Consider the following 56,838-nt stretch of genomic DNA (forward strand, 5'->3'; position numbering starts at 1 on the left):
TCACTGTATTGATGCGAAAATAATCATTGTCATGACCACATAAGTTGCATCCCCGCGCGTGACTGCTTGTTGTTGTTTGTTGTTTGCAGCTCTCCAAATGTGCAAGCCGAGAGGCTTGTAGCGAGGTGCAGTGTCCGATAACGTTCGCACCTGACTTAACAGCCGTGCTGGCTCCGAGCTGTACTTGGGCGTTATCACGTTTCGCGTCGTGCCAGCGAAAATACTTCTTGTAAGGCACGTTTCTCTGGTCGCATATATGCAAGCTCCTCAAGTTTCCTCCCGGGAACAAAGTGGTGAGCGAAGAAAGAAAACTAAGAGAAACACGGCTACCGAAGACGCACATGTGAGCGAGCGTTGTTAGGGTGTGACAGCAATGCGAGTCGGACCTCACGTTCTCTGAGCAGGTACGGCTGTGTGTCTGTTTCACGTCAACTGTCTGATTCAATTTAAATATATTTCATTTTTTGTTAAAATTCGCTATCTTTAGAACAAAATGTCTTCGTCTAAGACGAACTATGTTTTGTTTTAGTTTGGCTGCGAAAAGGAAGGAATTTCGAAAACACTAGATTGATTGATTGATATGTGGAGTTTAACGTCCCAAAACCACCATATGATTATGAGAGACGCCGTAGTGGAGGGCTCCGGAAATTTCGACCACCTGGGGTTCTTTAACGTGCACCCAAATCTGAGCACACGGGCCTACAACATTTCCGCCTCCATCGGAAATGCAGCCGCCGCAGCCGGGATCCGAACCCGCGACCTGCGGGTCAGTAGCCGAGTACCTTAGCCACTAGGCCACCACGGCGGGGCTCGAAAACACTAGATAAAACGATTTCTATTTTCTTTCATTCCATGCTGTTAAACTCAAGTGGTTGTTCTGTAGATGGCAGCCAACTGCAAATATTATGTGAGAAAAGCCTATTGTTGACTGATTGATCTATGAATCAAGGTCAGCCATTCATTTTATTTGATTTCGTGATCAAGACCACCCCAATTCCTTGGAAAAACACTGCAGTTGTGTGTCCTGGATTAATTTAAAGTGTCAGGGCTCTTTCTTTTGTGAAGGCACATGCGTAAAGCCCCTTAATCAGTAAATACGTATTTCGTTTCTGCCAACTGATAGACTGGAAATTGAGCACTTCGCTTCAGGCTCAAAAAACACTACATTCTCTTAAAACCGCATAAAATCGAGCTTGATGTTAGTGTTCCTTGTGACTGGCACCGCGTGCTTTGTAAATTTCGTAATACGTCACGTGTACTAAAATCACCGCCACGAGTGGATGTCATTTCTCGTTGATCGCAGTATTACCACGTCAACGAGGTTGAGTTCACTGCGTTTTCATTTTTCTCGTTGAAATGGTCCATGCTGTATTTCATCGTAATATTCTGTGAAGCAGATTTACGCGGTTTGTTTTTGTGCCTTCCATAAGTAGTACATTTACGTCCAAACCCACAGATCACGATGAGAGGCTGTCGACTCATCATACTTCTTACGGCGTGCGCCACCAATGCAATCAATAATAACCTGTTCCCGAGGCGACGTAGGTATTCATTTCGTTATCTCAAGAATTCATTGAGTATCAGTGGTGGCAGTGAGAAATTAACATTTGAAACTTATTGCAGGCTCCGAGTCGACATCTGTGTGTGAGAGCTCCGCCTGCAAAGCGAGAGGTACGTAGGTACGCCAGTGCCTTGTCACCAAACACAGCAAGCCGTGATTGTGCCCGCCATTCCGATTGACCAACATTAAGAAATGTGTTTCAATCAGAAGCAATTTCTTCGTCAAGCCTATCTGGTACAACGGATTACCTAATGTCAATACGCTTAATGAGTTTCCTGATGTGCATGTGAAACGCATAATCACCAAGGCGGTTTAAAAGAAAATGTTTGAGTGGAAATTCTTGCCCACGAGTGAAGCCGCGCCAACCGTAAGATGGCGGCTGCGGCAGCCATCTTACTAGGGGCATGTCGAGCTGTTGCCGCTGGGCGATTGAGAAAGAGCATTCTCCTCGCACGCCCAACGAGTTTAGCGTGTCACCCGTTCCGAGTTAGCACGACGACGCACTTTGGGCACTATCTAACAGTTTTCTTCAGTAACCCTTGAATTAAAGGCAAATTTTGTTGGATGTTAAGTCACCGATACTAGTTTCTTTGGATTATTTCTTCCGAAACAACTATATTTTATAATTAACGTAGCATTTAGACTAACAAATCAGAGCCACTTAATGTCTAAGCGGGCATAACCAGATAAGAGCATTTTTCTTAAAGCATGGAAGGCGAAAGCTGGCTTGACTACTGCTGGCAAAGCATTGCGGGTGCTTCTACTCGAGCAATTTTTTTTTAAACCTCCTTGGTAATCACCAAGTAAGGACTTGAGACAGAACAGAAACGGGTGTCCCTTTGTGTCGCATTTCTAGCCTTTCCTTGATGCTAACGCGCCTTCTTGTAATTCAGTAAGCACGTGACAAGCATACCAGCAACAAGTTTTACTAGGTTATTGTATTTTTACTTGCTTGTTTACACCAAGCAATGAAAATATAGGAAGCTTCAACTTAATGTGCATTTTCGAGTGACGCGGTTAGACCAGCGTTTTACCCTCAGAAGTAATTGACATGCCAGATCCAAATGGATGTAGTATAGTTATAGTAAAGCTAGCACACTTTTCCTCTAGAAAAGGAATGCTACCGTGACGAGTTTCTGAAGGCACAATACTAAGCACACGAGTTCTCCCTTACGTGGGGCACCCTTATGAAAAATCAGAAGGGCAGGCCGTACTCCCGGTGAAGAATACAAAAACCGGCATTTTTACTCGAGCAACGCATCAGCATTTTCCGCTTGAAAGCCTCAATGGAAACACGCCATATCCTCAACGTTTTACAGGAGTCATCCCTAATGAGCGGCAGGGTATTCCACCAAGAAAAAAATTAGGGCATATCCACTGAGTAAATGATGATGAGTGGGGCAAAGCGCTGGAGGCAGTACGAAGATATCAATAGAAGAGCATTGTGTTTCACTGTCATTGCTTAAATGCTGTTTGGACATATATTACGAGCTGTTAGGGGCGAAGCTCCTAAAGGTGTGGGCATGTTCATTCCTTGTATATATTGTGCTATCAGCGTCAAATGAAACCCCAAACAGCGGCAAGCCTTCGCGATGCTATAGTGCGCTAAACCTTGAACCAGCCGCGAATATCGCCGCCTACATCATCAAAGACATGACAAATGCTGTGTATATTTATACAAGAAAATTTACAATTTGTAAGTGGTAGCTATACGTCGCTTCCGTTTGCCCTTCATTATAACGGCTTTATGGTCGGTGAAGAGGTGGATCGGTGATGGGGCATAGTTGGATGTTTGCAAGGACGAAGTAGTGGGCAATTTGCAAAGGTGGAACTATAAGCGGTCACACACAAACAAGGAATGGACGTTGTGGGAGAATATATATGGTTATTTAACGCGCATCTGGATACAAGTAGACGACCATCTTGCATTTCATATCGGCTACTTCTCAACAGTATTTGCTTTATGGTCGGTGAAGCGGTGGATCAGTGATGGGCCGTACTGGGATGTTTGCAAGGACAAAGTAGTGGGCAGTCGACAAAGGTGGAACTATAAGCAGTCACCTACTATCAGCGTCAAATTAAACCCGGACAGCGGCAAGCCTTTGCGATATTGTAGTGCGTGCCGTTCCGTTATCACGATTGACAGGCGCGCGCACCCTGTTCGGCAGCCTAACTATATATATATATATATATATATATATATATATATATATATATATATATATATATATATATATATATATATATATATATATATATATATATATATATATATATATATATATATATATATATATATATATATATATATATAATATATATATATATATATATGAGCTATTAGAAGCTACGCCCCTAATAGCTCATAATATATGTGCATTTAAGCAATGACCGCGAAACGCAATGCTCTTATATTGATATCTTGGTACTGGTGCCGGGAAAGTTCTTGCAGGAACTTTACCGGTCGTCATCATCATGATCATCAGCCTGTCTACGTCCACTGCAGGACAAAGGCCCCTCCCATGTTCCGCCAGTAAACCCGGTCCTGTGCTTGCTGCTGCCTATTTATACCTGCAAGCTTCTTATTCTCACCTGCCCACCTATCCTGTCTCCCCCTTACCCGCTTGCCTTCTCTGAGAATCCAGTTAGCCACCCTTAATGAGGAGCGGTTATCCTGTCTACGCGCTACATGCCTGGCTTATGTTAATTTCCTCTTCTTGATTTCAACTATGATATCCTTAACCACCGTTTGTTCTCTAATCCACTCTGCTCTCTTCTTGTCTCTTAAGGTTACACCTACCATTTTTCCTTCCATTGTTCACTGCGTCGTCCTCAATTTAAGCTGAACCCTCTTTGTAAGTCTCCAGGTTTCTGCTCCGTAGCTAAGTACCGGCAAGATACAGCTGTTATATACCTTCCTCTTGAGGGGAAGTGGCAATCTACCTGTCGTAGTTTGAGAGTGCTTTCCCGGTATAGCACGCTGAACATTTTTTGAGTGCCGAGTAATGACACGGATTCGTTATTCTCGATTAGCATTTTTGTTCTTGATGCCCCAGATATTTTAGTTCGATAAATACCTATACGTGAGAGATGTACTCTCTATCGGTGATTGAAGTAGTGAGATGCAGTGCTCTTAAAGGTGACGGGTGAGAGAAATTGACCCACACGTTTATCGAGACTTTTGATCTCTTGCAGCTGACCTCATTTTGGCATCTGTAAACATCAGTGCTGACCCTTGCGAAAATTTTTACGCATACGTTTGCAATGGCTGGAAAGATGCCCATCCTATTCCCGAAGATTCACCGTTGGTGAGCCCCTTCACAGAGCTCACGCTCGAAGTGAATAAGGATCTGAAAGGTAGGCACTACACATATACCTATCCATCTTTTGTCTAGTTCAAGAGTTACGACTATCGTCATCGTAAGCAAAATCATAGCGACCAACACAAACGATGCTAACATAATCCTCGCGATACTTTGCAGCGCTCGCAATAAACCAGGTCACTGCCAAATGCGGGATATACTATCGTAGTAGACACCTACCAACTCGCCGAAATTCACTTCATCCCCATCACCACCACAAGCACGCACCACGTACGCAAGTTAAGATCAACATAGTACGAAGGCTTGACACAAGATCCCAATCACTCCTCTTCACAAAATATTTCGTCATCATATGCGACTTTTGCAATGCCCGTCATGCTGCTTTATCGGTCATCATGGCACTGTGCTATTAAAAGTGTAAAGGCGCGGGTTTGATTGCTATCTAAAGCAGTCACACATAAGCGTGGGTGAACATCAAGAATGTCCGTATAGGGATAGATTTAGATAAAGACACCCACGTAGGTCATATTAATCTGGAGATCCAATGTGTGGCGCGTCTCAAAAGAATTTAGTGATACGGCCTGAAACACCCAAAAATTGATCCAACTCCATTCCGCAACCTCATAGGCTCGGTGATTTGATGTTTGCTCTGTTGTACTTAAGTTTCACCTCAGCAACGCTGAAACACGATAAACGAGACAAGACAAAGACGTAGACAAAAGACGAGCAGATTTACTTCGCCTAGAATTACTGTATAGGCTCCCTGCGGAAGCAGAGTTGCGCATAGGTCCGCCATTATGTTTAATGACTGTGCAGTGAAGCCACTTGTCACGCGCGCAGGAGAAAAATACGGTGGAATGTTCCGGCGGGGACGGCGTGCAGCAGACTTATTCACGCCCGCTGAGCAATATTGCACTGCTTCAGTGAGGCGGTATATATTTTTTATAGGTAGCGAAAATGCTTGAGGCCAGTGTGCTTAGATTTAGCCGCACGTTAGAGAATCCCAGGTGGTCAAAATTTCCGCAGACTTCCACTACGGCGTCTCAATTATATGGTGGTTTAGGAACGTTAAACTCACTAAATGAGCTGAAAATGATTGAAACGTTAACTCATTCGAAGTAACAGCGTGATTTTTACACCAGACATACGATGTAAAATGTTTCTGCAAAAACAATTTTGTGATTGCTTGGTTCATTTTGACCCCGCTAGATGGCGCCTACCTATCCAGTCTGTTAGAGATACTGTATGCCTATACAGTAATCAACTAACTTCGCCTGCTACCTTCCTCCCCCCCCCCCCCCCTACATACACTCACCCTTTGCACGCAGGTCTGACTTATGAGCTTTAACATTACATTTATCAGCGTGTCAGAGGAAGCCTCATTCATGCATCTTCAACTGTTTATATCGTTCTCTTTTTTTATTGGATTTCACGCTATCGACAGAGATACTGGAATCCCTTCCCGTTGTGCAAGAAGCCAGGACGGCCAGAGAAAAAGCAGCCGTCGCATATCACGCTTGCATGATGAGCGGTAAGTGAACTGTACGCTAAAACTTATCTTGACGTCACCATTCCACGCCTTGCACACTGGGCGATTTTGCGCATTCCTTGTTACGTCGCAGCATGCTTTCAGTTAGAAAGGTTCATAAAAGAACTTCACTGTATCCGCCACAATGTCCCAGTAGTCCTGGTTGCTCAACTATTGACACGACGGGTATCGAATCGCATCTCACCCACGGCGGCTGCGTTTTGATGGAAGCAAGATTGTGCATGTCCGCGCTGTTGCTATTAATATCCCCCTGTCACACGGCAAACCTAACGCCATTTATAACGAATGAGATTAAGGTAACCTAACGTCAATTCGCCTGCATGCTGTCACACGACGAAAACAAATGTCATTTTGAAATGATGACCATGACCTTATAGCCTTTCTGAGCCACGGATTTGTGGAGAAATAACAATATACAGAGACGTGCATGCAACATGGGTGTACCCACAAAAATAATTTTCGTGGGTAAAAAGGCGCTCCTATAGAATATACACGTGGCTGTTTTACGCAACTTGTTGCCACAGCTGCACGACACACTCGAAAACCAACATGGCCGACGATATGCGCGATCGGGAGAGAGTACAGCCGGCTGAAGCGGGGCGCACGACTGGCGTCACGAATGCAGAAATGAGACGGCGGCAGCGATTTCGCGTAGTCACCACTTCGGTAACCACAACACGTGCAATCGAACGATCATCATCCGCGATACAGGCAAAAACGGCAACAGAGCAAAAACTAAACATGGCATCCAGCCGCTGAAATTGAGAGTAGCTTTATTTTTTTAGGAACTTTCGCGCGTGCTATCATGTCATCAAACCAGTAATAAGTTTATCATACCCGTAAATGTCTCCCCCTCTTCCTAAAAGTCACCATCTAAAAGTCCATGGCGTGGAGACTACTCATTCGGTCCAAAATTGAATGCGAATGTGTTTCGGGAACTCATCTGACCGAAAATGTTATTTTCATCCAATGACATTAGTTTCCCATGTGACAGCAAACAAATGATATTCGCTGTAAATTACATATTTGCCGTGTGACAGCAGTATAGGTGTACACTACTACTAAAAAAACATTTTTCTTGTGTTAGCATATGACCCTTTCGCGATACCAAAAACAGTAGGCTTGGTGGGAGAAGACGCTTGGTGATGAAAAAAGAAAATGCTCGGTGTCACCCTCTTGATGTTTCTGCACCAGTAACCATGCCTTAATCAAATAAAATCTAGTTTCCAGCCAGTTGGGGGTCCCTCGAAGCAGTGATAAAACCACTTGCAAGTGCACGAGTGCCGATGTACACGGCAGCAGTTTTGAAACTCAAGCTCTTGACAAATAAAGCACTCTGCGAGCAAGAAAAAAACAAAAAAATTGAAGAATGTCGTAGAATGCAGGTCGCGGGATTGAATCCCGGCTCCGGCGGCTGCATTTTCGATGGAGGCGAAAATGCTGTAGGCCCATGTGCTCAGATTTGGGTGCACGTTAAAGAACCCCAGGTGATTGAAATTTTCGGAGTTGTCTACTACGGCGTCTCTCACAATCATATGGTGATTCATATGGCACATATGGCACCATATGCATATGGATATGGCATATGGCATATGGATATGGCATATGGCATATGCATATGGATATGGCATATGCATATGGCATCATATGGCACATCAATCAATCGTAGAAATAACTTTGTACGTTCATTCATGAATACAATGAACAATGATAAAATGTGCACGCGATAAAAAACAAATAACGAGATACCATCATTATTGATTGCATGGTAACAGACTTTGGTGGTGTTTACAGGGATCTAAGCAGTCACTGGCCGGCACAATTGAATTACTTTATCTTCTGGAGAAGCTTTAGTACGCCATGTTTCGGGAAGTTGCGCTAATGCAGTGTGACCAAAATTTTAAAAAAAGAAAACGAAAAGTACACAAATCCCTCATGTCACCATCGAAAATTTAGCCGGAACATATAAATGTTATACTTCAGGAACTGGTTTTTCTAGCTATTACTAACCGTATAATTTCGACACTAGTGGTTCCAGAGTATATTTTACGAATTTGTGCTTATTTATTCCTTCACGTTAGCGCCGCCCATTTAAAGAAACCCGGGTGCTCGAAATTTACGGAGCCCTACACTACGTAGGGCGTCTGTCATGATCATATCGCGGTTTGGAGGCGTAAAAAAATATATTGTAGCAAGGTCGACAGCTGGGCTAGTTAGTATGGCTCTATTTAAAGCAACGCAAATGACAGGACGAAGATGTGAACACAAGGAACGCTTACTCGTTACTGGAAGGTTTATTAGATTAACTACAAAAAGAAAACATTCCTGTGTGTTTTCTTGTCTAAGGGAACAAGTTTTCTTTTTATGCTACTTCTGATAAACCTTCCAGTTGCGAGTAACTCCTGCTGTTGTTCATCATCATCAGCCTGACTCCGTTCACTGCAGGACAAAGGCCTCTCCCATGTTCCGCCATTCAACTCGGTCCTGTGCTTGCTGCTGCCAATTTATACCCGCAAACTCATTAATCTTATCTGCCCACCTAACCTTCTGTCTCACCCTAACCCGCTTGCCTGCTGTTGTTCACGCAGCTTTAAATAATACGGGGCATGAAGTCAAAACAATTCTTGATTATTAAAAGTTAACTCTCATTTACAGGCAGCGACGAAATGGAAAGCCTCGGGGCCGTGAGACGCGTGCTCGAATCGAACGGACTAGGTCGATGGCCGGTCATGAACGACGAAGACATCGCTGACATCGACAAGCTGGAAGATATGATAAGTATGACCGGCTTATCGTCCCTGTTCGCCATCGATGTCGCCAAGGACATGGACAACCTCACTTCCAACATTCTTCAGGCGAGTCTATTCTGGTCGCCGACGTATATTATGTGGGAATTAACGTCCCAAAGCCACCATTTGATTATCAGACACGCCGTAGTTGAGGGCTCCCGAAATTTCGACCACCTGGGCTTTTTTTAAACGTGCGCCCCAATTTGAGCACACGGGCCTAAAACATTTTTTTTCCTTTCATCGGAAATGCAGCCGCCGCAGCAGGGATTCGATCCCGCGACCTGCGGGTCAGCAGCCGAGTGCCCGAGCCACGAGACCATCGCAGCGGGGCTCTGGTCGCTGACTAGTACTCCCGAGAATCTTGCACATTTTCACACAGTTACGATGATCAACGTTCGTTATTTCAGTTCTTGAAACATCTACATTTCTTTATCTTCGTGCTTCCATAAGCTATAGCTAGTTTGTTAGATCAGTTAACGTAGAAAAAATATTTTGAGTGGCCGAGAGCAGTGGCTTAGCAAGAGCGTGCCACATCAAGCCCGGGCACCTCCCCCCCTCCCCTTTTTTTTTAAAGTGTAAATGACACTCGGTCACACACCTACTCGCGCACAGCAAGGTGTGTCCGCTCCACGTCCGCGCCTACGGCGCAACGGGGCTGCCTTTGTATACGGCGGAAATTTGTCAAGTGCCCCGATTTACGTGACCCATAGTACCTTAACGCAAATCCAATTTGTCATACGTCATTTGTTTAGCAGTGAATATTGTCAAATACATTTAAAAATATTGTATATTTAAAAAAATGTCACCGAGAGCGATTTCGAGAAAAGTAGAATGCCGGCAAAACCAATGACAGATAAACGGCCACGCGTTTTGGGTCAGAGCATCACCCAGTAAGAATATCCTGACATTTCAAGCACGTCTCTTTACATGATCGGATTGTGCATGTCTCTTGCGTCCTATTTCTGATAATCTTCGGCAGACCACGTTCTGTCTAACTTGCCGCATGCAAGTTAGACAGAACAGTGCTTTTGTTCGAATCAGTGCTTTTGTTCGGGTGTTAGCGCAGTTTCATGTGCAATGGCTTAAAAGTTGCAGTCTTTCTCCCCGCCCTCTCCCCCTTTTTTTCGCGCAAAGTATTCATTGTATCACTTGTATTATTGTTGGTATTTTATCATACCTTATGATATACAACACAACTTCTGTTTCATTTTTTATTGTTACCTTTTTCGCTTGTTCTTGTATCATTCCCCTTTTGTAGAATTTTGATCGAATACTTTATGTTTACATTGCTCTGTTCTTGCATATCATATTTTACTTCTTGATGTGAATTCGGGTTTATACCTTTGGTGTATAAAACTTGTAAAGCCCCCCTTACCCAATGCCCATGTGGCCATGTAAGGTATTTCAAATAAACAAATAAATAGGCACATCTCTGAAAAAATATTTTGCATAAGGTATGTATAAGATTACAAAAAAAAAATGACAGCATATCCACGGAGTGAATGATGGAGAGTGGGGCGAAGCATTCATTCGTCCATTCGTTCTTGCTTCCGTCCGTCCGCACGTCCATCTGTGCGTCCGTCCCTGCGTTCGTCCATGCGTCCATTCATCGGTGTAGCCATCCGTGAGTCCGTCCATGCATCTGTTTCTGTGTCCGTTCATCCACCTATTCAACACTCCAAGTACCACCATCCCGCACCTTTTCATCATATATTCCTGATATAGAAGCACCGCCATCCAGCGGACATTCCAAGGACTGAACGAGAGGAGGCACACGCACACTTTCTTACGGCTTGCGTTTCGTGTCTACTTCTCACCTTTAACCACCTCGAGTTCATGGTATACACTAGTTCACTGTATTCATGGTACTGCGGCCCAACGCTCGCTAAACTTTTCTAAAACCAAGGAGGTTACGCCCAGCGAGTGTAACGTATCAACCTTTTCTTGTCAGAGAGCGCTCAATGTACATGCCAATGGCTGCTAAGGGGCAATGAGAGACGGGAGAATTCGGCTTTTAGTTAACGCACACCCTGCGATTTTTTTTATTGTTCAACAACGCACAGAAGAAATCTTTTACCGGCACCACCTTGGAGGTCAAAATGTAAGACTGGTTACACAATACGACTACTACAACGGCTATGAAGGACGAACGGGTGCCGCTACAAGGAGCGTCGCCCCTAAAAGCACTTTCGGCGGGACAAGATATTTCCTAAGGAGTCCCTATGACTTGTCAGGAGGAAACAGACGCATATGTCGCCGTTGCCAATATGTGTACTGTCGGGTTCAAAATTTGTATCAACTATTTGCGTCAACAAACAAACATGCAAAAAGGAATCTACAGAGTTTCTTATTTACTTCGCGTACGTGGGGTGTGTCTTTTCCTATCGACAGACTAAATGCCTCCCTCGACGGGCGATCGTGCCGATTCGGCCGCCCCGACTAATTTATGGAACCTTACGGACCGATTTCTCGCATTTCTTCCCACAGCTGGGCCAGAAAAGCGACAGCACCCTCGAATCTCTCGTGCGCCATCTGTCGGAGCCGACGAGCACTCTGGCCGGCACATTCATGGACGTGACGAGAACGGCGGCGAGGCTTTTGAGACCGAACGCCACAGAAGAGCAACTCGGAGCGCACGTCAACACGACGCTGTCTTTCATGGCGGCGCTGAACGCGGTACGCTACACTGACACTTTCTAATATATTATATATATATATATATATATATATATATATATATATATATATATATATAATGAGATATAACAGACAGTAATGCCAAGGAATGTACAGGGGAAGTTATTAACATTAATGGAATGTAAATAAGAAGAAAGAAAAGTGGATGAAAAAATTACCAACTGTAAGCAGGAATCGAACCTACGACCTTCGAAGGTTCGATTCCTGCTTACAGTTGGTAATTTTTTCATCCACTTTTCTTTCTTCTTATTTACATTCCATTAATGTTAATAACTTCCCCTGTACATTCCTTGGCATTACTGTCTGTTATATCTCATTATTATTGTGTTAAAAACACGGAAAACGAGCCCTTAGGTATACACTTCTTTCCCTTATATATATATATATATATATATATATATATATATATATATATATATATATATATATATATATATATGGCAGCTTCGCGTTAGTGGCGCCGAACCTGAGGGAAGAGAGAATCTGTGCGGCCTTCCTTGTTTCTTTTTTTCTTTCTTTTCTATTATTCTTTATTATTTTCTATTATTATTTTCTTTTCTTTTTATTTCTGTTCTTTGTATATCTGCTTTCTATCTGTTTCTATTTCTTTCTCACGTTCTCTATTTTTCTTTTCTCGCTCTCTCAGGTACTAACATGCTTAGTAGCATTGAAGAAGAACGGCTGTTTGGGCTGGTTGGTTAGAATTAATGGTAATAAGGGCTGCAGCGCGAGCACGAAGGTGCTAGAAGAAACGTGAAACGAAAGGTTAGGCAAGGAAAGCAAACAGCGCTCGTGTTGTCCTCTTTGCTTTCCTTGTCTCACCCTTTCGTTTCACGTATCTTCTAGCACCTTCGTACTCGCGCTGCAGCCCTTATTGACATGCTTAGTAGCATCTGATATTGAGTGAAATCCATCATCTTTAAGTACAGCTTGCAAGGATTTTCTTTTTTTTAGCATAAGATTTGTTTAGTTACACGGACGGAAACATTCCCGGCTACTATGCTCCGCACATGCTTCTTTCCATCTTTCTAAACTCTCTCTCCCAATATTTTTTGTCGTTTTATCTTTTTGTATTTCATTTCTTCATTTCTGTGTATTTTCCCTTCCTCTTTCTCTCTTTCTCGCGTTCTCGTTTCACCCTCGCACCTCCTGTACGCGGTGGTGGCGCCCGTCCACCATTTCCTGTGGGGCATGCCCACATAGGAGCAAGACGAAGCACAAGTTACAAATAGCTTAAACGGCTTCCCTGTAAAAATAATGAAACGAGCGCGTGCCAATTCATGAAGTTGATAGGTCTGTCTTTTTGTTGTTTTGACTAGGCCCAAGTTACCCAAAGCTTAAACAGCTTCGCTCTTAGGATGCATCGTATCGCCACTGTGATAATAATATCTTGAGTTTAGCGAGGGATAGAGCAGTGGAGTGTTGCGGAGATTTTGACCGTGTAATGTTCTCTAACGTGGTATCACCCCCTGTGGTCAAGATTGCGTTAGGGCAAGGCTGATGTACGAGATCACGTCATTATCCAAAGAGCAACTGTTTCTGGGGGTCTCGCGCATTCGTTAACACAATCTGATAAATCTAACGGACATCTCGTACGCTGATCCCTAAGCGTGCATGATTGGCAGGTGTCACCTCTTGCTTCGGCACGCGCGGATAAGATTTTCAAGGCGATAGCGTAAAATAGCACATTTCGCAGAAATTACGGTGTCGGCATCGCTGCTTGCAAGTGAAAAGTCATCTTGTCTGTGACCGAAAAATCAAGATGAAAATTTAAAAAAAAAATAATACAACCTTCGGTCAGAGTGAGAACCGAAATGAGGTTGTCTGAGTGGTAATTAGCAGGGATTTCACTACAATGCCACGACACTGAAAATGTTTAGGGAAAAAACACTGAATGTCAGGCAACGCAAAGAAATAAAGTAAATGAGTAAATAAAGTAAATAAACAAAATAAAGTAAATAAAGTAAATTAGGCCGTCTGCGTGGCAAACAGGTGCTCTGCCACAGAGCAAAGCTAATGCTCGAAGGCGATTAAAAAAAATACAAACAATACTATCGTCATGTAGTTGAAGAGGTTCCTTAATGCACGTAATATTGCGTTGCAGATTTGTAGAATCGCGCCAGGCGTCAAAACATAAGCGTTTTAAAGACACACCCATTACAAGCTGCTCAAATATATATTCCCGTGTTACTCTACGCACGCGAATTTGGGTCCCTTAGCGGATTCGCAACAGGAGCACATATATGGCGTATAGTGCGCACTGAACATTTGTACTTACAGTATACATTCTCAGACAGTTTGAAACGACGAATGCTACGAGTACAGCCATTCATTTTTTTCACGGAATAGTTAAGGCATGCAAGAAGAAGCGAGGCGATGCTACCAGTTGCCAAGGCAACGCGCACAGGGCCTGATTACGCTACCGCGTTGCGCAGTCGTCAGCAAGCTTAACACCAATGCTCCGCAGCGTGTCCTGAACAGTTTGATTGCCGCTAGCATCGCGTAGCTTTGGGTTCTGTTGTCGAGATGTTTTCCATGTATGGCGGCATACCATCCAAGCTTATCGAGGCTACAGCGCCCAGCGCTTCACAGCTGGCGTCAGTCGAACTAGTCTCGGTCACGCATCGGAGCATTCGTGTCAAAATGCTTACGACTCTATAGAGTTGAAGGCAAGTTTGAGCAGCGTTTATCGTGCCTGCTTTTGTTCCCACTATTGTGTGCCTCAACAGTTAGTCGGTGTTTGGGGCGCCTTGACCTCTGTTTTGTTCGTGTTTGATGCCCAGTCCTTAAACAGTTAAATACCGTACCATTGTAAAGATTCTTGTACAATACTAAAAGCAGTCATATTTCTTATATTTGCCATGCTAAATTTGCACTACCATGCTCCTTCCAGGTGCAAGAATCATCCGAGGAGACTCGCAGGGCAAGAAGCAATTATCGGAAAGCCACCATAGAGGAATTTCAGAGAGAAATTACCGGTGTGAGTGCTTCTCACTTTCAGTTAACGATTACCTCTTTCTGAGAAGGTGTGCTACTGTAAAGAACCAGGCCTATTGACTTCCGAAACTGATTAATCGAATGCTCCCCCGCTTAGATACCATTTTATGTTCAAGTGTTCTCATTTCCTATACTAAGAAGAGATAATGATCTCCAGAGTTCATGTGTCTACTTAACCATTTGCCAAAATCCGGCCAAGCATGCGTTCGCCAACAGTGCTACTTCTGACACTGAGGTTTGCTGGTTTTCTCGTGTGCCTCGTCGTCGTCCGCTCTTCACTGCACCACCTTTATGGTACAGCCATGCGGTGAAGCCACCTTCTAAATATGCTTTTTTTTACGGGTATAGTCAAATAAAGTAATTCCATTGAATTGCAAGAATGGTGCCATTTTTTTTTCAAGAAATATAGATCTACGAATTCAGCGAAAAAGTTCAAGTAGATTTGGTGCAGTTTTTTTTTTTGTCCCTTTAGTGAAATGGTAATTGCGACTCGCCTACGTGTGAAATCAGGACTGGCAAAAAAAAAAAAAAGTCAAATAACTTTTTTTCTTTTAGAGTGGAAGGCGTGTGGTGCCTCACGTGTTTTATAATTAGCGCCTACCAATGCTTATAAACATGCGCACACGGGGTGGGTGGCGAGAAGTGCACTGCGGTGAAGCTGCCTCCGCCCCCTCAACGCAGAAGTGCGTGAACGCCTACGTTCACGACGCTAAGGTGATAAGGACACCTGAGTTTCTCGGAGGAGCGTTGTTTCTCCACTACCAAATACACAACCGACAGCAGGGAATATACGCATAGCTGGAATGACAAAATAATCTCCAAAATTTTGTTATTTTCATTTTTATTTTCGTTTATGAGCGTCGCTGTCACCACGGCTAGCACGTTGCAGCTCATATTGCCACGTTCCATTTCCCAAGTTTTTGTTATCGTTCCGAAACACCACACGATTCTCGGCGCAAACCACGCCTGCAGGTTTCGAGAAGGTTCCGGACTGTAGTAGATCATTTCGATAAGATCACGCCCACTGTGCGAACGGTACAGATTGTTCTGGAACCTACGCCACCGCCAGCGATAACGCTAGAACATTCGACGGCAAGAGTATAAAATGCCGACGCGCTTCGCCGCTTGTCAGTTGTTGATCGAAGGACGACGCTGCGTTCGCCGCTATCAGTCCGAGACTGATATCTGTGCAAGACTGCTGCTGTAATTAGACTTTCCCTTTACTGGGCACAGGTTCGCCCAAATAAACAGTTAAATCCCAACACGAAGTTTCCTGTCTTCGGCCCCGTCACGACCCCGTGACAATAATAAATGGTTTACTAGGCCTCAATGCGACCCGAAGAGTATAAAAAACTAACACATGCTGCACTTTTTTTTGCAGATTGACCTACACAGGCTCATCCAGGACGAATTCGCGAGAGTCAACGTGACGATTCCCGCGAACGAAAAGATAGTCGTTAACGCCATTCGACACGTAAATGCCACCGTACAAGTTTACCTCCAAGCCAACCTGTGAGTACTGGTTTCCATTATCATGAAGGTTGGGACTTCACGGGCCAAAACCACAATACGACTATCGGAGACACTCTAGTGAAGGGTTTTGAAGTATTTCCACAACCTGTTTTTTTTTTAAGTGCACCTAAATCTAGCCCCACGGGCATTTAGCATCCTGCTGTCATGATGATTTGTGGGGTTTAACGTCCCACAACCACGATACGATTATGAGAGGCGCCGTAGGGGAGGGCTTCGGAAATTTCGACCACCAGGGATTCTTTAACGTGCGGCATCCTGCTGTCGTAAAATGCAGTCACCAAGGCCTAAACTCGCCACTTCTGGGTCATCTGTTCGAGCACCGTAACAACTAAAAAGCGAGGCGAGTGAGTTCTGGATGTCAAATCTGTCAAGAGGAACAGAACCTGCCTAGACGTTCTTAAGAGCGAAGCTCCTTACGCTCTGCACTATGTACGTTGACACCGTCGTTCTCGTAGTTTCCCGACGGACCGACACACCGTTTTTACACTTACGCCGTACATAGCGCTCTTATGGCACGCATATGCTTATAAAATAGAACGTACTTTGTCCGACCATCTGTGCATCCATCAGTCCATCCGTTTACCTGTCCATCCTTAAGTTGGCAAGGATGGACAGGTTAAGTTGGTAGTTGGCAACTTCAACGTAGACATTATGGGACTTGTAGTACCTAGCTTCATTTCACGATCAGAAATCCGTTCGTTGACCGTCCGCCGATTTTTCATGCCCCGTAAGCTTGTAATAACCTCTATTAGGCGCACTTTTAAAGTTATTTGAGCTGGGAATGCCTATATGACTGCTCATTCTTTATGCTAAAGTCTTCGGGCGAGATGCCAGTAAACTGCGGTTTATGCAATCAAAATTTCAGTCATCTCTTTCACGTGCTGTTTGAAGATGTCACCGCTTGTAATCCGCATATCTATCACTTCAGTGACTTCCTAATAGAGATGTATGTAAAGAATGGGACCGCGGCTTTATCATCGTGAGCCTGAGGTCGTGACACGCAGATGGCGCACGGGAGAAGGAGTGTCGTGGGCCAGGGGGCCAGAAAAATTCGGCAGTCGGTGCATTTATTTCGAAGAGTGGAGCTCGAGTTCTGTTAAGGTTGCATAAAGGTTAAGTTTTGTCATTCCTGAGGACTCCAGCTGGCACTGGCTCCGTGGAACCGACCCAGAGGGCCGATTTGGCGCCAAAAGGGAGCACACACCTCATTGGGTTCCAAATGTGTCAAACGAAATGCAATGTGGATAGGATGCATGTTGTTTACGCCGAGTGTTCCGTACTTAAAACGACGCCGCTAATTTGCGTTCATATCCTACCCTCAATCAGGGCGGTGGTGTACAACTACATCGGCTTCGTGAAGGTCGTGGAGCTCCTTCCGTTTGCCTCCAAAGATTTTGCCTCGCTGGTGGGGACCCTGCGTCACATGGCGCTGGGTGTCCAGACGGAAGCGCCCCGCTGGAAGCAGTGCGTGTCGGCCGTCGAGCGAATCATGAAGGACGCCGTCGGACGACTGTACACGGAGCACAGGCTCACGAAAGAGGCGAAGCATGAGGTGAGCGCGCCAACTGCCTAAATTCATGCATTCGATACTCGCTTGTGATGGACACCGCTTACACTCATGCTTACTGCACTTCATCACGCTAGCGTTGTTAAGGCGTTCGCGTTTCATCGAGCAAGATATGTTCGTGCTTAATCAATAAGGGATTGCCTTGGGGCCAATAAAACTGTAAACCTTCTTACTACCTGTAGATAGATTGCTATCGCTATCAGTGTCGCACATTTCGTGTGAAAATATCACTCCTTCAGACCAAGTTAAAACGTAAGAATATTGCTTAAAAATCGTGTAAGAGGATACACTTCCTGGTGGACGACTGAGTAATGAAACTATTATATCTGAAAATGACGACGGTGTCGGCCGCAGGACTTGGCAACAGAAGAGAAGGCAGGGACGCGAACCAGGGACATGCCCGGTTTGCTACCCTACGCTGGGAGAATGGGAGAAAGAAGGACAGTCTAAAGATAAAAGAGAGAGGCTAGAGAATGGAAAGAGAGAAGAAAATTGTCAGTGCATGGGCTGAGGACGCATTATCATGTGAAACTTGGTTTTTTTTTTCTTTTTAGGTGTGTGAAGTGTTAGCCTAACTTAAGAGTTCTGAAATACTAAATGTGTACAGTTTTTGTTAACGAGTCGTTTGATGCCATTTTAAAGAACATACAAATGTGACGGCGTGGTATCCCTTCAGCGCCCTAAGCCAAAAACATGCGCCTACGAATCCGATGTTGCGCCCCCTTTAGGTTGCGCAGTTGTGACGCATCTGCGCACACATTGGTACAGCTATTCAATTAGTAAAAAATATGCACCTACAAAGAAAAAAAAAGAAAAAATAGCACCAACCTGCAGCTTTTTATAGCTCTTGCCAAAATGACAAAGACCAAGGAGTAACGAAAACCAACCAAAAAATCATAAACGGTATACCTCTCCTATATGTTGGAGCCTCTTTCATGATGACGCCAGCTTTATTACGCATTTATAAGTGCAAATGAAGGTCTCTAATTAACCCACAAGCCTAAAAGATCGAAATGGTTGTTGAAAAGAAAAATGAGCAGTTGGCGATACCACGACGAAATTTCCAGACGAGTTACTTTTCGCTATAGAACAGATTTTGACATTCCACTCGGGGAGATACGCGATTCTGACAAATGAAGTGTCGATGTCATGCGACAGTTTCAGAGGCATACAATGCATGAGCTGCTGCTCGATAAATAAAGATAGTCCCAGGAGCTATTGCATGTAATGTTATACCAATGCTTTCTTCTTTTTCTTTTGTTTTTAAGGCACAGCGTATTGTCCATCAGATAGGCATGTCCTATTACGATCGACTGCAGCACGTCAACTGGATGGATCGCCAGACACGTAGAAAAGCCAGAGAAAAGGTACCTCTCCACTTGTGTACTTTTTTCTTCACATATTGCTGAAATACACTAACGTGCACACCGTTGACTTACAGTGGCTCTGTCAATTTTTTTCATTTATTATGAATCATAGCATGAATTGCAGCATGAATTCGATATAATCGAACGACAGCATAATGATTCCATTTCTTATGGTTGTCTACTATTTTTACTGTTTTCTTTGTACATTGTGTATAAGACATGCTTTTGTTCAACCACTAACTGCTCATTGTATAAGGTGGGCAGGTTCCTCTCAAGCTGCCCAAAGCAGTTTTTTTTTTTCGCCTGGTCATCCTCACAACCTTGTTGCGAATAAATTCCATTCAATTGATTTCACCAGAATTCATTCCATCTCAATAATATGCATACCTATCTGTTCCATTCGAATTCATTTTATTCCGTCGTATTACATTCTATTACATCCTACTACATCCCAATCTAGAGCTTTTCATTCAATGCTAATCCATTGCACGTACCAATTCGTCTAAGCCTTCGTGTAGTTTTAACGTATCATTGTATGACGGTTATCTCTGACAGATTCAAGCAAACTAGGGTGCAATATTCGGGACTTAACAGCCTCAGGAACACTTTCGCCTCTGTAACACCGTCGGGCTTAAAGCTTCACAGAAGCGACCAACAAATGCCACATATGCCAGCTAAATTAGCTAATCAGCCTCCGCTAATCCACTAGAGCTACTATTTAAAGAAATTATCCGACGTTTCTCAACAGTATACGAGTTACTTGTTCACTTTGCTGGACCATAGGTTGCTGTCAATCACGTAGGTGACGCAACGAGCGCGCGTAAATGACAGGCCCAGTCCCCGTTGACCTGTTCAATGTAGCTAGGTAGACTGAATGATTAGAGATTCTAGGAGCAGGTGGGATGATGCGCTATTTTCCTTACCGACAACAGCGGCGTTATTCTAGTCAATGAAGCGACTACGTTAATGCACATGCTCATCAATGACTTTTGTCATGTGACTTATAAGGCACGTCACGTTGGTGTTCCTTAAGCCATCGGGATAATCTTCCTGTCTAGCTCACATACATAAAAGTTCGTGGCCATATAATATACCCAGAGGCTCCATGTATTGCCACGATTCCCAGTTTGTAAAGCCAGGGTCCAATTATGTATTTGAATATTTTCAATATTTGTTCTTTCGTTGTAGGTTCTTCGTAAGCACTCCTGTAATATCTTACGTATAAGACAGCAGTATCGGTGAATAAAATACAAAATACATTCCTTAAATAAACGCCTTAAGCATGCATTAATGCCCCACGGCGATTATGCTTGTGATCAGGAGGTTGAAAAACAAGCTCTTGCCTTTGATTATCTTGGCTTTATTTCAGTTGTGGAAGATGACCTCTAGAGTGGCCTATCCGGACACCTACCTCAATGATGATTACATCAACAATAAGTATGATGAGGTGAGTAATCAGCGATATATATAGCCCCTTGTGTATAACGTAACCATGCCGGGAACAGCCGAACAGCAGTCAAAGCTGGACTGGTGTTGTGTAGGTTAATTAACCCGTACTTTCTGTACAAACGCTCATTCCATTGAAAACATGATGTGCGCGAAAAAGGGCGCTTGAAGCGATACACAGAGGCGATCTTAAGCTGAAAATTGCTGGTTCTTGTGCTCCTGACAGTTGGTGTTTCAATTGTACAAATATTATTCTGAAAGTTTTTCACTTACTGCTGCAATGAACACTCTGTCCTAGACTGGTTTCCCCAAAGCGAGCCCAGTCGGCTTGATACTTTCGCAAGCGCCCCACGGGCTGCTTCACTTAGAAATACTAGAAGAATCATTGCTTAAAAAAATTCTACATTTCAGGTTGGCGTGATTACCAGAAATGAAGAGTTTGTCGAGATCTCCGAAAGATTTCAGCGAACAGCGTACGTCAAACTTCTGCGGCAACTGCGCCAGCCAGTACAAAACAAAGACGAGTAAGTTTTCACTTGGGAAGTTTTTCTACGACACTATCGTCGTCGCTACAGAGTGTCCTCCAGTCATTTATGTCGTAGAACAATCTGCCCATTACAATATGACGAACGTACGTACCCCTGAAATGCTACAAATTCGGGCGACACACTCGATCTGACGCACCAGTAGGTAAAGTCACTTAAGCATGCACACAACGTCAAAACTGCATTGCAAAAATTTGTTCCGGTACGACGCTGTATTAACTCAAGACGGATATTTATACGGCTTTGGGCGCGTGGCGGTAGTAAATACGAAGTTACATCACACGGCTCAACGAAAGAGAACTCTTCAGGGATTAGTGTTTTTGCTTTGTTAGACAACGCCAATGAGAGCAGACAGACAGCCCAAGTCAGTGAATATAGAGAGAATGTCATATGTAGCAATGAAGATGTAATTATGAAGAAACTGAAGTGGATTAGAAGCCAACGTGCCACCAGTAGGGCTCGAACCTGCGACCTCAGAATAACGCGTCCGATACTCCACCAGCTGATGCACGGCGGCGGTCGTCCTGCCGTACGCTTCACCAGGTATACCTGTGCATTTAAACCTTAGAATGAGTCAGCACCGCTTGTAACCATGACGACGAGTAGCAGGCTGCAGCCGTATGCGGCTGCTGCAGACGCGTAACCAAATATTTGATATAAATGAACTAAAGAAGGGCAATTTTTGAGGACACTGACTAAGTTCTCTCCATTTATATCAAAATTACTGTAAGTAGAATCTCATACTTTCCTTTGTTAGATTGCCTGTTCTCCTTAACAATATACGGCTGAGTGACTTTCATCCCTGGATATAGTTTTTATTGCGCTAGCGTCAGAGCGCTCGTTTCGCCGAATTCCGGCATTAATGTCGGCGTCATTGGTTGCGAGCGAAACATCATTTGGACCGTGACCGAAAAACCGAGAAAGATGCAAATAAAATTGCTACAAATTTGCGGTTGGAAGTGGTAATTAAACAAGCCCTTGTGCGTAATAAAGCAGGCGTTCTATAAGAGAGCCTCGTCATTGTGACAAGTGGCTTGGAAAAAAAAAAAGTACGCGTGAGAGACGAGCGCCGCCGCCCGCTCGTTGCGCCATGTTGCTGATAATGATGAAAACGCGATAGTCCCCCTCCCCATCCCCCCGGAGATACCCGCCAACTGCGGTAAGTGGTAGATATAAACAGCTAGCCGTTTGAACGTTGAAGGAGGTACTTCTCGGTGGTTTAGTGGTTAACGCCTCGCATTCACGACTCGGAGGTCCCAAGTTCGATTCTGCGCGCAGGAGTCTCTTTCTGGATGTCTATTTTTTACGTCTTCATATATATATAGATACGTATACGTATACGATGCATGACATCAACGCCAGCGGCTAAGTGCAGCTGAGAGTGTACATATAATTGCTATCGCAATAAAATTATGAAATACCATGCACTGAAAAGAGTCGTTAACGTTTTTAATATTGCGCGGTATGTTCCTAGAATCGCACCAGGTGTGCAAACATGTGAATTGCACAACGGGTGGGTGGTTTACAGCAGCGCACTCATTAGAAAGCGTGAAGCTGCGCATGTGCACGTGGTGCGTAACTTGCAAGTAGTGTGTACTATTGCAATTAGCGAAGGGAATAATTAGGGCAAAAGGCGCACTACGAAACTGTACGTATAGGTATTCTAGGATAGTTTGAAACTGCCAATGTTACGCCCACAAACGTTCCTGTTCTTGCAGCATGGTTGAAGGCAATGTACACGGGACCCAATTATACGCTATTGTGCCTCTGAGACGAAGCTCGAGTGTATTCGAAGTTTCTTTTTTTCTGTTTCAGGTGGAGCGTCGCTGCCACTGAAGAGGCCAATGCCTATTACACTCCGGAGACAAACGAAATAAGTAAGGTTGAGAAATAGTGCTCAGACGTTTCATATTGTTATGTACAATCTTCGCGGGTGTAAATGCGACAATTTACCACTAAATAACCGACATGATTTTTTTTTCTTCGGTTCTTACTGGCTTGCTGTAGAAAGGATGAAAGTTATATCACGTCGGCTACTCGATCTAACTGCTCCAATGGAAAAAAAGGTGCTTACACAAGTTGCAAAAATATACGAGTGTACAAGAACGAATAGCAAACAAATATAAATAAAAAAAATCCCCTGACAATAACCAGTTTGCCTTGCAATAGAACTTTCACATTCACACATTTCCATCCAATACTGCTCACAGTGTGCGAACAAACATCACTTCGTATAAAACTAAACAAAGCTGCTTATCAGAGACGCCTATCTATTGCAGTGCCTCAAAGAAGTATTCAACAAAATATTGGCTGTTGCCGAAAGTGCTTTACTGGCCTTCGTCTAAGTAAATACTTTCAATTTCAGCGTGGGCACTTTGTAATACCGGCGTAATTTCGACTGGGACATTTACGTCAGATTTAACCTCATTTTTGGCGACCAGTTTTGCATATAGCGACATGACGTGGCGATCTCTGACAATTACGCACGCCAGTTTTATACATGCATTTTAATCCGCGAGCACTGCTTCTGATGTTTGTAGTTGCCTCGGTGAACGCATTGTTTGTTTTAGCAGTTTGTTTATTCCAAGCGTTTCAGACTAACACGCTTTTCTTACGCATGGCGGCAGTAATACCGGGAGGAATACTTCATGATCCTTTCTTTCAAGAAGGGCTTCCAGAGTAAGTGGCTCTCGTGAACCTCATATCATCGCCTTCGTATACAGCCTTCATCATCTTACAAGAATATTAGACGACCCAGTGCGTCGTCTATATAGCCTAACTTTATTAATTTTTAACAATTATTCTTTATTATATTAATTTTAGTGCAATAATCTTCTAACATGCACCAACAACGCGTTTTGTTAAAGTACACCCCTTCATTATCTTATTGAATCATAAAATTAGAAATCTCTAGAGGGTGACCAACACCTTCAAAAAGAAGTTTCAAATTTTCGACAAGGCGGTTCTGTCGTACTGAGCAAAAGTGCCATAAAGCGCATCCAGTCGAACCCCCCCCCCCCCCCCCCAGAAAAAATCCACCTGAGGTTATTTTTCCCTAACTGACGCAGGTACGCCAACATCGGAGCACTCGGATCGATAATTGGCCACGAAATCACGCACGGTTATGACGACCAAGGTGAGTGCGCCTTTATGTTCAAAAGCTGAATGCTTTGCAGCTCAAATATTTCCAGTTGAGCGAATTTCAGCAAAACAAAATTCAATGAAGTTCGGGAAATTGCTAAATACCAACAATATCCGAATCAAAGGTTCCCAGTTTGACGGCGAAGGACGCTTAGTCGACTGGTGGAGCAACAAAACGGAACAGAACTTCAACGCGAAGAAAGAATGTTTCATCAAACAGTACGGAAGCATAGTCGACCCAGTCACGAATGAGACGGTACGTATACCATTTCACATATCGAAGGAAACGTCCGACGAAGCTATCTATGCATTCATTTTTTTTTTAGATCCACGGAGAAAACACAGTAGGAGAAAATATCGCGGACAACGGAGCAGTGCGCGTTGCCTATGCGGTGAGTGCGTCATTACGACTTTTTCCTTCATAATCACCATAACTGTCACCATCTTCACCGAAAGCATGTGTATCGCCCACTGTTTCATACGATTTACCCTACCATATTTACTGGGAAAATTGTGGCGCTGCGATCGTTCGGCCACCGCGAAAATGATGTGTCGTACAGGGAGTTACCTATAGACATGTTCGTGGCTTGGAGCGCACTTGTTGGCTTTGTTTACGACTGCGTTTCGGCTTTTGTTTCGCATAAAAGAACGACTCATTGTGAATTCAATTTTGATTTTGATTGAAGTCAATTTTGATTGGCCAGCCTAAAAGAGTAAAGTGGGACTAAAAGTGGTGAAGTGGGACAGCCGTATTTTTATCTGAACTACTCATTGGGACAAAGCGGCTGCACGCCAAACAGAGGCACACAAAGTCCAACGAATGAACCTTAGGCAAGCCCATGTACTAACCAACATTCTAATGCTGCCTGAAGAGTCATCTTTCGCAGCGTTTATAGGCTCTATCGCATGATTTCGCATTTGGTGTATATATATTATGAAACTATTCACTGCAAGACGAACACCTTTCCCAATGACCTCTATGTCACACAATGTTATGTTGGGCCAGTTGGTGCACCGTTAATAAAAAGACGTGGCGAAAGCCTTACGACGGAGGAACACGATGAGACAGACAATACGCGTTCTTTCTGTACTTTCTTGTTCCTTATCAGCTGTAACCTTGCACGCGCCACTTGTTCGGTGAAGTTACACTATCTCGCGCGAGCGGATTTTGTTTCGTGCCTGCGAATTTCTTAATTTCCTAACTCCGCCTCACCATATGTGATAATCTAAGCTGCGTCTCTCCATTTTTTTTTATCCACACCATCCCACTGAGAGCATTGACTCAGTTATCTGTTCTGAGCACGTGATCCACAAAGATTCACTTCTAGCTTCGATACCCTCTAGAATGTCCTCAAGGTCTGTTGTCTAATTGAATAGGCTGTTTTTATAACGTCCTATCAGAATCTACGCCTACCATTTTCCGTTATATCACTATGTGCATCGTCCTTAAGTTTTAGTCTCTTCTACACACGGAGTATACATAGTAGCGTAACCAGTGTAACCACTTGATGTCAGAACTGAACAGCATGTGACACGGTTCTCACATTTATGTAATATTTCGTAGTTATACAATGAATATATGTATTGCTAACAGTAGCCCTTACGAAAGCAAGCATGTATGTTAAGTATGTTCTAATTTGAAATTAGGGCTTGCTTATTTTTTAAATCTTGTATTATCAATACCCCCGACACTGCTCTGACATGTAAATATTTTTGAAAACTGAATCCTGTTAGAACCCTACGTTCACGTGCGTTGACTATCGAGAAAAAAAATCACAGCATATCCACGAGGTGAATGATGAGAGGGACGAAGCAGAAGAACGGACGGACGCGTGGACGGACGCTTCGTCCAACTGGTCATCCTTCACTCCGTGGATATGCTGCGACACCGTTTTTATTGGCATGCAATGCAACTGGCAACTGCACCAACTACGACGACACGGGACATACGACCTACGGTGTTAGGGGGCTTCATCCCGAAAGTATAAAAAGTATCGCCATATCCACGAAGCGAATGATGATGAGTGGGCGAAGGTCCGGCGGTAAATCTGGTAAAGCATGAATCCTCCGTACATTTTGCCCGCTCAATTTTATTACAACGCTACCCCTGGCGTACGTCGCCGCACTAAATCGAACGATTGCCTTCCACCAATGACACGCGCCATATGTGACAACGCTCCTATTTTATAACATCTCGCATCTTTCATCATAAACTACAAGTACCGCCGTCTAGTTTATAACATCTTGCATTATTTTCATCATCACCTACAAGTACCGCCACCTAGTGAACACTGCAAGAACTAATCGAGAGATGGCTACATACAGGGGACGTACCGCCATCTAGTGAACACTGCAAGAACTAATCGAGAGGTGGCTACATGCAGGGGACGCACAGCCCACGCCTTAAGGAGCTTCGCCCCTAAAAACCATCGAAGGCATTTCGCGTGCTTTTTAAGCATGAATAGAAACTGATGCGGACAAACTAGAAGGTGCACGTAACGTTACATGACGTCTCTGTTCTACGTGTATCAAACAAATTGAGCAGCCCTCACTACGAAGAGAAAATAACCTGCTTGCTTTCTTTCACAAGCGTCTCTGGCAACACCTCCGGGTCTAGTTGGCTTATTATAAGCGCTTTTGTCTTGCAGACGTACGAGCGGTTGTCAGAATCTTCAAGCCCCGAAAATCTGCCAGGTCTTGAACACTTCTCTCCGGACCAGCTTTTCTTCATTTCTTATGCCCTGGTACGTTCTTAAATTTGCGAATACATCATGCGACGCTAACTTTACATATGTAACACATTATTGAAGCACTGTGGTAATTTAAAATTTTGTTTCCTTACTAAGGTCTGGTGTTCGTCGGTCCGCGCAGAAGCGAATTCCATGATAATGGCTGACGTGCACAGCCCCAGCCAGTACAGGTATGCCAGTGCACTGTCCTCTTGGCACGTACGCCGTTAAACATGAATGTTACATGAAGGGTCCGTCATCTGTCTTTTTTTCAGAGTTAACATACCACTGCGGAATTTCGAGAAATTCGCCTCGGCTTTCGAATGTGGTCAAGGTTCCCAGATGCATTCACGACAGGAAGAGAAGTGCGTTTTGTGGTAGATGGACAATCACTGAAAACTCAATTTAGGACTAGGAAATCCAGAACTTCAGCCGTACGTGACGCAACAGTTATTTCGACTTTCATTGGGCCCTGAAGACACGGCGGAGCGACCAAACCCAAAGCAGAGACCGCACACCAGAGAAGTTCTCACAACGCCTGACAGAGAGCAAAGTTCCGTCGTGTTAATGTATGGGCAATGAAGATGTTCCCAATAAACGCACAAATATCCCTACACTGTCATATAGATAGAATGTTCAGCAAATAAAATTTCGAACAGTGGCCAATAAATACAGGACAGTGGTCATCCTTCCCTGTATGGACAGTTTGCACGGGACATCACGGAAGCGAGACCTGTGCACCAACATGGAGACTTCGATTATGTCGAGGCAGTATAATCAGGCACGAACAAACCAGCTTCAGTGTGATAACGACGTCACTGGAACGTCACTGGGCCTCTGTGAACGAAGGAGCCTGCATGCGATGCATCGATGACACTAACCACACATCACGAACATTATTGCGTCCCACCACGTTGCTTCACAAGCGTGTCTGTTTCGGTTACGTCATCGCAAGCCATATTATTCACCAGTACGGGGCGCACGAAATCCAGCGATTATTTCGTTTTAAAATACGAAAAAAAAAGTGGATTGCGGCAGCTGTAAAATAGCGTCGCGTCGAACGCGAGTGCAGCTGTGAAAGCGTTCTGCGCGCGTTGGCATGGATTGGGCGGAGACAAGCACGTTACACGCCTTGCAGTGAAGCCGCAAGACCAGGTTACATTGTAAATTCGCTTGGCTCACCGTCAGCTTGCTGCAGGCCTGGAGTTCCGTTGAACTAAACATGAAGGGTTCAGTTGCGTGAGGCTTGAACTAACCTTTGCGCCAAGGAGGGCTAGCATACTTCAAAAGCGTGTCCTGACGAAGTTTGTCATCTGACTACACTACGGATCTAGACCAAGCATTCCCTTGTTCGGTCACTATTCGAATAGTCAATGGCTTCTCGCATAAAGCGGTGGCCGATTTGCGACAGCTTGGTTGTTCCCTTGGAGGATGGCTGAATGTTGTCTGATCGCAACTCTAACAGTAACATTAGGCGACTCTTTACATATGACCTTTCTTACTTATAACTTCAGAATGTTTGCCAGTTAATAGCACTGCTGCCCTTACAAAGGCTAGAAATTAAGCAGGAAAAGGTAAGCCAATACTCGTCCTCTGACTAAACGAGTTCGAATGTAAAGTTTCTTCCTAAAAGGGATACGGACACCAATTTTCCAGGCCCACTTCGCTACGCCATAAAAATCATCTGTATGCAGAGACCACACTCAGAATACGTAAAGCTCAGGAAACGCTGTTAAGATATGTTTCAGTTTGGCATTAAACGAAACTTTCGCACGACACACCTAGCGGCTTCAATACTAGCACGGCTGCAACAACATTTCCGCTAACTTCACGCACGACGAGTATAGCTAGTTATGATGACGTCAAGAACGCATGCGATAACACGGAGCTGGAGGGATGAGTCACCCCAGCTAGTCAACTAAGAGGGGGGTCCAATTAAGCCGGCCCCATAAATATAAATAGTATGGAGCAGGGGGTGGGGGGGGGGGGCATTGTGACGAACGTTGACTTCCCCCCCACCACCACCCTTGAAAGAGAATCGCATGCTTATTGGTCAGGAACCAAGACATACTATCGCTACTTGCGCGTCAACAACGAAGCCTCGATGCGTAACGACCATGGAAATATTTCGATATCTTGCGTGCGCACGGGCCGATATGCTCATAGCATGTCGTCACGTCAGGCTACAGAACCGAAACTATCTTTTAAAAGAATTTTTTTTTTCCTGGGTGGGCTGGTGTATCTCGACATGAAAATGATAACTACACTGCTTCGATTCACACCTACAAGCCACCCCCCCCCCACTCCCACACACACACACACACACACACACACACACACACACACACACACATGCAGGTGCACACCGTGTGTGTCAGATTTGTACGTATGTGTCGAGGTAGCGCAGTTATTCATTTTGTGTTCGCTTTCAAAAACATGTCATAACTAATATTTCAGGGCACACCCACCCTTATAGGAACATACAAGTTCTTGAAGCCATGGCCCTTAACGCAAAGAGACGAAATTTTTCGCGCAGTACCCCCTTAAACGGAGGCTGCGCATGCAATGCTAATCCGAATGCCGGCAGTGACTCATTTTCTCTGGTATTAAAACAAGCAAGCGCTGGAGTAAGTAGCATAACAGTAAACTGGCACAGCCTTCGGAGCATACGACGTCACGAGAAATGTGCCGACCACGGAGTAAACCTTAATACCACTTCGCCGTGCCAGGTGGTACACTCCAATGAATATCACTCTACTTCAGCTTGTTTTAGTCGTTTAGGTTAATTATAGAACGGGCCGCCAAACAGAGCATTGGCATATTTTAAAGGATCAAAGGCTCACATGACAGATTTTAACGAGCTTTGCGGAATAGCAGGACCTAAACGCGCCTGCGAAGTGGACTAAACGACCCGCAGCGCTTACCGTATAGGCAGGCTACTTTTCAGATTTAGCGTTACCGTGTTTCCGTGGCCTCACATAACGTTCCGTAATACAAGGCGGCGGTTTCGGACGCCCACTCCGAAGGTAAGTTGGCGTCGCTGTTGAAGGATTAACGTCATTCGCAACAAAGGACTACAAAACTACTTCGCTTACCTTTAGGTAACTTCGACGACGTAGTCCCCATTTCGAACGTTTCTAGAGCTAACAAGAAAGTCGATGTGAACAAGTATGCAACATATACGTAGCTAAAAATAGGCAGAAGTGAACACGGACATGAATTCGCACAGCACTAGCGCTGACTGCCGAACGCTTGGGAGGGGGGCGCGGCGAGCGCTCGATGGTGACGGACGCACTCCACATCGCCTCCGTAGATTTTCTGCTATTTCTGCGGACATCCACCTTGGTACCCCTGAAACTTGGATTTATCGTCACCGCCAAGTTCTCCGCTTCGCCTAGACAACACCTTCGTCCAGGTGGGTCCAGTTTTGACAACTTGAGGGACGTCCTTCACTCCCGGCTACAACGCCGCCTCGCTAAGGGCTCTCAGCCCGGCGATGGCGGCCGCTAACGTGGTTACGGGCTATGATCCTACCTCAAGCCAAATGCTGTCCATGGAGATTTCATCCTCCGAAAACACTATGCCATCAGAAGATGAATACCTCGACGACATGGTGAAACTGTGGCAACGCAAGCAAGCGAAATCGAAGTCTGCGTCTCAACAACAACGAGACGCCACGGCGGGCCACCATTCACCAGCCTTGCAAGGAACGCCGGCGCGCCATCCCTCCGGCGGTGTGCCTACCTCTGCTCCGTCATCGCAGCCAGCGAAGCAACGCAAGTGGCGTCCGCGTCAAACTCCTCGCCTCTCTCGCGACGACTACATCGTAGTGCTGAAACCTCGCGTTCCCTGCGAGCTACGCACATTAGTCCCGGCCGATCGCGCGGGCGACGCCATCCGCAGCTACCTCGGCGACCGGACTACCACGCAAATTCAAGTGTGGCCAATCTGGGAACAGAACATCTTGGTCTGTAGCACCACCATTTTGCCTATGGCACAGCGACTCCTCGGGGACTTCCAGCTGCAAGTGGGGGATCAGCAGCTGCCCGTTCGAGGCCACGCCAAGGCACCAGGGGATACATGCAAGGGCGTCATCAATGTAAACCCTGCTGAAAGCCCGGAAAAGATAAAGTCTGAACTGTATTGGCCTCAAGGCACTATCCTTGCGGTCCGCAAACTCGGAGATTCCGCGGCGGCGGTGGTGACTTTCGAGGGCACGAAGTTACCCCGCTTCCTCTTCTACCACTGCGTGGCGACGTATATCCGCGCCTATAAGAAAACGGTCCCTGTATGCACCAAGTGCGGTACCATCAGTCATCGACCACCTCAGTGCCCTCACGCCGCTCCAACCCAGTGTGCCAAATGTGGAACCCCCGCACCTGCAGGTCTCAATGCCCACGACTGCCACCCCAAGTGCCTCCTCTGCCACCCCAAGTGCCTCCTCTGCCACGGCGCCCATGAGACAGGGACCAGTGGCTGCACGGCAAAATACCGAAAATATCGGAAACGCAAGCAGCCCTCAACATCTCCTCGAGGGACCACCTCATGTTCGTCACAGCCAGACAGCAGCACAAACCTGCATCATTCGGCTCCACCACTCCACGCCGACTCTCAAGCATTCCCACCGCTCGAAGCACCAGTGGCGGTACCTCAGGTGAGCAGTTGGGCAGGGAAAGCTGCTTCTAAGCCTCTCTCACCCCCTTCTGTCGATCCTCCTTCTCCCGAACTTGCGGCCCTTCGCCAGCAAGTTGCGGCACTTCAAAAGCAAAATTCTCTTTTAACTAAACAACTCGAACTCTTAAATAAGCGACTTCAACCCCAACAACAGTGTACTGCAAGGCCATCCGGTATTGCCTCCTCTGTCCAGGCGGCTACGCCAGCTATGTCCAAGCTTAGTCCTCACGCTAAGTCCACTCCCATTAAACCGCCGGTTCAAGCAGCCATGTGTACTCCAGCACTCGGAACCGGTGCTACATCTACTCCAGAAGCTCTTGAGGCTCCTGGGGCACCTCAGGTTCTCTTGCCCACTAACCAAACTCTCCCTAGCGAAGAGCACACCCCGCGCGTAGAGGAACGCCTCACGCGCGTCGAAGCTTCGATTAATCACCTCCTCACCAGCTTCTCGGTCCAACGCATAGTAGTAGAGGTTACCCAGGCTATTCAAGCCTGGGCAATCACCCAGTTTCAACCCAAGGCATCGCGTTCCCGCTCCTGCTCGGTGAGCAGTGAGGGTACAGCTCCACGGCGTCGTCGTAAGGTGGCTACCACCACCCCGCCGTCGGAAAATCCGGCCTCCGTGCCCCTCCCTGCCTCTGAGGATTCCGAGCGGGACATGGAGGACCAAATATAAAACCTAGGACAGTCACGATGGCTACCAATCGTACGTCCCGCTCAAACATTGCGTCTAAATTCGAGATCATACAGTGGAACCCTGGAGGCTTCGGGAACAGGCGAAAGCGTTCACATCTTTCCCTTTTCCTCAGCTCACTTGGCTCTCAGCCGGCCGTCTTGGCGCTCCAAGAATCTGGCCCTGCTCCATCCCTTTCTGGATACTGCTCCTATGTAGGCGGCACCACCACATGCCTCCTCGTGCATAAAGCTTACACGGCGATACAGATCGACCTCGATCTGGATCTTCCTTACGACTACTGCATGATATCAGTGCTGTCTCAGCGAAGGGGCCAACCATCAATACATATCTTAAACGTGTACTGTCCCCCTCGCCTTGCGAGGGCTTCGTTTGCGCATCTCTTCCATCGGGCACTGCGTATAGCGGCCCGACAACCACTGGTGATTGTCGGGGACTTTAATGCCCCCAGCCCTCACTGGGGTTACCACTACGAGAAGGCCCGGGGCAGAGAGCTCAAGGAGCTCATTTCCTCGCTGAGCCTGACGCTTCTTACCGATCCGGCACAACCCACACGTTCCGGCAACTCGGTCACGCGAGACACATGCCCCGACCTCTCCCTCACCCGTCACATCCGCGATGCTACATGGGAAAATTTAGGCGAAAACCTAGGCAGCGATCACTTTTTACTCCGCATTTCGTTCACACCGCGGCAGAAAATGCGCCAACACTGGGGCCAAGCCCGTCTCACCGATTGGACTCAGTTCAGAATGCAACCATTCCCCGCCGGCCTCTCCTCGACCGAATATGCAGCGTGGGCATCATACGCTGTTCATATGAAACAAGCGAACACTCGCACCCTTGCAACCTCTAATTTGACTCCTGCAATCGATCCACACCTCCTACATCTTTGGCACGCTCGCCGCGGGCTCATAAGGCGCTGGAAACGCAACAAACTTAATCGGAAACTTCGCGCTCGCATTGAGGCGCTCACTGCAGAGGCGGCCGCATACTCCGCACAACTTTCCGATGCTAACTGGGCAGACACCTGTTCGAAGGCTGCAAAACAGATGAGCTCTAAGAGTGCGTGGCGACTCTTTAGAAGTCTTCTCGATCCCTCCACCACCAGGGGAGAAACGCAACGCCAGCTCCACCGTGTTCTGCATGCATTTCAGGGCACTACGGATGAACTCGCGCGAGAACTTTGTGACCGCTACATCTGCCGCACAATTGATCCCGCAGGCCCAGCATATACGTATTCCGGCGCCCCTAACACCGACCTCGACGCCCCATACACGCTTTCTGATTTACGATTTGCACTCACGAAAATGCGACGGGGCACGGCCCCTGGACGCGACGGAATCACAGTATCGCTGCTGGCAAATCTTCCCGACCAAGCACACCTCTCGTTACTCCAGCTTATAAATTCGATATGGGACGGTTCTCCGCTTCCAACGGAATGGACCACATCGGTCGTGACATTCATTCCCAAATCGGCAAAGTCCGTTAGTATTGAGGCACTGAGACCCATCTCACTTACGTCTTGCGCAGGCAAACTCATGGAAACCATGGTTCGCGAACGCCTTTCAGCCTACTTGGAGGCCAGGAGCACCTTTGCCGACACGATGTTTGGCTTTCGCCCGCATCTGTCGGCGCAGGACGTCCTGCTTCAGCTTCAACACGATATCATAGAGCCGACTACTATGCGCCATAACGATAAAGCCGTGCTCGCTCTCGATCTCCGCGGGGCGTTCGACAACGTCAAACACAGCACTATACTCACTAACCTGTCTACCACAAACTGCGGGCAGAAGACTTTCAACTACATCCGCGCCTTTCTATCACATCGCACCGCCTTCATTCGCCTTAATTCTACCGAACACGGCCCGTACTTATTAGGCACGCGGGGTACACCTCAAGGGGCAGTTCTGTCTCCTCTGCTTTTTAACCTGGCGATGATGAACCTCCCCTCTCTTCTAAGCGAGGTCGAGGGAATACAACACGCATTATATGCGGACGATATCACAATCTGGACCAACACCGGCTCCTTAGCGCAAATCGAAGAACGCCTGCAAAAGGCTGCCCTCCTGGTGGACACCTACGCAGGTTCATGCGGCCTGGAGTGCTCTCCAGCTAAATCGGCTCTTCTTTCAGTCTCTCCGCTACCGCCGCCTCAAATTTTTCTTCCGTCCGGGCCCGTCCCGTCAGTGCAAAATATTCGGGTTCTTGGCCTTCACCTCACATCGTCCTTGGATCCAAAGGGCACAATAGCAGGCCTCAGACGCACTAGCGAACAGGTGAGCCGCATGATACGGCGAGTTTCTACCAAGCGCGGCGGCCTCCGCGGGTCTCAGTCCCTCCGATTGGCCCACGCGTTTGTCACCAGTCGCGTCCTCTACGCCTTGCCTTACCTTCGCCTGCGTCGTCGACACGAGCTCCAGCTGGACGTCCTTCTTCGTTCAGTATACAAACGCGCTCTGGACCTACCTATTGCAACTTCCAACAGCCGATTCACGGCTCTGGGGGTACACAACACATTTGCAGAGATGCGCGAAGCTCATCGCGTTAACCAAATCAATCGACTGTCGCAGACGCCTTCAGGGCGCCGTCTTCTACACAGACTTGGCCTTAACCCGATATCTGACCAAGACCCTCTGCAGCCGGTACCAGAGCTCTGGCGTCAAAAGCTATGGGTGGAACCTCTACCCCGTAATATGAACCCTGACCTCCATCCTGGCCGTAGACTAGCACGCGCCGCGGCCCTTCATACGCGACACTCCGATCGTCCTGGTGTTTTCTACGTGGACGTCTCGGGTCCCTCCCCCTCGGGTCACTTCACGGCTGCCGTGATTACAGAGGGCAAACACGTAGATGGCCTCTCCTTTCAGCAGACACAGTAACGCACGCTGAAGAGGTTGCCATAGCTTTGGCCGCCTCTCACCCTGCCTCACGCACCATCCTGACGGACTCGCGCTCGGCCTGTTCTCAGTACCTTCAGGGTTCCATTGCTCCGCTGGCGGCTAGCCTACTACAGGCAGCCTCTTGGCGCTTTAACCCTCATCCCATTCGTATAGTGTGGACCCCAGGCCACTCGGGCCTGCCCGGCAACGAGGCGGCAAATGCCGCTGCCCGCGCTTCTCCTATCCGGGCCGTTGCCCCTCCATGTCCCGAGACGGAATCTGGCAATACCAACCTGACGCGCTTTCGCGAAATTTTGGCTTATTACCGGGCTTCGCGCCGCCTCTACCCGGACCCCGCACGCGGTTTGGAGAAAGCGGACGAACGACTGCTACGCCGCCTGCAGACGAACACCTTTATAAGTCCGGCGGTCGCCAGGCACTTTTTGCCGGAAATCAATGGCACCTGCTCGACCTGTCATGTGCTCGCCGACACATATCACGTCGTAGCATCGTGCCCAGTTAATCCCGTCCCTTTCTCATCCCCTTTTCCTATCCCAACTAGAGAGGCTTGGGAGGAGCACCTGCTCGGCTGCTCTACCTTGGCTGCACAACGCTCCTTGGTGGAGCGCGCACGGGCAGCTTCCAGCTCCACTGGCGTCCCGGAATAGGGTCTTGCCACTCTAGCACGCCGATGGGCCACGTCGGCACTCTCTAGTAAACTTTTTCTGAAATAAATGTTTTTACCACCACCACCACCGAACGCTTGGTCTGTTGCGAGGGGGCGTACATCTACGTCGAAACGGACAACGCGGGAAAAAGGAACATATCAGATCGTCTAGCGGCGCCTGCGTCTAGCAGCACGTTATTGTTCAGTCATATGAGAGTAGTTTTCAGATAGCTGCACTCCTTGTCAGATTAACTGATGGCGTGTCAACGCATGTTTTGCCTTTATGTTTCATCGCGAAAGCCTCACAAATTTCACGCGCAGAATTGGCGCGTGCGCAGCACACACGTCTTCCGAAAACGTGGCAGGCGGCCACGTTTAGCACACTGACACCCGCATTCACAAACGCGCCTCTACTCGACTTTTTCCCTTCACTTGACAAAGTTGAACACTGCGCCACTGCTCGGCTGAAAATGACGTTGCGCTACTCAAGAATCGCAGCAGATTATCGTTGGTATGCAGTGACTTGCCGTGTCTATAGAAGGCGCTCGCATCGGCTTTCTCAGGTGAAGGTGAAGCGTTGAGCGAAGGGACGTTCTAGAACACGGGGGTGAATGGCCAACTTGCTGCTGTTTCTCGCCATGAGGTTGCGGGAGTGCTCCCGCAGATGGTCGTTGAGACGAGGACCTGTCCGCCCGACATCGGTACAGGTTGCAGGGATCCCGTAAACAACTTCGCACTGGCAAGGAACGTAGTTTTTAACGTGCTTTTCTTTTTACACACCCCATGTTTACTTTAACATTATTCACCATCTCGCATAAGGAGCTCAGCGAATTGGCGCCGATAATACCACATAAACACCGGTCCTGTCCACCCAGCAGCCTTTTTGATGCGATGGGAAGCATTTTGCACGTAGGGAATCGCCACTCTCTTAGACATTTGACGCGTTGAGCTGATGGGTCACTTCGTGGACCTCACTTCACGCAAAAGGGCTGCAGTCAGCAATGACCACAGGCTCTCCAGTAAGCCGCTCCCATTTAGTCTCTGGACATGCGGCGCGTAGCAGCCTGCGACCGAGTGGTGGTAGAAGTGAACCAGGATATTTTCCACAGCCCCACGAGCGATAGCCCATTTCGTAATGTTGGAGTGGTTAGAAGAAAGCGTAAGAAGGGGCTTCTTCGAGCCTGGTGCGTAGGACCAACAAGTATGGTTTCGACCGAAGCGGAATTCCATCGCAAGGAAGTGGATCGCTACAACAGATAACTCCTGTGTGTAGGCCAGGCATGAAAAAAACGAGACTGTGACATACTGACCCCCGTATTAACAAACGCTCCTCGACTCGATTTTCACCCTTCACTTGATATAGTTGCGCATGCACTGCGCCGCTGCTCGGCTGAAAATGACTCTGCGCTACTTAAGAATAGCAGCAAATTACGACTTATATGCAATGACTTTCTCTGCCTAGAGATGGCGCTCCCGTCGGCTTTCACAAGTTAAGGCGGAGCGTTGAGGGAAGGGGCGTTCTAGAATACGGGGGTAAATATCATTTCCCTACGACTTGAGGTCCACTCAGCTTGAGCCTTGCATATCACTAGGAAATCGCCAACATAGCGGAAGAGTTGAGCCCTTCGGCCGGTGAAAATTACTACCAACTGCAGCTCAACCTTGATTACTCTTCAATAACAGGCGAGTGTCGCGAAAGAGAGGAACATCGTGAAACCGACACATAACGTCACGAACCCTTCATGACGCCCTTGCGGACTAACCGACGACATCGCAAAATACGCGAAGTGAAATTATCGTGAAGAGGCATTTGATTGTCAGGCTACCTAGCACACCTTATCTGATTGGAATGTCTTTGAAATCGCAACTTCCAAGCACAGGAAGGGTTCGGAAACGTGCATCAGCTCTCCGGTTACAGAAGCCGTTCCAGTCGGTTTGTATGGTGCAAACAATCAAATTATTTGAAGAAGGTATACCGTGTCAGTTATATATAGTATTCCATCCGTGCATCCGTGCTTTTAAACAATAGATGTTTACTCGCGTCTGTCGAGAAGGCGCGCGCGTCAGCGTGAGCTGCCGCGACCTTATGACGAAAGGTCGCAGCTGCTGTCCGAGCTTAGACGTCGAAATTCGGTGTTTCATCCATCATTTTGGGGTAAGGCGGCGGGTACACCTTCCGTTCCATAGTCGATAGTAGGAGCTCTTAGCGACTATTAGCCGCAGAAGTTCGCGGGATCTGTAGCGCCAGGTGGAGCGGCGGAAGACTGCATTGCTGCGCCACCTTACGGTGACACTGCGCGGTTCTGAAATTATCGGCCACGGCTTGCGAGGTTAGATCTAGCAGCGGTGAATTATCTGAACGCGCCGTTGCTGATCGCCGAGGCATCATACGGATAGCATCAGCACCACGCCGCGGTACGGTAGGCGGCGCAGCAATGCGGTTTTCTGTAATGCCCCTTGATCTCCGGATCAAGGGGCTCTAGTTTTCTGCCGCTCCGCCAGGCGCAGCAGTTCCCGCGAACTTTTCCGGCCGACAGTACGTATACTTTCTATAACGTTGCGGTGCCACCGGATTACCGAATTCGATTTAACGTGTTAACGGTATATAAAGGTTCACGTGCTGTATCAAACGAAAACCATTGGCATAAATGACCAGTAATAAGAGTGGCAAGATTTCGACACGCTGAGCTGCGTTTTTTTTTTTCTCGAGCCATCTGGTATCGAAAATAGCAGGCACCTTCCATTTTCCAAAGTAGAGGTGGCCGGCGGAAGGCACTCCTATGGAGCTATTCTCACGGTATCCAATTCGTGGACATGTCCAGTTCACCGGAGCGCATTCAGTTAAGCAAAAATACGGCAAGTCATGCCGTCTTGACGCTCTGGACCACGTCGACGCACCGAACCGCCCAGCACATTCCCAGCGTAAAAAGAAACTAAGTGAACCAAATGTAAAGCAACAAGCCTTAAAATAACTTGACAAGTCTGAACGTGCGTATCAACGTGTTGAGATGTTTGAAGAGCTATGCAGGGAACGTTAAAGAAACCCGGGTGGTCGAAATTTCCGGAGCCCTCCACTACGGTGTCTCTCGTAATCATATGGTGGTTTTGGGACGTTAAACCCCACATATCTATCTATCGAGCGATGCAGCGCATGCGTAGAGATCATCCAGTAGCGTCAGGCGGGCGGCCGCGCTAAACCCAATTCAAGGGCTAACGTGATTAGAGTTCATGCACGGCCTCAGAGATGCACGCCTAAAAGCTGATATCGGGGGGGGGGGGGAGAGAGAGGCAGCACTAGTTGTATAAAAACGCATCTTTCTCATTTGTGTCTAGAGTTGGCAAAGCTGGGTGGCGTCAAAATGGCGTTGCTGAAGAAAGACCGGAAGCAGGTGGCGCGCTGCTCACCAGCTCCAGCCAATCAGTGGAGGCTGCACAGGACATGTCTACGAATTGCACACCGCGCGAATAGCTCTCCAGCAAGCATCGTTTCCTGGGCAACTGCGATAAAGATAGGCGTCTGCGCGTAACTTTAGCTAAAAAAAGAAAAACAAACAATAAAAGGATATCATGTGCACAGCCACACCTGTCGACAAGCGAAACAAGCGTGTGGTCTTTTAAGATGTGGTCTTTCGGACGAGCCAGCAGCAAGATGGGATGCTGTCCGCCGGGCCGCTGGCCACCCCAGCTTCGTAAAATTAGTGTCTATATACTGGTGGTATATTTCTAGACACCGTAGTAAAATGGAATGTGCTGGCCAATCGCGTTATCAGCGAGGTCGGGAGAAACAGCGGTGCGTGTCGTAACATTGCGGCTCCGGCCACCATTCACTTACGCCAATCTTCTTCCGTTGACACTGCACGTAAACCTTCGACCTTTTTCGCAAAGATCGGGTATCTTTACGCTTGTACAAACCACAAAATGAGGATGTAACTGCATTTTAGCTGTCTAAGACTCTCATAAACGAGGTACGCACGCAAACAGGGCACCTAGTGTGCCTCGCCACCGTATTAATGCCTGAGATGCTTAATCAAACTCGAGTATAGACCGTGGGCGTCAGAGACAACACGAGTAATGCAAGAAATAATCACCGTGTGATGTCACGCCACGACATCATAATATCGCAGTTCACCAAAATACCAAAATCTGCAACGTCACCATTACGTCATGGTGACGTCACTTTGACGTAAGACAATGTCGTCTTCACATGGTCAACGATGGACCGATCACAGAGGCACTACAAAACCAGGCAAGCCTGCAACGTCATCGTTACGTTGCTTTGTCGTCACATCATGCGACGACGTCATCGCATGCTGTCGTCACATGGTCAAAGGTGGACCGATTACGGAGGCCGTGCAAGACCAAGTGAGTTGAAGAAAGCTTCCAATGCCTCTGAGCTGTGAGGTAGCGCGAAACCGCATTACGCGAAGAAACCTTTCAGAGGGGTAGGGGGGGGGGGGGGAAGCGATGCATCTAATGAGAAAAAAAAAAGTAAGACGATAGGTTTCCACCTTCCAGTCACCGTACGCGAATACATAAGGTCCCCGCCGCGGTGGCCTAGTGGCTAAGGTACTCGGCTGCTGACCCGCAGGTCACGGGACCGAATCCCGGCTACGGCGGCTGCATTTCCGATGGAGGCGGAAATGTAGGCCCGTGTGCTCACATTAGTGTGCACGTTAAAGAACCCAAGAAGGTCGAAATTTCCGGAGTCCTCCACTACGGCGTCTCTCATAATCATATGGTGGTTCTGGGACGTTACACCCCACATATCAATCAATCAATACTTAAGGTACCCCGTGGGATTATGACGTCATATTGCACAGCATGCTGCATTTCCAGCTGCACCAAATCGATACGTCCTGCATTACTGTCTCAAAATAGTGGCAGCATGGACTTTCTTTATTACGCATTTAGGTACGCGGATGTAGTTTGACCAATTAAACTTGTACACATCGGTTCTAACGATAACAATAATTTTCACCTTTTTCACGCGCTAGAACCCCTCATATGACATTGAAGGACGTCTCAGTGGAGGGCTTCGGAAGTTTCGACCATCTGCGATTCTTGAACATGCGCCTAAATCTGACAATCGTGTCGGTACTACACACAATGGCAGTCGAGCTGTAAATATCTTGGAAGCCTTTGCCAAAAAACGCTGAAGATATTCGCAAAGCCACGGAATAGAGCCTAGCTCTCTATTGACACTCGCATAAAGAAACCAAACCTAAGATTCACCTTTAGTACGCCATCTCGATCTCGTAAATCAAAGGATCGGAGGACGATTTCCTCATTCGTTTGCAAAAAAAGAAAAGTACAAAGGCCTGCGCTGACCAGTCCTGAGGACGTGTGAAAGAAATCGTGCCGCATTTTTCACCGCTCTTCTATGGGACTTTTCAAGACTCTTGCATGTCGGTATTATGTCAAGCGTAGCACACGGAGAAGAGATCTAAAGACTGCGGCAACTATAGCGCACATCCTGCTTGAGCTTACTCTTTTTGCTTCCACAAGCCATCGCAATAATTCAATCAAGGCGTCCCAAGTGGTTCTCTTGCATATCAGAGGATCTGACATCCTTCCTCAAAGATGTCGACGTGGCGAAACCGGTAAGTACAGTTTTCTTGTTATTTGAAACATTGAATGTTAGATTAAGCCAAGTGTAGCTAAGAGGAATGAATGATGCAGTGACTAAGCATCTAAAGTGATATCTACTGGATCTGTCTCTGCGGCGTATTTCTCATTGACACGACTGATCAACTATCGGGGCCCGTTAACTGGGCCGTTGATCACGCAACCGGGGAACCCTTACGGCAGCACTCAATGAGCGCCTTTACACTATGAATTCTGGCCCCTCGAGTAGTAAGACCACCATATGATTTAATCACCCCATTCGGGAACAGTTTCAGACTATCCGGGACCTCTTAATTGTTCCCCCGAATATAAAAACATAAACCAGGGTGCTTCTGCGTACGCAGCCATGTTGAAATGCGACCGGCGTGGCCGGGAATCAAGCCCGCGACCTCGAGGTGCTTAGCAGCCCGAAGCCTCAGCCTTGGGCAACCACAGACGACAGACATTGTCCATAGAGCAGAAGTGCTGCGCACGCATATGCATGTAACGGTGTTCACCGAGCCTAAACGGAGGGTCACAGCCAATGGCTACTTTAGAGCACGGCTTCTTTGTGATTGTCATAGAAAACAAATTGATTACTATCGACGCTTATTAATATTTCGATTGACTCATTCCTGGAATAATCCACGCTAGTAGTCTGGAATAATCCACGCTTCTAACTGACGTAGTTACCGTTCTACTGAGAAAATTGCACCCTACGTATATTAGTATCTTCACCACAGCTCGTCATTCACGAATGGTATAGTTAAAGACCTTGCAAAGACGGAAAGCGTCAAGCTTTGGGCCACACAAGTGGTGTATGTGTCGTCCTAGCTTATCCCTTGTTATGACCTTCACACGCCTAACATTTTTATTTAGGATTCCAGAATCACGACTAGCTCAGCTTCCATCCAGTGTTATTTCGCTAGTGTGGAAACATTGCGCTGACATTTTTGCTAAATGGGATGTGATTATTTTTCACTATATTAAAGAAGGTGCGGAATAATGCCAAGATATTTCGACAGCTCTTGTAAGAAAGGCTCAATGATAATTATAATATATATATATATATATATATATATATATATATATATATATATATATATATATATATATATATATATATATATATATATATATATATATATATATAACCAACGGACCGGTATTATAAATATTTGATTGCTATGCTTCGTTTCCGTTCAAGGGTGTATTAACAGAAGGCCGTCGAAGTATTGGAGAAAAACTTGGTGGTCCGAAATGAACGTTCCATTACTGCTTGTCATTCTGTGGAGTGAACTTTCACAAGCCGTCTTCCAAGAACACTACAGGGGAAATTTCTCAGAGGTTGCGAAAAAACAAGTCTGCATAACCCCTGTGTGCCGAAAGAAAGGTAACTGTATATAAAATTTTACAAATTCAATATAGTGAAAAATATATATGTATATATATGTAAATTTTTAATAGTTATGTATTTCATTATAGATTCCGTAATCAATAACCCTGCACTCTAAAAGTTACCTTTCGTGCATGTTTAGGAAGTTGCATCGCATTGTTGCTAGGTCTGAAAGCCTGTTTCCTAAACGCCGTCTTGTGTCGAATTGGCCTTAAAGTTTACCGCAATTGTTATTAAGCACATAGTTGATCTGACTAACTGCTCCTGGATCTACGCCAAGCAGCCGATCGTTGTCCGGTAGGTTGCAATTGCACTCGCCGTAGGTAACGAAAATGCGGGAGTTATTTCTAGAGACTCCAGATTTGCAATCAGATCCATCGCTAATGGCAGAATAGTCCCGCAGGATCTATGCGTTTTCCCAGAACAGTCCTATGAAACTCAGTCATCACAGGCTCATTTGGTGCACTGTTCACGTCAGGCAGATCCCTGGCTGCCCCTTCAACCTCAACGAATCCGCTCAGAGTTCCGCGCGCGCACTGACTGACCGCTAAGATGCGGAACGATTCGGGGCCGTGTAAATCAGGGACGCTACATGTATAGTTACGAATGGCGTAAACACACACACACACACACACACACACACACACACACACACACACACACACACACACACACACGACACACGACACACGACACAGATTTAAAAACCACCCGTGTGTGTGTGTGTGTGTGTTTTGCGCGGTTCATAACTATAAACCCAGCACCAACTTGCCAAACTGTCAGTGATAATAAACGTTACATCCAGTTATAATGAAATTATAAGCACTTCTACCTCCCGCGTCGGGTGCTTCTGCCACCTAGCCCAAAGCTAAGTAGGTCTCAAGCGCTTACTCTAAGCGCTACTACAAACGGAGTTACCCTAATCGCGCATACAAACACGTCATGTACCCATAATAACTAACGGACAATAATGCCAAGGAAAGCATGGGTGATGTTATATAAGAAGTAATTGTACTCTAGATGTAGAGAAAGAAAAGTGGACGAAAAGATAACTTGTCACTAGCAGAATCCAAACCTGCTACCTTTGAATAACGCGCCCGATGCTTTACCACTGAGCTACGGCGGCAGCTATCCCTGCGACCACTTTATATATATGTGCATATGTACCCCATATATGCACATATATATCCTATATTTGTGCGCTTATTATTAAAGACAGTAGTCTTTCTTGACATACTTCGATGCAGAAATTTTGGTCTGCCTGTGCGTTTTTCTGTTTGTTCGTCAAAACGATACCCTAAACGGCCAAAATCCAACCCCATCCGCATGCAGCACTCACCAATATTGCTCAAGTTTCAGCGCTTATGTTTGTGTGATTGTCAATTAAAAAGCAATTATCGCGCATATCTGAGGCACAATAACAACACGTTAATAGTTTGTATATGTGTTTTTATACTAGAGAAGGCATACATAAGTAATTCTAAGGACCCCAGCGTTTATCACGCTCCTCTGACAATGCAACGCTATGCACAAAAAGGCAAATGTTTTCAACGATTTGCTAAGACGACACGGTGGTGGCACCTGCCCGTCGCTTTGCGTTCTACACCTCATCGCCTCCGAGACAGTCGCGCGTCTTTCTCCGTGGGCGCACACGCCTTTCTTTGTTTTCGAAGATAACTGCCAGATGGCGCTCGTGCCTCGATGAGCTCGTTCGCCTTCGCTCCACGGATCGAGACACTCTCACAGCGCGCCTTCAGAATACAATTCACCGATTTTCTCGCGCAGAACATCAAATAAACGTTTTGTTCACTTTCTCCAGACGGAAAACTATCGTCTTTCGACGACATTTGCAGTGAAATATGCTGATACGGGGCCATTTTTTTTAATATCATTGGCGAGTAAGGTCTGCAGAAGCATTCGGGGTGAGGAAATGTTTAAGAAATGAAAATTATGCACCTGTTTTTACGCGATGTTTCACCCTGCAAAAAGTACGCCTTCGAACTTTTTTTTCAGCGAATGAAATCAAAAAAACCTTGGATACCAAACTTGACCCTTGCGACGACTTCTACGAATTTGCGTGCAGTGGGTGGAAGAAAGAGCACCCCCTTCCGAAAGATGCCGCCAATTACGGAGTGTTTAGAATGCTCGACGATCAATTGAATGCAGAGCTGAAAAGTAAGTTGAATTACACAACTGTATCTAGCCTAAGCCTTCATTTGAAGCCACATTCTTTTCGAATTCGGTGCCTTACTTTGCGACAAAACTACTAACCATACGGAAAACAAGAATGACCTATATCATGGCCCTGACTACGCCCGCATCAGAGAAAAAGCGTCACTCACGAATGAACCCAATCCGCTGCTTGCTGCGGCCCCGTTATCTCAAACTTCTAAATCTCGTTTGCCCATCTAAACTTGTCCCTCCGTCACATTTTAATAAAGACTTTGCCTTTTTGGCAATATAAAAAAATAATATTACCATCTAACGTCAGCCTAGGAGATTAAATTCTACCCATAATGTATATTCACCAAACGTTTTTGAGTTTTTTTTCTTTTTCTTCGTTTTTTTTTCCTTAATCACTCGCCAGAAATAAACAACAAGGGTGATTTATTTGACACCATTGATGGTTACAGCACATCCTGGGCTTACACAAGCAATATCAGTTGCGGCCCATATCGGCTCCTGCAGAAAACTCGCGCTTCCATTATCTCTCGTCCCCTTGCTCCGCAGTCCGATTCAATCTGCCGATTTTGATAACGCTTTGCAAGATCTGCAACGCATGTGCCTGCGGCCAGAGCATGCAGTTGATATGGACAAAGCTCGTATAACTTAACTAGGTGGTGCTTTGTCCATAAACACAACCGAGTTCAAAGGCGAGGCATGAGTATAAATGCTAGGCAGAAGTCTGTCTCGTTGGGTAGGTAAAGAGAAAAAAAGTAAGCTATTTTTAACTCCAACCAAAGTGAAGTACGTGAAAACACGTAGGATCCCGACGTTTCGAAACCGGCTTGGTTACTTCCTTAGGGGACACTCTACATAGGAGGGACTGTGGCGACGGTGCAACGGAGTCTTGAAGGTACTCGCGCGGCGGTTAATGACCCCACGTTTTGCCGCGCAGCCCAGTCTGTGAGCATACACTGAGAGAAGGGTTCCTTTTTTATATAGTGTACAGTATAGTAGAATATGGTGGACTACAGTAAAGTATAATTTGGTATATTATAGTATAGTATGGCAACGGCATAGAGAGAGAGACAGTTAAAAGCCTATAACGAAGCTTGGTCTAGCTAAGTGTCCACCAACTCTGCTGTGATTAAGCCTTACGCGACTTTGTGAAAGCCGTGGAATTTCTTTTGATTATTATTAATGAATATTTTATTTGCTAATCGTAATAGAACAACCGGTACAGCAGAAACGACCCAAATGTATCCTATTGACTATTTCAATTTTAAAAAATCGCAGCATATCCGTGGAGTGACTGATGATGAATGGGCCGAAGCGTCCATCCATCCATCCGTCCGTCGATCTATACGTTCATTCATCCATACTTCCGTTCATCCGTCCGTGCATCCGTCCGTCCATCCATTCGTCCGTTCTTGAGCCCATCTGTTGGTCCATCAGTGCGTGCCTCCGCCCGTCATATTGCACACATTTTTATTAGACCAACGCCATCTAGGAAATGTGACGATATATGGTAATGAGGTAGCGCCATCTATTATACCGTTCGGGAGATGCTGCCGGTTACGCCCGACGCGGGAGAAGGTTAGACCTTATGCAAGACGAGCTTCGCCCCTAAAAACGAATCCCAATCAGATGTCACAGGCAACGACTCTAATTTGACCGTATTTTCCACATGCTGCTCGTTTCAGCAATGCTCGGCAAGCATGTACTCACCGGAAAGAAACGGCACAGCGTGGAGGACAAAGCAAGGATCGCATACCAGTCATGCATCTCTAACGGTACGCACGACATCTACTCCTTTCGTGTCAGCTCGTTTGGCCGGAAATTCGGGTGTCGGCGTTGCTGTCCGCATGATAAGATATGTGTATAAGAGTGCGCGAAAAGTGAATTTTCAGAACCGAATCTAATACGAATCAGATAGTGATGAGGCCGAATTAAACACGAATCAAAGTTGAATGCTGTTCGAGTAGTTTTCTAATAGCGACGCCACCAATTTCAAACCAGCCCTAGACTGGTAAGGTAAATATTTGCAACGCAGCTACACAATTATTAATTTTATTTGATACAGTTATTAGCAAGCATTAAGAAAATATTATGGTTAATTTTAGCAAACATAAGAACAAAGTATTTGAACTGAGGCAAGCTCGTATGAAGTAGAAACTAGGGCGTTAGAACCACTCGCATGCAAGTGGGGTCACTTTTCCTATAGTCCCCTAGGAGAGGGCACGCAAAGTCACTTCGATAAATTGACCTAATAGAGAAGGGAGCACAAGGTCAGTTCCATATACCTTAATAAGGACGGGGGGGGGGCGCTGCGACAAACATTCGCACCCCCCCCCCCCCATTTAGTGATTGATATGTGGGGATTAACGTCCCAATTCCACCATATGATTATGAGAGACGCCGTACTGGAGGGCTCCGGAAATTTCGACCACCTGAGGTTCTTTAACGTGCAACCAAATCTGAGCACACGGGCGTACAACATTTCCGCCTCAATCGTAAAATTCAGCCGCCGCAGCCGCGATTCGATCCCGCGACTAGCGGGTCAGCAGCCGAGTGCCTTAGCCACTAGACCACCGTGGCAGGGCGGACTTTCCGCAGTGCCTCTGTGACGCACGTATTACGTCATCACCTGATCTCCATTGAGAGAGAGAGAGAGAACAGCTTCATTCAAAAATACCTGCAGAATCGATTACACTGCCTCCGCAAGGAGGGCGAGCTTTCATCGCGACGCGGCCAATACGTTAGTCTCGTCTCCATTCATACTGCAAATATACAAACTGTGAATCCATGTGTCCGTTTTCTTCGTGCAATGTTGAATATACGCCAGTGACAACCATTTCTTTCACGCGTAACAGATAATCCTGGGGAAAAGGACATCCGCTTTCTCAGGAGGCTCATGGCTGCGGAAGGATTGAAGCGATGGCCTTTGGTGATGAAAGCGACGCCGACGAAATCGCCCAGAAAGTGGGCATCGCCATCTTCCACGACAGTGAAAGCAACACGCCTGACAGAATCTCCGACCGTGCTCACAGACACCGAGTCAACACGACTAACGTGGGAATCGACACCGTTGACAACGAAATCGGCATATCCAGGTACGCGGTGTGGACAGGCACAGTCGGCCACAGAAGAATTGGGGCCACTCGATGGCATGGCGAAGTTACCGTCTGCGTCGTCTGCTGTCGACTGCATGGTTCTTGGCCTTGAAATATCTCAAGAGCAATGATGCAGACAGCAGACGGTTCACCACTACACGTCCACGTCATCACGCACTTGCGTCGACTGCATTCTTTTGAGGCCGGCTGTATTAGCCCGATGAAAAAAAAAGAAACGCGAAAAAATAGCTTTCGGCTCTGTCAAGCTCTGGTCCACATTAAATTCACCCTAAAACACTTTTTCAAGTAACCATGGAATGAATTCACTGGAAGAGCTTATTGCCTTACCATTTCAACGCGGTAAAAATTGTAAGAATCCATCCAGTGCGAGTGGAGTTACTAAGATTTGTCGCATGCTGCAATTGCACCAAGATGGCAAGTTGGGATGGCAAGCTTTATGGCGAATTTTCAAAAGCAGCAATTTCATTCGCTCTTCCCTAGCCCCGGCGAAAACGCTGGAAGCTAAGCAGGGAGGGATGGCGGGGTCATACAAAATACGTCACCCGCGCCTCGTGACCTCGAGCCCATTTTTTTTTTTTTTCGAATGCGCGGCTTTGTCAGTGTGATCGCGCGCGCACGCGTGGACCAGTGGCGGCCTCCCGCGGCGATCTCTGTAACGACCGAGCGCGCCTTGTTCAAATCAGCCAATGACTGATAAATGGGCTTGCTCCGTATGATTTTTGAGCATATTCTCTCATTTGTCGAGAGAAGTGAAAGCAATTTTCAGCTGACTTTGATAATTTATTGTGAATTCCATGCCGCGTGCTGACTTTTGGCTCACGTGTTGTCGGGAGCCTCTATACTACCGATCGGCAGCGTTTTCTGATCATGCTCGAAAAGTGTGGCAGGGCTCCTTTAACTGTCGCTAGGCGAATTTTCATCCGGCGCAACAACAGCGCTAGAATCGTGCTTCAGCTGACGCTATATACGGCGACTGTCGGCGACAGCATGGTGATACGGCGACGGCGGCTGGCAGCAAACATTCGCCTATCGACAGTCAAAGCATGTCCCAGCTTCGCTAAGCCGAATGACACGCTTTCGGCCGTTCGCGTTTCTTTCCGCCGCGGTAGTACATAGTAGTCATTCTTTACAGTCTAGAGGACTAGGACCGAGTAGATGATCTTTTTTTTTTCTTTGCTCCACACGCTACAGAAGGGAACGCTTCAAAAATGTGTCCAAGAAACTCGCCAAACGAGAAAAAAATCATGTATCCGGACTACAGGTTCATGCTGCTGGAAACTGGACTGCACGGACTGTTCCAATTTAGCGTCATAAGGGACCCCGAAAACCTCTCGTCGCATATCATCAGAGTAAGTATCGCTTTTGTTACACTGCGAAGCGTTAATGGAAGATTTTACTCCGCCCTCGTGCAATCGACTATGGAAAGTCGAAGGTGAACGCCGCCTTCAGCTTAGTCAATCGTATATCATACTCCCTAATTTGTGCCCGCGTTCACAAACAGATGTTGTGCGATGATGTCCCCTTGTGACGTCATGCGTGACGTCCTCGCTCGGCTAGGACCACGCATATTTTGGGTGATCTCTCAAAGACTGGCGGAATCGGCGCCACCCTTGAATTCTTGCCTCCGTAGTCACTGTGCGCCGAGTAAGTTCGCAGAAGCCTATTGCAGACGATAGTCTTTATTTGGATACTTCAACGCAGAAATTTAGCTATATATGTATTGATGATGATTAATATGTGGGGTTAAGCGTCCCAAAACCATCATATGATTACGAAAGACGCCGTAGGGGAGGGCTCTAGAAATTTAGACCACTTGTGGTTTTTTTAACGTGTACCCAAATCTGAATCCACGGACCTACAGCATTTTCTCCTCCATCGAAAAATGTATGTATGCATGTATGTATGCATGTGTGTGCGCGTGTGCGCGTGTGTACAGGTGCTCCCAAAATAATTTGGAACGCCGGAAGCGCAGCCATTCGCCTGCAGAGCGTCTCCCTAGAAAGCAAGTGTTGCGCCCCAGTGCACATAGATTTACGTTTCGTTGCTATAAAACGGCAGCCCTATACGTGCCCCTTAGCACTTCGATAAAGCGGGCTGGGCGGTTGGTGTCTGTGACAAGCTGCGTGTGTGCATGTATTGCATTGAAGCATAATTTTTTCGTGCGTGCATGCGTCCGTGTTTGACTGCATCGGTGTTTCCTTTCTTACTTCTGTTTTTTTTTTTTTTGTTGCGTGAGGTGGTATTCATTGTTTCAGCAGAATATTTACGGGAGTTGAGTGTGACAGCACTGGCAAAGGGCGGTGTTTTCGTCTCGTGCAACCATGAGTACATCGACGAAACACAGTTACGTCTCGTTTCTTTGTTTTGTACGGAGAACTGAACCGTGTTATTTCTTATATATATAATTTCGTTTTCCCTTTTATTTATACTGTTTTGGTACATCGGATCTAAGCTGAAAATGTCAAAGACAAGGTCTGTGCACGTTCCCCCGTTGGTTGTTTTAAGTCATACAAAATGCGTGCACCGTAAAGTATCTCGAGACTTCATGTATTGCACAAGCCAGTCATTGTTCCTTGATGATGATCATCTTAATCGTCATCAGCATCATTGCTATCGTCATAAAGGCTTTGGCCGTGATGACGATGACGTCGCACGCCAACGGACAAGCCACAACTTTAACCCTTTCAGCCCTGGATTTTTTATTTTGGTCAGATACACTTTTTGTGCGGGTTTTTCTCGTAGTTAGGACCTCAGAAGACCACAAACAAAAAAATTGAGCCACTGGTACAAGCATTTTCGGATTAATTAACGTGGCATCAAATTAGGTAATTAGGGCCCTGTGATTGGAAAACAAAAAAAGTGGCTTATTTTTTTCTGCCAATCAATGGTGCACACAAAATGGAAACCAACGTCTTACTTTTTAGCCTAATACTCACTGAAACAGCTTCGGTACGTCGTCCTGAAAATGGCGCTCGCCTCAACTTACGCGCCTCGGCTTCACGGAAGACCTCGGTCACGCTTCTTCTTCTTTGTGGCTGCTACCTCCACAAACGTGCCACAATATTGGTGTCAATTGCAGTTGGGATCATTGAAGAACTATGCCCCCAAGAATGAGCTGAGTTAGTTACGTTTCCAAGATACTAGGGGAAAATTTGTGCGGTGGTGTCAATTAACACCGCCAAGGCCGAAAGGGTTAAGGTCGCACCAAAATTAGGGGTGCTGTAGCGGCCCTGAGAGAGAGCGGCTCTCATCAGCAGGGGGTCGACAGTGCTGACTCCGCCATTTTCCCGCCATCGGCACCGGACGTTTTACCTCATGTGCCATTTCGTAAATTTCGAGAATCCTTGGCCCTCATTCCCATGTCGCCGACCACCGGCACTCCTTTAATTCCCTCTGCAGCAAAAAAAAAAATCTGTACTTTTTTCTCATTTACGACAAATAAAAATCACGAGGTACGCCTGTCCTGCCCAATAACGCGATATATTCGATGCACCTGAAATTTTTTCACTATTGAGATACAAATATATCTTTAATGTGTATCTCGGTACAGAAATGCAGATACACAACGGTAACTACAATCGCAACACGGCCCATCCTTTGTCTCCCGGTCATGCATGCTTTAAGTTACAAGTCTATAAGCCATCAGAGTGTGAATAAACACTGCAAAAACCGAAAATAAATGAAAGGACAATTGAACTTCGGCTTTCGTTTACTTGTTCTTATCTTGTTATGTCCGGGACGGCTCCGTGCTCTCCCATAGTAGAGTACGAAGTATTCGCAATCGTTCTTCTAAACACATAATCGCATTTTTTTTTCTAAACACACAATCTGCCTCTCTATAGTATGAAGGGCTAAAATGAACGTAAGCCCTTGGTTTCGAGTTCCCGCGCTAACCTTGAGAGAAATAAGGAACCTGGCCATAACTACTCGACTACACGTAAAACAATTTACGGTAAATTGTTTACGGAACCAGAACCCTTGTTCGACAAGAGAAACTCCGGTGCCCTTGAACAAGCCCAGTACACTGATATCCTGGATGCCCGTTCCTAAGGATCCTCTCTTATTGCAGCTGGACCAGCTCAGTTTTCCTTTACTCGGACGGAATGAGCTCGTGGATCCAGAACACAAAAGGAACAGGGAAACAGTCAGTGCCTACAAAACAATGATTTCAACTGCGTTGGCCATCATGAAGCCACATATCCAGAAGACGAAGATAATTGCTCTGACAGAGCAAATTTTTTCATTCGAGAGGGAACTCGCCAAGGTGAGCCAGATGATTTACGATTCGCTTGCACTCATTCGTAAATGGTTAGAAGTTGTGTGGTTAACTGCCTAATTTCCCTGCTCAGTCTAACAGATAAGACTAGTATTACTGCGGCATTACTAAAACCACAGTCAGACTCAGGACCGAGAGAAAAAGAATTACTTTAATGGAAAGCTAGAGAAGTTTGCCTGGCTTTTCACCTTCAGGACCGAGGTCACTTTGCGTAGCTTGGCTCCTTAGGCAGTGGTACAAGCGTAGCCCCCAAAAGTGATTGCGTGCGCTGAAATATCCCGCTATCCTAACGTGTGCGCGCACATTGCTAGCAGCCGTAATGATTTTCGATAACGACGAGGTCAAGCGATGGTGCCTACCATTTTGAGAGCTATATACGTGGAGTGTGAAGGTTATGTTTTAAGCTCGCTGCCTTATATGATCTCCATCAAAGAGTGCTCAAGCTTACCAAGTGTAATGTGTAGATTGCGTGCGATGGAAGCGTATATGTCACCATCGTGCAAACGTATACCTCCGCCCTCTATATTTTGTTTCAAAGACAAAAAGAAAAATATTAACATTTCTTTCCTGACAGCGGAGTGTTTCCCAAGCAGACAAGCGAGATCAATTGCAAAGCGGAAACAGAACCACCATTAAAGCATTGCAGTCGGCGTTTCCAGAAGTAAGGAATTTGCCTACATTTCTATGCACTACGCTGAATGACTGCGAAATTCTTATGTCCCACTGACTGTACGGGGTATCAAGGTCCAGCACTAGCAAGCCCCGACAGGAAACTGAGTCTCCCGAAAGATCCAGGACAATGAGGAAGGTTGGATCGGGGAGAGGGGTGAAACGAGATGTGAGCTGACGTTGTAAGGTGCTTGACTTTTCCTATATCTCATCTACGGGTAATTTCTCAAATTTATTGGACGTCAGGTTTAGAGAAACATATGTACGGATCTCCAGAATTTAAAAACATCCGGACGCATATTCTGAAATAAGGTTTAGAAGCACCGATGGTTGTGCGAGTTCATACGAGTGCAGTACTTGCAGCTAAGCTGGCCAACCTCAGGGCCTCTATACAGGCGCTGAGGTACTTCGGCCAGCTTCGTAGTTTCCTAAGCTTTACGCGGCTCTAGTGTATAAAGTAAATGTTTCTTTTTTTTTTTTGTACACGCTGCGGTGTGAACATGCTTTTCGCAATGATGTTTCGAAGGCCAGTATTAAAAGGTCTCTTTAAATTGCCGATTTTCCTTTTTCCTCATTCAAGATTGTAACGCCTGAATCACGTAGTACCTACCCGTTAACATGCCTTTAGTATTGGCAACCTATTCCTGTCCAATTTTATTATTTTTTCCTTCATTTATGTTCAGCTTCCATTGTTGGACCATTTGAACAAGGAATTCCGCCGGGTCAACATTACGCTGACGGAAAATGAGGTCGTCTGCATTTTTGCCATGCCTTACTATGCGTCGACATTGAAGCTGCTGCGCACAACTCACGCGTTAGTAAAATCACCCAATCCAATCCATCTCATTCATCTCTTACTGTCTGTACCGTTCTATTCCACACTGCCCCGTTCCACCCACCTGTCTGTCAGTCAGTACCGTTCTATTCTGTCTGTCTGTCTGTCTGTCTGTCTGTCTGTCTGTCTGTCTGTCTGTCTGTCTGTCTGTCTGTCTGTCTGTCTGTCTGTCTGTCTGTCTGTCTGTCTGTCAGTCAGTACCGTTCTATTCCACACTGCCCCGTTCCACCCACCTGTCTGTCAGTCAGTACCGTTCTATTCCACACTGCCCCGTTCCACCCACCTGTCTGTCAGTCAGTACCGTTCTATTCTGTCTGTCAGTACCGTTCTATTCTGTCAGTCTGTCTGTCTGTCAGTCAGTACCGTTCTATTCTGTCAGTCTGTCTGTCTGTCAGTCAGTACCGTTCTATTCTGTCAGTCTGTCTGTCTGTCAGTCAGTACCGTTCTATTCTGTCTGTCTGTCTGTCTGTCTGTCAGTCAGTACCGTTCTATTCTGTCAGTCTGTCTGTCTGTCAGTCAGTACCGTTCTATTCTGTCAGTCTGTCTGTCTGTCAGTCAGTACCGTTCTATTCTGTCAGTCTGTCTGTCAGTCTGTCTGTCTGTCTGTCTGTCTGTCTGTCTGTCAGTCAGTCAGTCAGTCAGTCAGTCAGTCAGTCAGTACCGTTCTATTCTGTCTGTCTGTCTGTCTGTCTGTCAGTCAGTACCGTTCTATTCTGTCAGTCTGTCTGTCTGTCAGTCAGTACCGTTCTATTCTGTCAGTCTGTCTGTCTGTCAGTCAGTACCGTTCTATTCTGTCTGTCTGTCTGTCAGTCAGTACCGTTCTATTCTGTCTGTCTGTCTGTCTGTCTGTCTGTCAGTACCGTTCTATTCTGACTGTCTGTCTGTCAGTCAGTACCGTTCTATTCTGTCTGTCTGTCTGTCTGTCAGTCAGTACCGTTCTATTCTGTCTGTCTGTCTGTCTGACTGTCTGTCAGCCAGTACCATTCTATTCTGTCTGTCTGTCTGTCTGTCTGTCTGTCTGTCTGTCTGTCTGTCTGTCAGTACCGTTCTATTCTGTCTGTCTGTCTGTCAGTCAGTACCGTTCTATTCTGTCTGTCTGTCTGTCTGTCTGTCTGTCAGTCAGTCAGTCAGTACCGTTCTATTTTGTCTGTCTGTCTGTCTGTCAGTCAGTACCGTTCTATTCTGTCTTTCTGTCTGTCTGTCTGTCAGTCAGTACCGTTCTATTCTGTCTGTCTGTCTGTCAGTCGGTACCGTTCTATTCTGTCAGTCTGTCTGTCTGTCAGTCGGTACCGTTCTATTCTGTCAGTCTGTCTGTCTGTCAGTCAGTACTGTTCTATTCTGTCAGTCTGTCTGTCTGTCAGTCAGTACCGTTCTATTCTGTCTGTCTGTCTGTCTGTCTGTCTGTCTGTCTGTCTGTCTGTCTGTCTGTCTGTCAGTCAGTCAGTCAGTCAGTACCGTTCTATTCTGTCAGTCTGTCTGTCTGTCAGTCAGTCAGTCAGTCAGTCAGTACCGTTCTATTCTGTCAGTCTGTCTGTCTGTCTGTCAGTCAGTACCGTTCTGTTCTGTCTGTCTGTCTGTCAGTACCGTTCTGTTCTGTCTGTCTGTCTGTCAGTACCGTTCTATTCTGTCAGTCTGTCTGTCTGTCAGTCAGTACCGTTCTGTTCTGTCTGTCTGTCTGTCAGTCAGTACCGTTCTGTTCTGTCTGTCTGTCTGTCTGTCTGTCTGTCTGTCTGTCTGTCTGTCAGTCAGTACCGTTCTATTCTGTCTGTCTGTCTGTCTGTCTGTCTGTCTGTCTGTCTGTCAGTCAGTACCGTTCTATTCTGTCTGTCTGTCTGTCTGTCTGTCAGTACCGTTCTATTCTGACTGTCTGTCTGTCAGTCAGTACCGTTCTATTCTGACTGTCTGTCTGTCTGTCTGTCAGTACCGTTCTATTCTGTCTGTCTGTCTGTCTGACTGTCTGTCAGCCAGTACCGTTCTATTCTGTCTGTCTGTCTGTCAGTCAGTACCGTTCTATTCTGTCTGTCTGTCTGTCAGTCAGTACCGTTCTATTCTGTCTGTCTGTCTGTCAGTCAGTACCGTTCTATTCTGTCTGTCTGTCTGTCAGTCAGTACCGTTCTATTCTGTCTGTCTGTCTGTCTGTCTGTCTGTCAGTCAGTCAATACCGTTCTATTCTGTCTGTCTGTCTGTCAGTCAGTACCGTTCTATTCTGTCTGTCTGTCTGTCAGTCAGTACCGTTCTATTCTGTCTGTCTGTCTGTCTGTCTGTCTGTCTGTCTGTACCGTTCTATTCTGTCTGTCTGTCTGTCTGTCTGTCTGTCTGTCTGTCTGTCTCGTCAGTCAGTACCGTTCTATTCTGTCTGTCTGTCAGTCAGTACCGTTCTATTCTGTCTGTCAGTCAGTACCGTTCTATTCTGTCTGTCTGTCTGTCTGTCTGTCTGTCTGTCTGTCTGTCTGTCTGTCTGTCTGTCTGTCTGTCTGTCTGTCTGTCTGTTCTATTCCACACAGTGCTCTTTCACCCGCCCACGTGCTTTTTCGTTTCTAGCGTCACATTATCAACGCAACGTAAGAAACGCAATGGTCTTTAGAACTGCGTATTTATGTATT

The 56,838-nt window shown here is 46.3% G+C and overlaps 1 protein-coding gene across 1 annotated transcript; it reads left to right on the forward strand.

The window, feature by feature from the left end:
- Nucleotides 1-275: 275 nt before the first annotated feature.
- Nucleotides 276-27,914, forward strand: LOC142774662 (neprilysin-1-like). The gene is made up of 21 exons (XM_075875298.1): nucleotides 276-404; nucleotides 1,457-1,541; nucleotides 1,624-1,671; nucleotides 4,757-4,918; nucleotides 6,329-6,415; nucleotides 9,089-9,288; nucleotides 11,710-11,898; nucleotides 14,813-14,899; nucleotides 16,298-16,428; nucleotides 17,776-18,001; nucleotides 19,285-19,383; nucleotides 20,753-20,830; nucleotides 21,241-21,353; nucleotides 23,190-23,251; nucleotides 24,002-24,053; nucleotides 24,443-24,510; nucleotides 24,641-24,771; nucleotides 24,842-24,907; nucleotides 27,164-27,259; nucleotides 27,362-27,435; nucleotides 27,520-27,914. The coding sequence occupies exons 2-21, from the start codon at nucleotides 1,463-1,465 to the stop codon at nucleotides 27,623-27,625; spliced, it is 2,154 nt and encodes a 717-aa protein (XP_075731413.1). The 5' UTR covers nucleotides 276-404; nucleotides 1,457-1,462; the 3' UTR covers nucleotides 27,626-27,914.
- The last annotated feature ends 28,924 nt before the right edge of the window (nucleotides 27,915-56,838 follow it).

This window comes from Rhipicephalus microplus, chromosome 10, assembly GCF_043290135.1.
Source record: "Rhipicephalus microplus isolate Deutch F79 chromosome 10, USDA_Rmic, whole genome shotgun sequence".
NCBI classification, from domain to species: domain Eukaryota; kingdom Metazoa; phylum Arthropoda; class Arachnida; order Ixodida; family Ixodidae; genus Rhipicephalus; species Rhipicephalus microplus.

What these genes read in the sequence shown, in the direction of transcription:
- LOC142774662 (XM_075875298.1), top strand. Translation starts at nt 1,463, where the DNA reads ATGAGAGGCTGTCGACTCATCATACTTCTTACGGCGTGCGCCACCAAT. An exon ending in CGAAAGAGGCGAAGCATGAG is followed by an intron (nt 18,002 to 19,284) that starts GTGAGCGCGCCA and finishes TTTGTTTTTAAG; the next exon opens with GCACAGCGTATTGTCCATCA. An exon ending in GTAGAAAAGCCAGAGAAAAG is followed by an intron (nt 19,384 to 20,752) that starts GTACCTCTCCAC and finishes GCTTTATTTCAG; the next exon opens with TTGTGGAAGATGACCTCTAG.